The 63,212-nt window shown below is 34.2% G+C and overlaps 5 protein-coding genes and 1 long non-coding RNA gene across 9 annotated transcripts; 3 read left to right on the top strand and 3 right to left on the bottom strand.

The window, feature by feature from the left end:
- Positions 1-1,617: 1,617 nt before the first annotated feature.
- LOC125053621 (NFX1-type zinc finger-containing protein 1-like) lies at positions 1,618-31,725 on the bottom strand. 2 transcript variants are annotated; one of them, XM_047655062.1, is made up of 28 exons: positions 31,573-31,725; positions 28,563-28,593; positions 28,285-28,335; positions 27,767-27,844; positions 26,425-27,017; positions 26,036-26,255; positions 25,305-25,350; positions 24,671-24,896; positions 22,504-22,677; positions 20,208-21,068; positions 19,465-19,620; positions 16,495-16,642; positions 15,670-15,753; positions 14,461-14,729; positions 13,536-13,682; positions 12,042-12,216; positions 11,279-11,421; positions 11,059-11,210; positions 9,759-9,942; positions 8,687-8,812; positions 8,050-8,178; positions 6,497-6,655; positions 5,735-5,963; positions 5,111-5,285; positions 4,577-4,688; positions 3,802-4,019; positions 3,105-3,412; positions 1,618-2,995 (listed from the first exon to the last, which is right to left on the bottom strand). In XM_047655062.1, exons 2-28 carry the CDS (start codon positions 28,582-28,584, stop codon positions 2,283-2,285), a joined length of 5,898 nt encoding a protein of 1,965 aa, XP_047511018.1. In that variant the 5' UTR covers positions 28,585-28,593; positions 31,573-31,725; the 3' UTR covers positions 1,618-2,282. The 2 variants fall into 2 exon arrangements, with proteins under 2 accessions (XP_047511018.1, XP_047511019.1); XM_047655063.1 differs by lacking the exon at positions 27,767-27,844.
- Positions 4,642-5,309, top strand: LOC125053651. The gene is made up of 2 exons (XR_007117598.1): positions 4,642-4,755; positions 5,153-5,309. It is a non-coding gene; the product is annotated as an uncharacterized LOC125053651 (long non-coding RNA).
- A 540-nt stretch (positions 31,726-32,265) lies between the features above and the next one.
- On the top strand, positions 32,266-41,327 carry LOC125053624 (DNA (cytosine-5)-methyltransferase PliMCI-like). Of its 3 annotated transcripts, XM_047655067.1 has the most exons (11): positions 32,266-32,434; positions 32,660-32,753; positions 32,834-33,200; positions 33,500-33,713; positions 34,010-34,657; positions 35,808-36,193; positions 36,579-37,089; positions 37,240-38,539; positions 39,566-39,746; positions 40,635-40,816; positions 41,211-41,327. In XM_047655067.1, exons 2-11 carry the CDS (start codon positions 32,676-32,678, stop codon positions 41,280-41,282), a joined length of 3,939 nt encoding a protein of 1,312 aa, XP_047511023.1. In that variant the 5' UTR covers positions 32,266-32,434; positions 32,660-32,675; the 3' UTR covers positions 41,283-41,327. The 3 variants fall into 3 exon arrangements, with proteins under 3 accessions (XP_047511023.1, XP_047511021.1, XP_047511022.1); XM_047655065.1 differs by having other exon boundaries at positions 36,579-38,539; XM_047655066.1 differs by having other exon boundaries at positions 32,266-32,425; positions 36,579-38,539.
- An 823-nt stretch (positions 41,328-42,150) lies between these two features.
- On the bottom strand, positions 42,151-49,615 carry LOC125053628 (ESF1 homolog). Its single transcript, XM_047655074.1, has 8 exons — positions 48,948-49,615; positions 48,648-48,771; positions 48,137-48,239; positions 47,772-47,889; positions 46,268-46,458; positions 44,165-44,366; positions 43,537-43,734; positions 42,151-42,844 (listed from the first exon to the last, which is right to left on the bottom strand). The coding sequence occupies exons 1-8, from the start codon at positions 49,408-49,410 to the stop codon at positions 42,198-42,200; spliced, it is 2,046 nt and encodes a 681-aa protein (XP_047511030.1). The 5' UTR covers positions 49,411-49,615; the 3' UTR covers positions 42,151-42,197.
- Positions 49,616-51,678: 2,063 nt separating this feature from the next.
- Positions 51,679-52,747, top strand: LOC125053650 (TP53-regulated inhibitor of apoptosis 1-like). Its single transcript, XM_047655121.1, has 2 exons — positions 51,679-51,959; positions 52,047-52,747. Exons 1-2 carry the CDS (start codon positions 51,813-51,815, stop codon positions 52,146-52,148), a joined length of 249 nt encoding a protein of 82 aa, XP_047511077.1. The 5' UTR covers positions 51,679-51,812; the 3' UTR covers positions 52,149-52,747.
- Positions 52,727-54,127, bottom strand: LOC125053648 (transcription elongation factor SPT4). The gene is made up of 4 exons (XM_047655119.1): positions 53,972-54,127; positions 53,792-53,898; positions 53,429-53,484; positions 52,727-53,007 (listed from the first exon to the last, which is right to left on the bottom strand). The coding sequence occupies exons 1-4, from the start codon at positions 54,116-54,118 to the stop codon at positions 52,889-52,891; spliced, it is 429 nt and encodes a 142-aa protein (XP_047511075.1). The 5' UTR covers positions 54,119-54,127; the 3' UTR covers positions 52,727-52,888.
- Positions 54,128-63,212: the final 9,085 nt, after the last annotated feature.

Below are 63,212 nucleotides of genomic sequence, written 5' to 3' on the forward strand. Positions count from 1 at the left end.
TTTATTAGAATGCCAAATCATAAAATGACTGCTTCACGACTGATTTGAGAGCGACCGCCGGTGCGAAAACCGCTGTGTGAGTTCGAAAACTGAGTTACAGAATAGCAGGGCTGATGCTAAGCTTAAGAGCGAGTGAACATAGACAAGATGTCCATTAGTGCAGAGCCGGAGATCAAACCTTCGAAGCTGAAGCTACTAGACCAAAACTGCTTTATCAATATGGACACAGCTGACATAAACTAACGTTAATTCGATGTTGTTAATTTTTATATATAACTAGCTGACCCGGCTAACTTCGTTCCGCCTTAATAATAATATCGTTGTTACTTTAGTTAAACTTATTTTAGGATTTCATTAAGGTGATAACTTTTTTTGCAAATAGAGAAATGTTTTATTGCTTGCCATTGCAAAAGAAGAATGGCAGTTTTACACATTAGGCCTCTTCTCTCTATCGCCAATATTGCGATACTGCATGTAAAATCACTTTCTGCTTTACAACATTTTTTGATGAGGTAACACATGTTTTCGATCAAGATCAAAGCCTGGTTATGCATCTCCTTATTTACTTCAAGTTCGGAATTTCTTGAAGTGACACGAATTCGACGTACAATGATGCGTAGTTTTGTCAACAAATGTCACCACATGCCGTGTGCATTCGTAAAATTAATTAATTAATTTATTGTTATTCGATAACTTATCCGATATTTTATTACTTATTCTGCTATTCGGAGTGGAGAAAAATCCATCAAAAAAGACACAACTAACATCGGTCCAGCCGATCTCGAGTTATAAGTGTTGTAACAAACACGACTTTCTTTTATTTTTATATATAATAATATTATTAACTGTAAACAAGTAGTTGTATGATGGCAATGAAATTAATTAAGTAATGATTTTTACTTTGGCTTTTTGTGAGAATTTAAATCCGCATCAATAATTAATTTAATTCTTTTTGACTTTATATATAAAAAGGTATAGGGCTTAGTTTTTCTTGACATGAAGTTTTTTTACCTGCTTTAACAAGATAAGCTTCTCTCATCCGAACAATTTGTTGCTGTTGTACTTACAGAGCTATGCGAATCCATTTTGGATAAATGTCGTCTTATCTGTGTTTTCGCAAATACGATTTTTAATGACCTAGAATCTATTTTTTTAAATATTTTATTACGGGCAATTCGCATTTCTGAATCTAGTCACTTTCTTAATCATTAATTGGATTCGGTATATTGAGTAGAGTACTAAAATATTGTCATTTTGTAAATTTTTCGAGTTTTGAGCTAAAGTTTCGGAAGCCGCTAGCGAAACAAAATGGTTTTAAATGTTCCTCTGTTTGACTAATTTGCAGATATTTCGCAGATACTTTAAGTACAAACTAATTCAATTTGAATTCCGTTTCCAATATCCGAGCTATCAGGACTAGCTTTTCTCTATTAAAAAAAATAATAATAATAATATAACTAGTTCGAACATCATGAACAACTTATTTAATGACAAGCGATAATTTTTTTTAACAAGTTGCATACGACTGGTTTCGTAGGCAGCTTTAAGAAATAGAAAAGTATCAATCCATAAAGTCCTTGCATGTTTTAACATATACATATATGAATGAAACAAGAGTTTTAATCGAGGTAAAAAAAAAAATAATGTTTATTGTATGCCTAAGTAATAAGTGGATTAACATTCTTAAGCATATGAGTGGTTACATAAAAATATAATGAAAGAAAATGACCGTCAGTTCCGTTTACGTGTCAAATCGGTATCAAATCTTTGTCATTAAAAAAATAAGATGTGTAACATAAACCAACACTTCTAGATCTGACAGTCACAATATTGTATGGAAAACATATTAAAACTTAATAATAAGTCATCACTCATATCAGATAATTTACACCAAATGCTAAATTAAAATAATTAGGAAATCATCATACTGCTTGGAAGAAATAATATATCATAGAATAAAAACAAACTTATGCAATTAGGGTTCCATTAAAAGTTAAATAATACATATAATAGAAACATGAAACAATAACGAAAACAACGTAATATCAGTTGTTTGGCTTAATAGTGTCTGCTCATCTGGGAACTTAACCCGTAACCGAAATGATACGATACATTTTTATTCCTTTATACGTCAAACTTATTTTCTAGTACTCCAAGCCAATAATTGTTTTTCCGAGCGGTTACTGAACGTTATTTCAGTACGAGACCAAATTAAACTTATGTATATTTTAATTTTCCATTCTGTGTGCTCAATTACAGGAGCCGTAATTATAGACAATATACTAGTCTAGATGAAAATTTTCCAAATTATTTTGTTCAGACCAAGCCGGGAATTTCGAGTCGTCCATTTCGCTGGCGTGCTTGTTGTCAGACAACAAGGTATGTCTAGTTCCGCCTACGGCCGTTCCACAATCGGGACATTTACCGACCACCATAGCTCCACCGCAATCACCAATACAATAGAAATGCCCATTCGGACATTTGAACCAATGCCCGGCTTTCAAACCGATCGCTTTGACAATCATTTTCCGTTCTTGTTCAAATATGACCACGACATTCGATTTGATCACATCTTGCAACGACTTTAAGGCGGCTGTACCTTTTTCCTTGTTAAATCTTTCAATACTGAATATTATCCTTTCAGTATCGTTAAAAGCTTTCAAAATATCCGGTTGATTATGTATCGTATAGTAATTTCTAACCAACTTCTCATATTGAATTGTAGCGTGTACACGATTGATCTCACAATTTATATCTTGCTGTTGCTGATAATTAATTTTTTTTACATTCCTGATTAGGTATCGGTAGATGTCGTTCATTTGACTGGTAAATTCCGCGAGAAAATGTTTTGCTACTCCTGAATAATTTTTTCTTTTTTCAAATAGAATCTCCAATATGTTACAGTATATTAAACTCATCTCTATTTGCATAAGTGAAAGTCGCTTGTTTTTTTTAACATACTTCTCCAGCTCTTTATAGGCTCGTTCAGGGTAATCTGAAAAGAAGCGAAAATTATAAATATATACATCATTATGATCTCTAGAAATTATTATTTGTTCCATGTCTCTACCCAAAAAGATTTGTTTAAAACAATGTAAACACACCAGAAAGATAACTATTTCGAAAATTGAACAAAGTTTGTTTATCCTCATTAAATAGATGTTGTAATTTATTATTTAGTTCTTCCATCTTCGCGGTAATATCTCGTTTACTTCCGTAAACTTTTTCTTTCACGGGATTTATATCGAATTTAAATATATTGTTTATGATATCCTTATAGCGGTAGCTCTTGAGGATAGGCTTTCGACATTTTGGGCATGACTTTATTCCTATTGTATCCATTTTACTGAACATCCATGTGTCCATTTCTTCTACTTCCACGATGTGGTTACAGTCCTCCAACATGACGAGCCTGAAAACATATATATTTATTTCGCATACAGAAGGTTGATGATGATATTAATTTATCCCTAATGGTATAGGGAAAGGACTTTAGTCCATACAGCCAGTTGTTCTTGGTAATAATTGGAGAATTTTGCTAGTTCCGAAAGGCCGAAGCCACGTCTTTATTCCGCCATTTTTTCTTTAAATCCGCATACAGAAGATTCATTTTTCTATTTGACATTAAAACGAAAAATAAAATCAATCATTCAAATTCGGTATCTGTAATATTTATGTGTCGATGTCACGCTCTAAAGAAGGTCAGTGACTATACATATTTACACATTTGCGGCTTTAACGTAGGTATTTCTATTATCATACAAAAAACAAATTTCGAAAGATCGGCATAATATATCTTACTTTGCATCATCTTCGTAATCATCACCCAGAAAATCTTTGGGAAAGTCGTCTGGTTTGCAAATCTTGCAGACGTTTGGACATGGGTGGCCACACAGACCTCGGCAAGGGTGTTTACACTTTTGCGTTTTGGGACACGGCTTTGAACAAGCAGCAACAGAACAAGCCTGTCCGCATAGCCTCTTACACTGCCCGTGAGGGCATCGGCGTGTGCATTTTTCCTGCGAGATACAATTATATAGTAGGCATATAGCTAATTAATAAATCTAAGAGTCAGTACGGTAAGACAACAAAAAGGTTGTCTTCCGTCTTCTAATAATGGCCGCGAGTTTGCGTCAGATCCAAATCGTCAGATTATTAGATGAGAACCTGGCGCACTCGATTTTTTTTAATCATTTTCAACCCTTACGTACTACTCCCATCATGCAAACAATCAGATTAACGTTCGTACATTATTAATAATATGTAGGACATACATGCTATCAATATCTGACGCTCTCGAGTATGTCCACGGCACTGAGTAGATGTGTATGTATTTATTAAAAGCTTGAAGGAAGGCTTTAATTTAAGGATCTCTTCTAGATATGAGCTTTTCGTTTATTTAAATAAAATCACACAGTCAAATCTTAATCAAAATCGGTTTGACAGGTTTTTTAATGTTTTTTATATGGAATCAGAATTCGTTATTTCGTTTATATTCATACCCCATTGAACCTTCCACTGGCGACTCAATATATAAATATTAAATACCTAATACCTAATAATTTATCAACTTTACCTTACAGAATACACACGGTCTACCACACTGGTTGTTACACTTCGAATGTGGACACCTTACTTCGCAAGGCTTGTTGCATGGCGGACATACCTCGTTGCAGGGTTCGACGCACCTATTGAAGATATAATATCAGTCAACACTCCAACAAGACGGCCATAAAGAGGCCTAACATATAGCATGTTTGTATTTTATATATGGCAAATTACTTAAAACAAATTTAAAACAAGGCTTTGTGGCTTAACTTTTGGCATTAAAATTACTTTGATAACCGCGCCATCACCCAGCTTATGCCAAAATTCACACTTACCAATGTAGTCTGTCTTGCTTTGAGAAGTAATGAGAACAAAAATTTGGCGCCACAAGGGTCTAGAGACAACGACTTTTCAACAGGAATTTTTTTGGAATGACAAGCTCACGTGACTATTTTCATACAAATTAGTTTGGCGTTAGTGTGTCACGCCTGTCGAAAAGTGACTTTGTCTCAAGCCCAAGACCAATGAAGTGTTACTAAAGAGATTTAAATTCGTATATTACCGATGTCCACATATGATGTCCTTGTTACATTTGGCGGCGCAGGGCGCGTGCAGACGAAATTGATAACATTCAGAACACGAGCCTACACAACGATGGTCGCAACTCAATACAGCTGAACAAGGGAACTTACAATAACGGAGTAGCTCTTTCTTGAAACTAGTATCATTCGGATTATCTGTAATGTAATGTCATCAAATAATATAAATATTCAAACTTATTTGTGATACATAGATTGCTACAAAGAGCATAACAATATATATAGTACGAAACTACCACATCAAGATGACAGTACATATAACTATTTAATTTTATTCTATTGGATATTGCCATATTAACGCCATCAATTCGACAACAATCGTCTATGTCTAATATGTCTCAACAAATCTCTTTATCTGTGGTCAACTAACGTTTGGTTTTATTATTACATGTCTTAACTGCTTACAAGTCGTAGTTACTAGTTTCTACAATAAGGCTGTCAAACTAACTCGAAGAAAATAAGTAGCAAATACGCGACGTATAGTAGTAGTAGTAGACATTGGATTAGAAGCCTTCACAATCTTAGATATGGAAACAAATATCCGCGAGTTTTTTTAGGTTATTTTATGGCATGTATAAACAACTTACTCTTTGCCATTTTACATGGTATCATTATTTGATGGCCACATAAGCCCGTAGTTGATTTGTTACTTAATTCCCCACATTCACGGGCATCACATGGCTGATTACATTGCTTGAGGCATTCATGGCCACATTCTAGCAAGCGCTTGCATTGTTGCGTACAGTCATATTTTGTAGGTTCTACGGAACATTTAACTCGTACGACATGGTTACAACCTGGTATAACTTTATTGACCTGAAGGGAAAATAGATTATTAAATACAAAATATCAGAGAGTGTCTTTTCTGACTGTTATTATTTGTAATTATTTTGGGTTAAATAATTTTTATTTAAATTCTACAAGCCAAATATTATACATTTTTAAGGTAATAAGTGATCTAGTTTATTTTTTTTCTGATGGGGAAATCGAGCCTACGGAGAGGACATAAAAGGTAGATGCCGAGCCCATGGACACCCATGTTACTCGTTGACGGCTTTTATGAGAGGAGCATGCCCTTTTTATTATAGTTTGGAGGCTCTATCTCCCATGAAAGACCTCCACTGGAAATCGATACCACACGCCAGTTCTAACTACGATTTTTTCATAGATTTTTGCTTTAGGCACCAAAAATACTGCGAGGACTTTGGTTCCTCGACCGCCGAACCAAGCCTTTAAATATTTATATCTCAAACATAATTAAAATAAGCATTATTATACCGGCCTTCGTTTTACGAGCTAAAAACAATATCCCTTTTTTTAGACACGTTAAAATATGAAAACGCACTCACCAGTTGATCACAGTCCCCGCATGGTTCGTTACACAACTTCATGCAGAAGTGATTACATTTTAGTACGCGAGCGCATTTTTTTTTACATTGGATACTATTAATATAGACGTTACACGGAACTTGCTCCGAGTGCTTGCATGTGGTTCTTCTCTTCTTCACCTTAATAACGAGTGGAAATAATAATTATACTTTCAGTGTACCCTTCTTTTTGAAGTCGATCGAGTGAGTGTTCATTTTAATAGCCCGATAGTTAAGCAACCTTGAGCCCGGAGCCCTAGTGAAATCACTAGGAAATTGTAAACGAAACACAGTATGTAAATTTTCAAAACACATACGGGGCCCTTCAAGTATTACGTAAGCTGATTTACTGCAATTTATCCTCCCCTCTTGTCAGCAAAAGTAAGCAAAGCTCTCAAAAATAATAGTACACAAACGTATAAATTTTTTGTAATCCTCGAAAATGCATTACATTTTCAAGCATAGACATTGTGTGGGTAGTGAGTAAAAAAGTAAATAATTGTATTGTCTTTTAGTGACATAACCTTTACAGATTTAAAGAAAACACTTTTTAACCTGATTGAAGTTATGTATTATTATAAATTATATGTATGTTATGTATTATATATATTATATATATATTACAGACACCGTGACCACGCACGCTGTAAAGCACGCGAAACGTCGGTTAAATTTAAAATTATGTAAAATAATTGTAAATTACTACATTTATACTATGTCAAATCTATAACAAAGTCGCTTTTTCTGTCCCTATATCCCTATGTCTGATAAACTTTAAAACTACGCAACGGATTTTAATAGATAGAGTGATTGAAGAGGAAGGTTTATATGTGTAATAACACCCATTAAATATTGGAGAAATACTGTTATTTTTGAGGTTTCTAATGTGATGTCGTAAATAATTACATTTTTTCCGCTTACAATGCAAACGCAGGCTGAACCCTACGAGATTTATCAAAATAATGTACTAAGTATTGTACATATTGAAAAGGTCTACAGAGAACTCCACGATGGTATATGTCTATCTCTTATGGATATCCCACAATAACATTTTTTTGTCATTTATTTTTTACGACAGATAATGGCTAATTTTCGAAGCGATTTTAACCAATACAGCATTAATCCTTATCCAATTAAATACTGTGCGAAGCCGTGGCGGGTCGCTAGTTTATAATAATACATAACTTCAATCCGGTTAAAAATTGTTTCTTTAAAAGTAAATAATTACTGTTGACGTAATCACCAAATAAGAAAATCAAAGACCCCTTACGCTTACGTAATCCTTGAAAGGCCCCTACTGAAAAACCTCGAGTCCATTTTCCAATTGCAATTAGCAATCAAATTACCGCCCCCTGTTGAGAAACAGCTTAGATCCTTAAAGTCGACGGCGTGTGTCTAGCACGGAAGGTAATCACGTACTTACGTATTAGAAAAAAAAGCTAACTATCACGAAACAGTTACAGAATTGTCAGGTGCAAACCTACAAGGCTGTGGCGTTGGTATATTGATTATATAAGTCCAGTCTCAAATCTCACCTCTACTTTGCACTCATCACACTCTTCGTAGCACATTTTTTGACATTGATGCGCAAGAGAGTCGGTATCGATCTCTGAAGTGAAGGTACATCCTTTTTTGACATTTGCGCATGGCTTTTCACACTTGGTCTAAAATTAATAATACACAAATTAATAAGTGTCATTTATATAATAGTCTATAATCCTAATAGACAGTTTTAGAACAATTCATATCGTAATGAAATAAATATGCTATATAGGACAAAGGTTTTATATGGGTAAAGTGGCCATACAGTTTAAGACACGTATTAACCAACAAGCGTAGTTAGTATATGCAACACATTTAAATTATAAAACAGATAACAAAACGGTTTCTCAATACAATTAATGTCTTTTCTCTGATATATTATTATAGATAATTATAATAAAATTACATAGAACATTTTACATGTGATTACAACTGACTTTTGTCTCTATTAAACTATAATGATTAAACGAAGATGTCTCAGGATCTCTAAGGTTGGTGATTTCATTAAATATTCAAGCCATTCGAAATTTGAAAAGTACGTCCTACTATCTGCGTTTTAGTTTTTGGCTACCATATCATTTTATTTAAGAGGCTGTTCTGCAAACTAATATAATGAAACCGTAAAATTACCTTTTCGTGATCCGGGTCGCTTATGACGTGGCAGAATTTCTCACATACGTGTCCGCAATTCATTCGCGCCTTACACGGGACTGAACATCTTACGTTGGCCAAATCTACATAACATGCTTTTTGTGCCTGAAATATTATTTTCATTTATATTTAATAGGATAGGTAAGTTTTTTACAAGGTTTAAGGGTGACGCCCTGTAGCATTTGTCAGATATCTCAGTCAAAACCGTTTACGACGAATCGTTTAGAACAACATACCTACCGGTTATAGTGACCAAAACCAAAGGTCCCGGCTGAATTCTATTGTATTAGGTACTTAATAACAACGTCATCGGCTGTTACGACTATCGGTTTTTACGGCCAAATATGAGTAGTCCATTCGATGTCGTTAACAGATTTTCACTGTATAAATAAAATTGAATCGCAAAATATGTTGCTAAGCGCTAAACGGCTGGACCAAATCGAGTAATTTTGTTTTATTTCTTCTTTGAAATCTGAGGAAGGTTTTTGTGAAGAGAACAATGTACGAAAAATCCTCAATCTCAACGAACTTCGCGGGGACAGCTAGTTATTAATAAATCTTAAATTTACACACTTGTCGTTCAATTGGAGACTTGATGTATTGGCGTATCGTAAGTGGTCAATCTACAAAAAAATCTACATTTTTTCATTTTTAGAAACGCTATACTAGCCAACATTTGATGACGGATATGTAAGGTTTAGGCGGTAGCAAAGCTTCCGACTAAGTATTCTTGTTTTTTTATATATAATAGAATCATTCAACAAAAACTTTAAAATATATTAGGTAACTTATACACTTATGAACGAGAAAAAAAAACAAGTTAGGGAGCGTTCAAGTATTACGTAACAAATTTTTGTTCCTTTCGTAAAACGTTACGCGGGGCGGGGATTGAATTACGCGTTATTGTTAATATTTAACTTGGGTACAGCAAAACGTTACAGCGCGTTACATGGGGGGGGGGGGGGTTTGTCAATAATCCCCAAAAAATGTACGTGACGTAATACTTGAACGCTCCCTTTATATATTTCAGAATCAAAAATACCCTTCTTACCTCATGGCCACAATGGGGTAAGATGACAGAAACTATAGTAAGACATTTAGCGTCTTTTGGTTCGGTAGAACACCAAGTATCCATATAATGAGTACATGGCAGTTTCTTGTTTACGATAACTTTGCAAGGTTCGCATTCTCTTGCACAAGCCAGAGGGCAAACATGTTGCTTTTCGCAAATTTTTCTGGAAATTTCAAACCGTGTTTATTCGTTTGCCTAAACCACTTTATTATATTATGGCCAATGCAAATACCTCTTTTAAGGGTCAAATTGTTTTATCCTACCACTCATGTGTTACTTTAAATCACTAGTTTATTAGTTTCAATAGAACAGAAAAATCATATCGCGTATCGTAATGTAGAAAAAAAATATAGTACAAAGGTCACTGCTTAGCTTATTTGTAAAGTGGCCATAAATTTTAAGACACTCATTAACCAAAAAGTTGCATGTACTATTTAAATTTTTTGCAACGCATTTAAATTATAAAACAGACAACAAAACGGTTCTTCGTTACAGTGATTTTTGTCTTTCATATATCACTACATAGTATAAAACAAAGTCGCTTTCTCTGTCCCTATGTCCCTTTGTACGCTTAAATCTTTGAAACTACGCAACGGATTTTGGTGCGGTTTTTTTAAATAGATAGAGTGATTCAAGAGGAAGGTTTATATGTATAATAACATCCATTAAATAGTGGAGAAGTACTGTTATTTTTTAGGTTTCTAATGTGATGTCGTAAATAATTACATTTTTTCCGCTTACATTGCGAACCCTACGAGATTTATCAAAATAATGTACTACGTATTGTACACATTGAAAAGGTCTACAGAAAACTCCGCGATGGTATATGTCTATCTCTCATGGATATCCCACAATAAAAAAAAAATATAATTTACTTTTTACGACAAATAATGGCTAATTTTCGAAGCGATTTTAACCAATACGGCATTAATCCCTATCCAATAAAATACCTTAAATACAGTATTGATTTAATATAGATCTATATGGCTCTTTACAACATATAATTTAAATGAATATTTTCGAAGATATTCCAAGAAGGAAGAGAAGGTTCTCTCTATTCTCTATAGCACTTTGAATTTAGTATCAGCATTGCATCTGTGCGAAGCCGGGGCGGGTCGCTAGTTATAGATAATTTAATGACATTACATAAAAATATTGTACATGTCATTAAAACTGACTTTTATCTTCATTAAACTATGATGATTAAACGATGTCTCAGGATCTCTAAGGTTGGTGATTTCACAAAATCTAAACCATTTGAAAAAAAAAAATTTTTTACCTTTGACATTTCTCAATACAATTTATCGTCTCGTGATTCCTATCATAGCCATGACACACCAGCGGGCACACGTGTCCACATGACAAATTCAAATTGCATTTTAACAAACATCCACCCTCTGGTGCCATATCAAAATCGCTGTCTGTCGTGATCTATAAAGAATATAAATAATAATAGCCTGTTTGTATGAAATTTATAAATATTAAAGGAACGAACATACATTTGTTATTTGTTCCGGGTGGAAGAAACACTGAAGCTGCAAACTTGAACCCACAGAGTCCTCTTGCTCGAGAGATCCAGAAATGTTCTTCCAAAGTTCAGACTGAGATTTGAGCATATTTATGTTTCCAAATATGTAGAACCCTGGATCATGAAATATATATATCAATAACTAGCTGACCGGGCAAACGTCGTTTTGCCATGTATATCATTTATAATAAAAAATAGGGGTTGATCGTAGAGGGGTGAAAATTAGGAGTTGTATGTATTTTTTAATGCTAATTTAATCTAAAAATTAAAACAAAATAATTTAGGGGTGGACTACCCTTAACATTTAGACGGATGAAAAATAGATGTTGTCCGATTCTCAGACATACCCAATATGCACACAAAATTTCATGAGAATCGGTCAAGCCGTTTCGGAGGAGTTTAACTACAAACACCGCGACACGAGAATTTTATATATTAGAGATTAAGTAGTTGAGCGGTGTAAGACCTACCCAGAGGGCGACTCTCAAATCTGATATCGTTCGAATCCCAGCTAAACCCATAGGTTTGTATACATTAATACAGAAAAATCGTGAGGATATTAGGTCAGTTTGTTAGGAACAGAAGAAAACGGACGAAGGAAAGAGAAAGACGAAATCAAATTACGAGGTTACAAGAAAATGCTTTTCAATCACTTTTTTCAAACATCAACTTTAATTAAATCTTTTAACCAGGTATACCAAGTTGCGTTATAACCAGTGTTTCGCTCTACCAACCTTCTTTAGCTCTCGATAAGGCGACACAGACTCTGTTAGGGGTTGCCAAAAAACCAATCTTGTTATCGAGGTTATTTCTCACTAGTGATAATATAATTATCTTCGATTCCTCCCCTTGGTAGTTATCAACGACTGTCACTTTTACGTCATTCAAATGGACGTAGTTCTTTTTCTCCTAGAATGAAATCTTACATTAGGGTACTATAGATAAATCATAACTAATAACATTCATTAGATTTAATTAGACTGGAAAACAAGACGAGCCTTTATATAGAAAACTAGCAAACTCGGCGAACTCCGTTTCGCCTCCAGATGGCTTCGTTTTATGTAACATTTCGTTTGGTGATCCCGCTTTTCTGTTGAAATTTTTCCTGAATTTTCTTTCTATAAACCTCACGGAGCCCGAGACCTTTCCAACGAATGCAAAACCGTGGAAATCGGTTCGTGCGTTCTGGAGTTATAGCGTCAGGAAGGAAAACCCGACTTATTTTTATATACTAGATTTTCAAGTGCGCTCAACTACGACGATAATTTTTTGTACACTAGGTAAGATTCATTTATATGGACATGACCACATCTATATATAATATAGATAAATTATTTGCTGTTCGTTTGTCTCGCTAAAAGGGCTGGACCGATTTGGCTATGATGAAATATTTGTGGAAGTGTAGGAAAGGTTTAAACGGTGGGAAACCAAAATTATAAGTAAAGAAAAATACTAAAACGACAATTGAAATTTTTAAATAAAAACTGTTATTGCAAACGGTATTGACTTTTGACACAAATATATGTATTATTTTATTCATCGTTTGAGGCGCTGGTTAAAAGGTCATTTGATTTGATTCGCGGTATATTTTAATGTATCATAATCGAATAAATAAAATAATAACAAATAAGTTACATTATGTCATGATGACAATATTCTCATACAACGGCCAGTTTTAGTATTTTTTTAACAACAACTTTGACCATCAAATCTCTCCGATTGGGCCTTGACACACCCCCGTCATCATAAGAATTTGATGATGACGGCAAAAAATATAATAGGACGGAAGAAGTTGGAGGAGGCCTTCTCCGGGATAGAGGTCGCATCTTAGGGAAATAAAATTGTATATATCTATTTGTATAATGTATGTAAATAATATGTCGATAAGTATATGTATTTTACGAATTACTAGCGGCCCGTCCCGGCTCCGCACGGTTGGACAATATTTTTTTTGTAGATAGATATTGATATGTTCTTTAATATTGTGGAACATTTTTTCTTCTATCATCAATAGTTTTCGCAGCGCATGCGATGTAAGATATTTTATAGGCATTTTTACACCTTGGGTAACAATATTGTAGTTTTAGTAGGGATTCTTATTTTTCTTGCAATGTAGCATTCAAATGGTGAAATAATCGCGGTCCAGTACTTTTTGAGCCATTTCGATACAAACATACTTACATAAAAAAAAATCCTCTTTATAGTATTAGTATAGAAGTATAGATTACCCGCTTCATGTAAAACATTTGTGCCGTATAGCAACAAAGCAACGTTATGTCTTGCGGATCGTACCCTTGCTGCATTAAGTAGTTTGCTAGTCTTAGTGCTACATCTGCTTCTTTGCTGTTAAATTTACTTGTGCTATCTTTTCCTGACTGAAATAAATATAAACATCGTTTATCCTTTAAGCCAATGGCGATACAACATTTTAGGTCTGAGCCTCAGATTTCTGTTTCGTTTAGTGATCATTTCAAGTAGGTGACGAACCTTCTGTGCCTGACACGCACCGTCTACTTTTTAGGGTCTAAGGCATGGTCGTTTCCTAACGATGTTTTCCTTCAGTGTACGCACGAGTGTTAGATTCCCACATATCCAGAAAGTCCATTGGTGCACAGCCGGGGATCGAACCAACGACCCCAGGGACGAGAATTGCACGTTGTAACCAGTAGGCCAACACTATATGCTATACCTTTTAATTTACCTGCATTATCCTCATAACACGGCGGTCCCATTATCTCAGTTCCCGAGGAGAAAACCAAATGATTTTTCATCATAGCCCATAATTCATAATGAACACATTAATGAACATCAATTAAATATATAAAAAAGAAACAAATGGTTCTAAATTTAAACTTCCCAAATCAAGGGCGTAAAAACCTTAAGATTTCATAATACGTCCGATATAACAGATAGTTATTTCCTTAACAAAGCACTGTAGGTGAAAGCAACCATAACATCCATTGTACTATTACCACTAGGGCGATTCATGTAGCACTAATACAAATTTACACAAGCTATTCTATAGTTTTTAGGATAGTAAAGCATAGATTTTTCAAACAAATGGTGAATTACATGGAGCAATGCTCAAGTTATTATATTACCTACCTTAGGTAAATTGCATAAAAAAACGTTAAACGATAAAAGAAAAAGTACCTCTTCCAGATGGTCATGAGTGTAAAAGAACAGGTTCTTTTTCATTCCTCGGATTTTAGGAAAATTTTCAACAGACGGATGATTTTGTAGGTCAGGGTAGATATGAGGCGATATCAGGGCAGCAAACTCTGGCCGCATACGATGTTGGACCGCCAACCGGCGGCTGTGTATTTTGTTGTTGATCATACGTTCAAACAACGACACTTCAATGTTGTAATGCCTAGCCAACTCCATATGGGCTGCAGAAGGCCTTAACTGCTGTTGATCACCTGGTAACAACGTTAAACGACATAAAAACAACCAAGCTATCACACATTTCAGCGACTTTTATTGTTGAATCAAATAAAGAAGCGGAATGGTCATATTAAGATATACATTCAACGGCGTTCATTTTCTATTGGATATAATTGGCCTGGGCCATTTGGCTTATTTTATACTTATTGAAGTTATACTTCTTTTGGCGCGTTAGGGAAAATGATGAGAGTAAATTTTTTCTATTGTTAGCGTCATTTTTTCTACAAACGTAGAATAAGGCGAAAGATAAAAGAATTAAAAGATATTTATCTTGTTACGCCAAAGAAGTACTCGTATAGCTACTAACGCGCGTACTTAAGTACACACACATTTTTGAAGTTATACTTATTTAGGCACGTTATGAAAAATTGATGAGAGTGAAATTTTACGATGCGCGCGCACCGTGACACAAAATTAACAGAATGAAGTTGCCCACGGAAGATGCTACGGCATTGGACATAATTTAAAAACAACATTCGAATAATAATAGAATTTATGTTACAAATGTAGGAGATTAATAATAAATATTTATTTAAAGAAAAACGCTTTTTACCGGATTAAAGTTATGTATTATTATAAATTTACAACTATTTGACATAATTTTAAATTTATCCGATGTTTCGCGTGCTTTACAGCGCGTAAAAAGCGTTTTTCTTTAAATGTGTAATAAGAGTTATGTTAATCAAAGACAATAAATATTTATTTATTTAATTTTTCAAATGTAAACTGAACTCTATTGACTATAATGACTCCTTTTCCAGTCTTTCATTATTTAATTGTAATTAATTAATTGCATGCAATCAAAAACTATTTTTAATAATGCCAAAGAAGTATAACTTCTTACGCGCGTACATAAGTACACGCACCCTTTTTTTAAATTAAAATATGTCATATGAAAGTAAAACCCAGTCTCACCAATCAGAATAACATGTTGACAATTCTTATGAAGCGTTGTAATTATGTGTTGTTCCAATACTTCAGCAGCCTCTTCAATAATAACTAAAAACACAAAATATTATATCTTTATAAATAAAAATGAATGGTAAAATATATTGCTAAGCGCACTCGAAGACGTCTGGACCAATTCGAGTATTCCTTGAACTCTGAAGCAGGTTTGTGAAAGGAAAAAAACTAAAAACACGCTTTTAAAGCACATCAAACTAAAAAGTGAAAAATAATTCCTAATTTAGGCTGAAAATGGTAATGAACAAACAATACTGGTATTATTGTGAAAAAGCGTGGGTTGCTCGATAGACGAAAAATATGGCACAGAGCGCCCCAACGCTTTTAATACTAAAAATATCGGAAGGCCGGATTGCGCTTTTCCACTATATCCGATCCGACAATAATCGATACTTGTATATTTATCATGCAACACTTATATTAACTAAAACCCATATACTTCATTTTATTAATAAAACGTTCTAAATTCTGAATATTTTATTGCCCTGGCACGTTTATTACTTTTTTATATTGTCTATCTTTAAATATTATAATGTAACGTTTGTCTGACCGGAGCAGTGGAGAAACGGCCTATGGGGTAGCATAGTAAAATGTTTTATAAAAATCATAAGGCGAAACGAAGTTTGCGGGGGCAGCTAGTTGTCAATATAATCAACGTAATATTATTATTTATTGAGTGATAAATGACTGAAAATGATTTTAAATCTAACATAGATTTTTGTAATCCAATCCATTTAGATAATAATCAAACGCTATATTATGGAAAATAGTGCATACCAATTGGTGGCGCCAATTCCTTGATCATTTTTTGTAACCTCGCAGCACCAGTGGTAGTCATACCTACAACCTTTTCCATTTTGATGCTATCTATGTCCAAAATCATTCTAGCTTCGTCATATTCCACTTTAGCTGCTAATGCGTTATCCTGTTGAACGTAAAAATACTGTTAAACGCCGTGATGGGTTTTACAATAAAATGTGTGATAAATCTTGAGATCCTGAAGAACCATAGTTTTTGTTACTCTCGCGTTTTCGATATATTGAGTTCTGTGGTATATTTAAATCTACATGGAACCAACAACAGAGCTGGTTCGGCTTGTAAAGCGGCTGAAAAGGCTAAAGCATGTAAATACAGGGGTCTAGTCTCGGAATATGATTTTGAATAAAACACTATTTTGACCGGATTGAAGTTATGTATTATTATAAATTTACAACTATTTAACATAATTTTAAATTTATCCGACGTTTCGCGTGCTTTACAGCGTGCGTGGTCACGGTGACTGAAGACAAAAGATGTTGAATATCAAAAAGGATCACAGCTGCAGAGAAAGTTACATTATCTGTATTTATTTCCCCGGAGTTGGTATCGACTAAAAGATGGAGGGTTTAAATAGTTGTAAATTTATAATAATACATAACTTCAATCCGGTCAAAATAGTGTTTTATTTAAATGAGTAAAAGTTATGTCAATCAAAGACAATACAATATGATTTTGTCCATTCGGTGTCGAGGCCCTTAGTCCGTGGGGTCCTAGCGCTATAAGACTTTTTAAGGAAATAGCAAAAAGGTTAGTCGATATCACAGGAGACCGAAGAGCCGGCAGCTACCTCGGACAAAGAATTTGTCTAGCTATTCAAAAGGGGAACGCTGCCAGTATCTTCGCAACCTTGACTCCTTTTAATAATGTATTTTAGTTATTATATTTTAAGGTTACTTATTGTTTTTTTGTTATATTTATAATGATCTCTTAATATGTTATACCATAAAACTTAAGGTCTAATAATGTGATATTTTAAGTTTTAACACTACAAATACTACTCGTATTATATATTCTATGTAATTTATCTAAGAATTGTATTACAGTATCACAGTGTATTAGTTGTATTGCAACGAAACAAAACTCGAGGTTAAACAACATATTATATCAATGAGTTTTGCTTATATCTCACTATTTATACCAATTTAAGTGCAAGATTACACCAAATGCTAGGTGGTTTTAGGGATCTACGAGTATTTGAATAAGTCCAATACAATAATTTGACAAGCCCAATATTGCTTATGGTAGGGGAGCCCAAGAGGGGATTTCGGGATTTACTAAAGCGCGGCAGATTAATATATAGGGGGATACCTTGTACCCGGTTAAGTACCTCCACAAAATATGAGGCCCATATATAAGGCCGCCCGTGAAGGAGACAGGATCAGATTAGTAAAAAAAAATTGACCATCAGAAATTCCCGAGCGCGTCAGATTAAGGTAGGGTGAGTTAATTACATCCTAAAAAGTGTATATTCCACTAAACTGACAATTTGAGAGTGACGGAAAAAAAGGGGAGGGCAACAAAGTTGTAAAAAAAAACCGTCATCTCGACATTCTCGAGCGTAGGTAATTTTTTTTTATTTTGAAGGAAATAATTCAAGAATAATGAAAAATATATAATCTGACGATTTCCGCAAGCCGAAATAACAAAAAATCGTCGATAAAGTTAAATGCGTGCAGCTGCGTGATGCCTACATTTCCTTTAACCGATCGGAATCTACTAAACGGCGTTCTAAATATTTCCCTCAAAATTACATTTCCGGTGAATTTGAACCGATTCGGACCGATAGATTTTGAGAAATTTTGAAAAATCTTAAAAAAATAAGATTTTTTTTTTTTTGAAAGTGGTTTCTTTATTGATCAACTTCAAAAACTAATCCGCCTTTGAGCTTGAAAAACCACGTCGATCGCCACCAAGCTCGTCAAAAGCGGTTGATTAGTTCGAGAGATATCGGGAACGAAAGAAACCCGAAAAAGTGTTTTTTCGGGATTACTCTGAAATTTGTGGTTCTATCAATTAAAATTGCAAAATTACTTATGATGATGATAAAACTGCGTCGAATGCCGCCAACCGCGTGAAAATTGCTTGATCCATTCAAAAGTTATTGCGTCTTGAAAATTCCAAAAATAGTGTTCTATGAAAATTCTATCACACTTTCGGGCTGGGAGAGCTCAAATGCATAGACATGTTATTTCTTTGAACTCAGCGAGCTCAAAATATCAATTTTAAGCGCCCAGGAAGATCAGGCGAATCCCTCTAGATAATCGTCAGATTATGAGACAGTACGTTTAGAACATAAAGATGAACCACATATATCTTAATCTGACGCGCTTGAGTATTTCAAAATTGCGATTTTTTTTTGCATATTATGAAAATGGCCGTGGGTTTGCGTCCCATCGAAATCGTCAGATTACTGAATGAGAGCTTTTTTTTGGTGCACTTAACACTCCCTTAGAAAATCTGACGCGCTCGATATTTTTTTTTTTTTCATTTTCAACCCTTATATATAACCACCCGCATCATGCAAACGATCAGATTAACATACGTACATTATTAAAAATACGTAGGGCATAGATGCTATCAATATCTGACGCGCTCGAGGATGTCCATGCAACAGTTTTTTTTTACATATTTAACTATCTATAGCCGCTTCCCCCACCGATGAAAAGGAATTTATCATATAACATTTTTTTCTTCTTTTTATCTAAGCTTTGCATCACAATAGGTCTCTACGACGCTCGAGTAAATCCCCATTTAGCATCGCGGGCTCCCCTACCATTAAGAACAAAAAGTTGACATTCAAGATAATTTTTTTATTAATAATAAAAACGCAAAGTAATAGGGAGAGATTTACGTGCAGTGCAAGTGATACAAAATGAGTTGTGAAGCAATTCATGCAGGGAGCTGGCATTTTTGCAAAGATTGATTTACCTGCAAAGTCGAAACATTTTCTAGTAATTTAATTTTTAAATCGGCAACCCATTGAAAATATAATTTCCAACGATTATAAATTGGCATTTTTGATGGATTACCGCAAGCCACCTTACTATCCGCATCTTCATCTTGTTCCCAACGAGACTTCATTTCCTAAAAATATTGATCACTATTGTTAATACGTAGAAATATTAAATCTAAGATCTGAATACAATCCACATTATAAGTAGTTTTTAATAAATAGTAAGTTTATCAAGAAAAACTACAGCGGCAATAAGAAAATTATTATTATAATATACATATACTCAGTCTAAATTCTTTATAACGAATTTCAAGGGACCGAGCATTTTTCTTAGTTTGGTATAGAGAGTTTTCGTTATAGAGAAACAACACCAAATTTAACCAACACGAGACCAAAATTTCCTACAGGAAATGTAATCTAAGGATAATGGCACACGTGTTAATGCAATCAACAATAACAAAGGCGAGACGGCTGTTTATGACCTCAGGTGCCTAATTTTAGAAATTTCGGCACTTCAATCAGTTTCGTAATCTGATTATTAAAAACAATTACACTCTAAATATGAAAATATTTCTTCGTAATAGACTGGCTGTTATAAAGAGTGTATTAATGTATAGGTTCTGTGTTAAACCAACCAAATTATATCCTTTTTACATTATATGGAATGACGTTATAAAGAGCTTACACTGCATTATTATTGTTATTACGGACAACTTACTTTAAATACTTCTATCAATGTCAACACTTGACATATTATACGGTAATCGCCGTTACTAGTTATCAATTTAATGACACGTTCGTATTCATCTTTTAGGGAAAACACACAAATGTTGCTGACACACGCATCCTCTATAGCGAATTCATCGAAATCATTATCGTGTATGGTTCGGTGATCATTTTCCGTATTAGAACAGAAGGCATTTAATTCATTTTGCAAGAATTGAATATCAGGTCTTGGCATATTGTAATCAATTTTTATATTTTCAAATAACCAATCAACTAGACAGAAGGTTGTAACCGTATCTTGCGAGTACCTCTCGCGGATGTAGCCACATACAACTTTGCTCTCTTGAACCAAACTCAAAGTATGAATATTGGTAATACCGCTATCCAATGATATAATATTATTTTGCAACTGTTTTAAGTGAAGAATTGCTTCTTTTAATTTATCCTTTTTTTCATAATAGAGTGAATTATAGTCTGAGTATTTATTTTGGCTTCGAACGTTATTAAGATTGTATGGCTTCATTATCTCTAAACGCGACTGCCCACCAATTCGCACTAAAGAAGTCGTTATATTTAAAATCGCTTCTAAAAATTGATCAAGGGCGTGATTTGTGTAGCATACTATGAGTAAAAGACAGCCCCTATGCTTTATATTTTGCAACAAGTACTCTGCTACTTTTACTCCCATGTAAGTTTTTCCCGTGCCTGGTGGACCTTGTATTACAGCAAATTCGTGAGTTAGCGCCAATTTAAACGCTTCATATTGACTGTCATTTAGGCCGGTTTCTTCAGCAGTTGGTAAAATGTTACCAATGTTTTTATTCTCAAAGAATTGCGGAGGCTTTGTCGATGCCTGAAACAAAAAATATTATGTCTTTTGTAAGTGATGAAGCACAGTATGAAATGTACGCTAACAACTCTTATACACAGGGAACATTTACGTTTTCGCCCTGTTAGATCTTGGTACCTGATGGCAAATCATCAATACAATAACCAACCAACCAACCAACCAATAACCAACTGAATTAAACAACAAGGACGACGAGGACGGAACTCCTATGAGTAAAATAATGTTAACGAGTTTAAGTATTCTAACATTAGTCAAGTTACATATAATACTTACTTAATAATTACTTAATATATATAAATTACGTGTCACGTTGTTTGTCCGCTATGGACTCACTAAACTACCGAACCGATTTCAGTCAAATTTGCACACCGTGTGCAGTTTGATCTAACTTAAAAGATAAGATAGCTTACATCTCAATTTATACCCGCAATATTATTTTATTGCAAAATATTTGTTTTTTATTTGATAGTCACAATTCTAACAGATGGCGCTGTGTTGAAAGTACCAACGTTTCAAACAAGCTACAATTTAATGGCATTACCACCAAAAAAGCATCGTGGTCCCCATGACTGGTGTCCTCCTACCGTTTCCCTTGAATAGGTTACTACTATTGTAATATAACTAAAACCTTGGCCACAGCAACGCTTGGCCGGTAGTATATATATATACATATATATACTAGCAGACCGGCCTACTAGTTACTACTAATATATATATATATTAGTCAATAATTAGGAGCGCAAACCGAATGTTAGCTATTATCACACTTGAAGCCAACATGAGCCCTTTAAATAGAGAGTAATAAAACATTCTCGTTTCCGATATTATCCAATAGGTCGACTACACTTATATTCTTTATATGTAACATAAGTGTCACTTAGATTTAAGAACCTTTCAATAATTCAAGTAAGTTTTTGTTAAACCAGCGTCGCAACCCCTAATGTAATGTTAGTTAAAAGCTCATGTTTTAAACGATTAAAGCGAGTCAACACCCAGCTTCAAAGTTTCATTTAACATATATTTGAACATCCCTACAACAGAATTTTGACATATTTCATGGTTCTCTGGTCTCAGCTAAGAGTAGAATTAGGACACAGTACCGATAATTTCATTTCTTGGTTCAAAAAGTTTAATTCATTTTATAGTTGGTTCTTTGTATTAACACTGTTTATTGTATCTACTTCATTTCGCTGGTGATGTCCACATGTTATAGGGACGGCACCGCTTTTAATATTTTTGTATGTATGTCAATTTATATCATGTGTTTGTCCTAATTTTGAAGTAATAATAAATAAAAAAAACCATACGCCAACTTTACTCGAGCTTAAAATATAATACATTATAACGTTCGGCCTTTCATGAACCAAAATAATCCGATAGTGCTGTGTCCACTTCTATAACGACGTCGGATGACTGCCACAATAAAGAAAAGCCGTACCTCAACATCCACAATGTATTTCTTCATCGTCAAGTGTTGAGGAAATGATTGATCTTGCAAAACTTTTAGTACGTGATAATAGGGCTCAAAGTAAACATCACTTTCAATCATTATATATTGTTCATCTTTATTAATATCAAGGCTCTTTCTCTCGGTTATTAAACTAACTGGAATCTGAAATTAATTTGTTATCGATAAATGTTCGGGTTAATATTATGCTTTTGTTTATGGGATAGGAGACAAACGAAACGAGACTTTATTTAAAGTAATAACCGCCGCCCATGGTCACCTGCAACGCCGAGGTCTAGCGGGTGTGTAGCCGACCATTCAGGGAATGGTATGGTACGCTGTTTCGGAAATACCTCTACTAAGGGGCCGTTCAAGTATTACGTCAGCAGATTTACTGCAATTTACCCCAATTGTCAGGAAAAGTAAGCAAAACTCTCAAAATGTTTAAAAAAAAGTAAATAATTACTGTCGACGTAATCACCAAATAAGAAAATCAAAGAACCCCCCCTTCCCCTCCCCACTATAGTGCTTAAGTAATACTTGAACGACCCCTAACTGAATATTTAAAACTGTATTGTTTGTGAATTACACAGCACAAAAGGTGAAGACTGCAATGGTGACGAAATAAATTAGGTTGTAAACCAGCTATCATTAAGGCGTGATTTAAACCTTAATAAATAGGCTTTTAACATATTCAAGATGTGGGAGGTACTAGTAAAACAGTTTGTCAGAAATATCTATTTTATTTTTACCACAGCGGCATTGGGTAGTTTTTAAAATGGGTAGATGGTTAAGGTGGGAACTGACCAATGTTACGAAGTGTAATGTAACATGTAATGTAATGTTGTACAGCGAGCATTCGTGCAGTCAGTACGTCGTGTTACGTTGTTTTTCCCCGTAACACGACGTACTGACTGCACGGAATACTCGCTGTGTAACATTACATTACATGTTACATTACACCTCGTAACGTTGGTCAGTTCCCACCTTTAGAAATGACTAGTTCAAGCGTAAGAAGTTAACTAGACTTAAGGTGGGAACTGACCAAAGTTACGAGGTGTAATGTAGCATTCGCATCGAGCGTGTTACGCATCGATCATGTTACGCTGTGTTCTAAAATCGGCTCGTCAAAACTATGTGCTCCACTTTCGCCGCCAGTGTTCACGAGATGTGATAGTGATAATGTTGATATCTTTCATTCTATTTAATTATTGTTTCATCCAAATTAAGAAGAAGAAAAAATGTTACTGGACATAAAACTTATTTAAAAACACAGGCGTATGAGGTGGTTTGTTATTGATTGCAATATTAAAAACCAAATGATTACTGGACAATATAAAAACTTTGTACGCATGTCTCGATTTTGAAGAACTGTTGAATTTAATTGGACTAAAAGTACTTAAAAAAGACACAATTTATAGAAAATCATAATCATTGTAACAGTCAAAGGATTCGCCAAAAAACCGACAGCCGGGTGGAGCACTCAAAGCGAGCAACGAGCGGCTCGTTGCTCGCTGGTTTCCCCGTAACACGACGTACTGACTGCACGAATGCTCGCTGTGTAAAGGTGGGAACTGACCAACGTTACGAGGTGTAATGTAACATGTAATGTAATGTTACACAGCGAGTATTCCGTGCAGTCAGTACGTCGTGTTACGGGGAAAAACAACGTAACACGACGTACTGACTGCACGAATGCTCGCTGTACAACATTACATTACATGTTACATTACACTTCGTAACATTGGTCAGTTCCCACCTTAACATTACATTACATGTTACATTACACCTCGAACGTTGGTCAGTTCCCACCTTTAAATGAGCACTTTTCATTATGACGGATTGTTTTTATAACTTTTTTGTGTTTTTCTAGAATAAAGCCAGGCCATGGGCTTAGTTTTGATGATAAGATTGTTGCTAATATTATTACTAAAACGGTGACAGATATTTTCATTACATTGCGTCATTTATTCATGTAAGTCACTTAATGTACACTTGTGTACATGACATGTGAAGTGACAGAAGTAGTTCAGAAAGTCAGAAACAAATTACATCATCCTCAGCACATGTTAAAAAAGTTAAGTATTGTAGTTAAATACAGAATAAGAAATGTACGTGTATATGTTAACAAATTATATTTATAAATACATGTACTCACTTTTCCTTTTGAAAGATATTTTGGCTCACGGTCTGCTATGGTACCTACGATAAAGCTCTTGCAATTATCTTTGCTTAGGAGTATCAACGCACCGTACAGGAATCGTTTATTGTATTCCCATTTAATATTCATAAAGCTCCTTTTTGTGTGTCTGTCAACCTCAATAATGTTGCCAAAATTAACCGTAGACACGTAAGGTTCAGCAAAATGCACGTTTCGAAATAACCTGCAATAAAATAGTAAGATTAATGTTACGGAGAAGAACTCGCCCTCCAAAAAGGAAACGCGTATTTGAGGCTAATAACGAATAACGACATATAAGTCGATAGCTGTCTTCTATGATGTAGTTATGAAAACGAACGAGGAGGCAAAGACTGCTCCAGAATCCGAGAAACATTTTTCCAATCTTGGAAAATTGGAATTCGCGTGATGGAAGGATTGCGTGATAGCATTTCTTCATGCTAAAAAGTTTGTAGTTTTAGGCTCAGGTATGCGCAATTAATACCGCTCAAATAATTTATGTTTTTGTGTATAGAAAACACTTATAACTAATATATAATAAATAAAAAGCCTTTTTATTTTTTGCAAAAGACCAAAGTAAACCAAATCCTATGTTTTTAAGATTTTTTTTTACCTTATATTGTCGTAGTGCCTCCTGTTGGGATCTTTTCGAAATTGCTCTGAAAATGTGAAAATCGCAAGTTAACAAAAAATTATAATTCTATATATAAATAAATACTATATAAATAACCTTAAAGAAAAACGTATATGTAAATAGGATTAAGCGATTACAACCTGTACTCACATACAATTATCCAAATCTGTATTTACTTGATGTAATAATGGACGAACGACTGTGTACCCAGACACAGTTACTCTTTATTTAATTACCTCTATAGTCGCATAGAATACAATATTAAAAGCTCATTGACATGACTACAGAAGAAATCTGTACTACCAATATGAATATATTACTAACGAATACTACTACTAATTCAAATACTATACTATTAATTTAATGAATTTAAAAAAGCTATATTTAATTTAAAAATATTTAAACGATAAGGGAGTGTTCAAGTATTACGTAACGCAATTTTTGAAGATTATTGACCCCCCCTACAATTTTTCAGTACCCAAGTACTCAAGTATAGTAAAACGTTTCGTGACCACCTTGTGCCTCTTTAGTTACTATTATGTGGTGTAAGTCGTAAATAAGATTAACAATAAAGCGTAATTGAATCCCCGTCCCGCATCGTAACGTTTTACAAAAGGAAAAAAACGCGTTACGTAATACTTGAACGCTCCCTAACTACAGGAGTTCTTCTTCGACTGTCGTAACATTCTCTAAAATATTTTGGTACTTACGTATGCCTTCTCGTATTGGCCCAAAGCAATCTTCTCTTAGCAATCGAAACTGTACGTCTAAATAGTGATCTACATCACTATAGGCTCCCTTTACTATGTTAGGACGTAGAAATGGCTGTGTTTCTAATAAATCTTCTTCAGTTGGTAACAAAGAGAGTTGTCTAAATGATGTCGGTGGTTCTCCTACGCAGATAGGTATCCTGTAGGTATTTTCTAATACCTAGAAATACCGATTATTTACAAACGGGAAATAATCAATTACAGTGAATATTAGTTCATTAATGGACTGACAAATTCCCCACATTATCGCAATCCGCCGATGAATCAATCACCAATTGCCAAAAGTGGGTTTTACAAGTATTTTTTACATAAGCAAGCAGTGTCCTTACCTCTGTTTCTTTAACTTTCTCATGCTCCGTGATCATATCTCTCACTTTCTGTAGTCTCAATGTATACTCTTCAGGTAATACAAAGTCGTGTCTTTCTTTAAGTAAGTCAATGCAAGCTTTTGAAGAACTTTCTATAAGAGCCCTGCATCTGTTCATCGCGGTAGACGGAGATATAGCAGTAATTGTTTCAAGTAAAACAATTAAATTATTCCAAAATTTAACTTGGTCATTCCAATACATCATATTATCTCTCTTCGTCGCACAAAAAGGCAAATTTGCTAAATATAACACAAGATGCAACTTGATAAAGTTCGAATTGCAAATATTGAGTATAAATTCTAATTTCAATTGAGGAAAGTTACTGTCGGAAACTTTATTAGCTATTTCCAAAATTATGGGAAAAAAATCTAATTTTTCAATTGGATTCTGCAGAATATCCGTGATGGCAATTTTATGTTTATTAAATTCCGTTATAATATCTTTGCTGTCACACTGAGAGACTTTATAAAGAAATTGATATCCAATGAATGTAGGCCGCCTTCTGTTTTTATTTTCGCCTGGTTGGTGATCAACCTTAGTACGAGCCACATTATCTAAAAAAATATTTACTTATAAAAGGGTTTTCAAGATTACCATTGGTAAAGCCGTAATTTTCGCTTTAAACATCATGTACAACAATAAAACTAGCTAAATACAATTTTCCATTATTCGAAGGAATGCACCCCATTATTGAGGAACATTTCCGACGAGCTAAGAAACGACTCAATCCAATAAGGTAACAAAACATATTATTTTGCACCACTCTTTTGAAGTCTCAAGTCACTCTAGACTAGAGCAAGCTTCTGTATATTGAAAAAAACCGTCAAAATAGTCCGTATCACTCTCGAAGGAATATGTATTTTTGGTTCACTTTGTGGAACCAGCTGCCCACAGAAGTATTTCCGAACCAATTCGACTTAGGGTCCTTCAAGAAAAGAGCGTACAAATTATTAAAAGGCCGGCAACGCACTCGCGAGCCCTCTGGCATTGAGAGTGTCCATGGGCGGCGGTATCACTTAACATCAGATGAACCTCCTGCCCGTTTGCCCCCTGTTCAATAAAAAAAAAACAATCATCAAATCAAATTGCAGCACAAAGCACTGGCAAAACATCTTGAATAATATAATATGCATTTACTGCAGAGGGGTAACGACGGAGTCCCGCTAAATAGGATTTCCGGTTGTGGCTGAACATATTTATCCACAAAATTATTTTCTGTATCCAACATGTTTTGTCTGTATACAGTATTGTTTCTAATACTAATAAAAAATGGCAGAAATGTAACGTATTCAAAAAAACTCACACCGCCGCTGGCCAGCTGGTGGTTGACGTGTATCGCTGTTTTGATTTGTAGGTTTTTGATGTTTTGGATTGCGAGGTTCTGAAATTTTAATAAAAATATTAAAGTAATGTATTGGTGTTATCTGGCCGAAGTCACCCGGTAAAAGGGACCTCAAGAAATGAAAAATGTGGGAATACCACAAAACCAACGGGCTGACACCGTTAGTAAGTTTAGGAGGAGGCCTTTACCCAAAAGGCCCTCATATGAAAATGTGGTCCTGCATGGACACCCATATGACATATTGTTGAAAATTTGACGATGCCTTTGAATAATCTGTCTTATACCTGTCCAATATTCTTTTAGTAGCAAAGAGAGTTACTTAACTTTATGCTCAATTTTAAAAATAAAATTACTTTACGTTCAGCAATGTTTCATTTTATTTATTATACCTTTTTGTATTCCAATTATCTTTTCAACAAAGATGTTTGGTTAAATTTATTAGATAGGCTATATATTATATAATAGATTTAGTTACATACTTGGTCTATATTTCGAATTACGACCTCGACTGTGGTTATTTTGCGACGGGCCTGCAAATAAATATTAATTTTATAAATAAAAAGTTTAGATGCGTGTGCCTCAACATAAATAATTAAGAATGAGATGTAAATAAGGAAAATAGAAACATTTTAAGTAATATATTATGTACGTCATACGCAATGAAAACATTAATAGCTGATTTCATAAAATATTATATGAAATTGTAACTCGATACAATTAAAATACTGAACAAAAACCAAATAAAGGGGACACATACCCGGTCCTTGACCGCTATCCATTTTCGATGCCTGAAAAAACAATTCTATATTTTAATCTTATCAAATGTACAGCTTTTTTTAGTTATCCAACTGACAATTTATAGCACTTGACAACGTGGAAACAAAAAATTTATATTTTAACGATAAATATTCAGAAACGACATTGGCGGAATCACAACCCAGAAGTCGCCATTAAAAATAAAGTGAAGTGAAGTGATAAATATTCAATATTAATCAGTCAAACAAATAAATAATACCACTGAGACAAATTGTAACTTTTAATTGGTTAAAAAATTATCAAAATTGGATAATATCATACAAGGGAACGCGCGGTCATGCCTGAAAACATGTTCAGATTTAGCATGGCCAGGCTTTGCCTCGTGCATATAGTTGCCAAAAACTACTTTATAGGTATGCACTGGCCAAATTAATTGTCGGGTAAAAAAATAGTAAAAATGCAACTGCGCTCTAACGACAAGATTAAATTGGCACACGATAATTGAAATTTCCATTTTTTTAACAAACCTTGATATATTCAATCTTTGCCACTGTTTGGTTTTAATTTCGTTCAGAGAATTCATTTAAACAATAATGAGTTACTGGAATAGTTACAATATACAATTGATGTTTGTTATCTTAATGTAGGTGTTTATATTAGACGTCCGGTTATATTTGATAGTTGATACGCATAATGCAATGTATGAGGTCTGCCTCTATAGTAAAGCGCTTATTACACTACGCGATATTCAGACAGTCTTACTAAGATTTAGCATAATGTAATAAGAGTTAGCAAGTTAGCCTGTCTAATTAGACAACAATGAAATACCAACAGCAGCGCCACTAAGACTACTAATAATAATATATAACTTATGATACAAGATAACCAAATGAATAACACCGGCCGATTAATAAACAAATGTCCTTTTTGATTAATAGTCCGGTATGCTAATTAAAAAAATTCTATCATTTTATCTCTTCCTCTCTATCTTTTACGTATGGACAATTGCGATTAATCGTTTCGGGGACGTTTTTGTTGTAATATGTAATTTGTAAATAGACACGTAAATATGCAAGCCAAATTGAACGACGTATCTCAGATGGGACTCAAAATTAATGTGCAAAAACCCGTACTGAAGGAATTAATCAAAATAAATTGATGCATGTATTCAAAGACGTCAATGAGATTAAAGATCACCTGGACTACATTTAAAATAAGATAGCTACTTTAGTCCATAATGTATTTTAGGCATCATCCGTTGAAACTAGTTTTAAGTGAGATTTAATAAATTATCAATAAGATTTTGCTTTAGTCTGTGGTTCTATTTAGCATTTCAGTGCGTTTTTAATACAAACAAAAGCTTCGACTTCATTACACGCTGTGTAATAATGAGATAAATAATTACTTTTCCATTAAAAACACATTTATTTATGAATTTCGAAACATTTTATAAGTTTTAATAAACTCTTGTATTACGTTGTCGTAAAGTTTTAAGCCCAACCAGGTATTTTGGTTGGAAAACTTATGACTAAGAAATGAATGTCCATTGTCAGTCTGCAATCACTTGTACTTGCTTATGCTAAGATTATTTACTAGCATATAACTGTACTTTAGTGCTAGTTTCTATACAACATTATTATATATATTTTTAAATTACATATTTATATATTTAAATAAATTTATTTATTTTTCTAAAAAAATATTGATAAAATTTTGCATGCAGTCCGGTTTTGTTTTTAAAATGTATGTTTTAGTGTGTATTTTAAATTGTCATGTAGAATGTTGTTGTTGTTGATTTGAAAAAAAAATGTTCTTATTTAACCAAGCATTCATTGTAGTGAATTTTAGTTAATTAGTAGATATTTGAGAAAGTAGCAAATTAAGTAGGAAGTAGAAACTGAACAAATTATTTATATTTGTTACAATGCTATAGGCAGGCAATCTAAGATGATTAAAGTATTTGTAAGATTAGTTATTTCTATAATAATTGATTTAATAACATTGTTAAACCTGAACAACATAAGAAAATCCCTAAAAGAATTTTGAGGCTTTAAAAGTATATGGATACATTAGTAATATAACAGTTTTATTGTTTTAATTGATTAAGGATCACTATGTAAACACAATTAGACATAGAGTTACATATATAGTGCAATTAGACTAATTAAGTTTTTTTGAATATGGATGCATGCTAGTGTATAATATATAACTTTAAGCGCAATAAAAATTTAATAGAGTTATTGGTGAAATCATATGTGCTTATTATGGCACCCTGAATAGCATTTCTTTAATATGAAGACTGTCTTCCTCTGTTATAGGTAAAAATTAATAATGAAATAATGTGCAAATTAGCACATGCATGCAACAATAATGAAAGCTTATCGATGAAATTATCATGAGTGGTGACAGCAAGGAAAGCTTTAACACAAAATTACTTCAACCAGGATGAATGAAATGCATTGAGATTTAGATTCTGTTTTTTTTTCTTTTTTGTTGTATTACAAACTAAAAAATATTTGGCATGTTTACCTTCTTGTTGTAAAAAAAAAAAAAAACTATATGTAAAGATTTTTAATTGGCCCATAATGTTATATATATACATCTATTTCTGTATTGTGCTGTGAATCTTCTGAATAAATAAATAAAAATGAAACAGTTGAAATTGTCTTTCTCATCCCAAATGGTTCTACAAAATTTATCGTTTTTATATTGCCCTTCAGCAGTCAGCAGTACTTGATGGAGAGCGTTGTGGTATTAACAAGTAAATTAGACAGAGGCACCCGCCATCCACTAGCCACAAGTATATTATATTACAACAACAACAATATATATATTTTTTTTAGAATACAATCTAAACTGAAATCTCGTATTAAATCTAGAATTAATGTATAAAATACAACTTAGAATACAGAGCTGAAATTTGATTTAACTGCTTGCCAGTTCTCTGTTGACTGATTGATCTACTAAGCTAATTATAACTCTCTACGCAACAATGCAAAAAAGCTACTCACTTTTATGCCTTCCAAATAATTTGAAAACTTTTCTTAAGCACAACTTATTTAGTATTACCAATTTAAAGTTCACGCAACAATTGCACACGCATTAAAGTTGAAATAAACGCTTGATAGAAATTTTCTGTTAGTAATGAATATTGAATTATGAATGACGAAATTTATAAGTAGAAGTTGAACATTTTTATTCGGGGATTTTCCAATTCAATGAGTATAGACAAACGTTTATGGGATCTATTAAAATAAAATCTATCAAAACCACGGACGTTCAGTATAGTCTGTGGTGCTACTTATGCTGTGGAGTAAATGTTTAACATTAAGTAGAACCAAAAGGGGCCTCATAGCCTAGCGGTCTTATTAAGTTGCAGCTAGGTGAGGGGTACCGGGTTCGATTCCCGGTTCGAGGGCAAGTTTTAATTTAATTTAAATTTGTTCTCGGCCTTTGGGAGGGTTGTGCGGTACCGGGCGAGTGCCTAAGCCGTACATGGAGAACACGGTCGAAGTTCTAAGGCAAACACGAATTATAAAAAATCTTATACTTGACGCTGGCTAATGCACAAACCGTGCCAGAGCCATTAAAAAAAAAGTAGAACCAAAGACAATGAATTTCTAATTGAACACAGAAATGTCAAAAATACAAATAAAAATTTCTGTCTGTGATTTTATGTTTTTACTTTTTGCCGTTTCTTGAAAGTTGACTGTTGAAGTATTAATTCTAACCAAAGACTTTAATATAATATACTAGTAGGTGTAACTTGTTTCGCGCGTTTTAATCATTATTATTATTTTAATAACGTAAATTTTGTATTATCAAATGACGCAGAGTTTGCAAAAAATATATTTTTGCTAAAAGGTGCGCTACGTAAGTTGTTTAAAATACTTTATATTATTAAAGAGATTGAAAAAATATATTTTTGTAAACATGTCGATTGCTTTATGTTAAATTCAAACCTTAACATTTTAAGTATTAACGAAGCTTCGCTTAAAGTATATAATACTTTGTTAAATTTTTAAAAGTGTTAGAAGTGTGTATACTTTCTCTAACACATTGTTGATTACTTCTTTATATTATATTTATCATATGCAGATCAAGACGTATTGCAATGACTAGTCAGCAACCGAAAATAACTACTATGTTTGTAAAAAAAAGAGCCAGATCTCCTGACTGTGATTCTGAAAATGTAAGTAGGTTCATGTAAGTTTTCTTGTGTACACTAAGTAATTATTATAATAGTAATGACTATGATATTTCGTTTTTTAGAAAAAGTTAAAACGGAACGAACAAACAGATTTTAGTTCATATTTACCAGATAGCCCAAATTCGTTGTCTGATGAAAATGAAATATGTGATAATGAAATTAAAAATAAAGCTTTAATAAATGTCAGTGTTACTCACGAAACCGTTGAAAGAACAGATGAAAACCAAAATTTTAGTGTTAATAAAACAGAAAGTGAATATGAAACCCCTAAATCTGACAATGAAAAGAGAAAAGATCCAGATATGGAAAAATGTGATATTTGTGGACAATTCCTTAATAATTCTGACATAATTTATTATCAAGGACACCCACAAAATGCTGTGGAAGAATTTGTTGCACTGACCAATGAAAAATTACTCCTTATCTCTGGTTAGTATAATTCATAATATTACAAATATTATAGATGGTTTATAAACTGGTCCTGGCTTTAATTTCTTGTATCTCATTCAGAGATTACAGAAATTCTAGAGCTTAATTTGGTTTATTTTAAGTGGTAAGTCTTTTGTTTTAGTTCTTTACAAATATTACAATTCTAACTTTGATAATTTATTAGCCTCTGCAAAAGCCTTTTATGAATGTTGGCTATTTTTTAAAAAACATAATCTGTTTGGTTTTTGTCAGTATTATGTATAAGGCATGTACGGTTTTAAAACTTATTATCTGTTCAGGTGAAGAAGGAGATATAATGGAACGTCCACAAACAAACATAACAGGATTTTCAATATTTGATCAACATGGTCACCTAGTGCCGATTGATGGAGGTCTTGTTGAAAGTGATGTACGCATTTATATGTCTGGATACTTAAAGTCTATATGTTCAGATTGCCCTGATATTGATGAAGATTGCATTCCAGTTAAAGACATTGGACCTATTATTGAATGGTGATTAAACAATAATAAATCAAAAAAGCCCCCATTAATTGTTTGTCAATTAAATTAATGTTCTGAATAGTAAAAATACTGTAACAGACTCTTTACAGTCTTTTTCATAAACATACTAAAGACCTTAAGTCAGATTAATTAGAGGAGAGAGGTTGCTATTCATAGGGGATTGATTTGGTGATTAATTCATTTTGCATATGTGACAGAATTTAAAATTATAGCTCCAGCTCTATTATTGATATAAAGATCAGTTATAAACTAGACATTTTATAAAACAATATAATATTTAATTTCAGGTTTATTCATGGTTTTGATGGCGGTAGTAGAAACTGTGTGACTTTATCAACTGAATTTGGTGAATATAATTTGCTTAGGCCCAGCAATGAATATATGCCTTTAATGAATAACTTATATGAAAAGATCTGGTTGAGTAAGGTTGTAATAGAGTATATTGAAGAAAATGATTACATGCAGCCGGCGTATGAGGATTTGTTATCTGTGGTTCGCCAATCCAAAATTCCTGATTTAAACGATTTAATGATGTCGGAAGAAATGTTACACAAACATGCACAATTTGTATGTGATCAAGTGGTTAGCTTAGAGACTGACGAAGACAGTGAACCACTGATTACATTACCTTGTATGAGGGAGTTAGTAAAGTTAATGGGAATTAAATTTGGAAAAAGGAGAATTCGAGCTAAAATAGATTACAAGAAGGTAGATAAAAAGGCATGGACTAAAGCTACTACTACACCGTTGGTTCAAAAGACATTTGAGAGTTTCTTCTCAAACCAATTGGACAAAACCAATTATGAATTAGTATTGAGACGGAAAAGATGTGGCGTTTGTGAAGCCTGTCAACTTCCAGACTGCGGGGAGTGCAATCATTGCAGAGCCATGCTTAAGTTCGGAGGACATGGGCGGACAAAGCAAGCCTGTATAAGGTAAAATGAAAACATTAAAATTCATTTGTTACATTTATAAAGTCAAATAATTACTGGTAGATGCCTAATAATTAAAATATTTAGTCATTTTTAATCATGGGAAATTTATATGGTATTCTGTTTCCATTTATGGATTTATAATGTTCTTTATGGTTGGTCAAATACATTACAGACCTGTTTAAATAGTAACTTTATTATATTATGAAAAAGATTTAAATAATAATTAGACAATGTTTAAAGCTTTTGACTTTCAACATATTAGACTAGAACCAGGCTAGTTTCTAGTTAAACTAATACATAACCCTGAATTATACTATTTTAGTTTGACTTTATAAAAATTCTTCCAGATTAATTTTACGAGTTGGCGAAAATCACAATTTTACAAAAAAAAAATATTTATATAGTTTGCGAAAATCAAATTTTTTTTCAAAAATAAAATATACAAATTATCTTAAGGACCGGCAACGCACTCGTGAGCCCTCTGGCATTGAAACATTGATATTGTCCATGGGCGGCAGTATCACTTAACATCAGATAAACTTCCTACCCGTTTGCCGTTCTATAAAAAAAAATATTGTTTCAAATTAATAAAAAAAATATTAGGTGCTTTTAAGGTTTTTGTGGTATATTTTATTTTAATATTCTTAATTATATTACGATAGTTTAGTCCGTTACATGTATAACGTTTAAAAAACACGAACAATTTAAATATAGTGTATATTGATTGCTAAAACTTTTCAACATAGACTATATAAAACCTTACTGAGCTTCTTGGCTTTTCGAGCTGGATGCTTTAATATTTATTTACACTTCGTTGCAATAAAAGAAACACAATACATAAAAATTATAAGGGATGCAACGGGCGGCATCTTATAATAATAATATGTATTAGCAATAGGCTGTAAACTTAGACAATTTAGTATGTCATTATTATTAATCAGGAAACCAATTTCAATTTTACTTTGGTAGATAAATAATTTTGAGGCTAACCCTTATTCATTAGAATAAAATGAGTCGAATTGCATGAATCGTCTGTCCCTCTACATCACATCGTAAAAACAATGTGACTGAAAGGGACAATAGAGTACAATCAGACTTATTTAGTTATGACTTATGAGTAAGGAGGTTTGTTTAATAATAAAAATTATAGACGTCGCTGTCCCAACATGGCCGTTCAACAAGCAGACGATTCAGATCCCGATGAGGATGACGACGGCCCTCAAGTGACTGACAAATTAAAAAGCAAGATTGAAGATGCCGTACCGGTGAAACTAACCGGAGCTTACCGAAAAATTACTTGGATTGGAGAACCCATAAAGACAGATGCCACTAAAATTTACTATGAAAAAGTAGAAATTGACGGTGAAGAGTTCACAATAGGAGAATTCGTTATGGTTGAGACGACTCAAGCAAACGTACCGGCTTTAGTCTCGCGAATTGTGTATATGTGGAAGGACACAAACAATCCTAGCGTCGGTTTCTTCCATGCTGAAGTGTTTATTCGAGCGTCTGATACTGTTTTAGGAGAAGTTGGAGGTATTTTTTATTTATTAGGTTAGGAAGCGTTCAAGTATTACGTAACGAATTTTGGGGGGGGGGGTCCTTTTGTAACGTTACGATGCGGGGCGGGGATTGAATTACGCGTTATTGTTAATATTATTTTCGACTTTCCAGTACTTTACACCAGAGTCACTGGGTGGTCACGAAATTTTACTATTGGGTACAGAAAAACGTACGGTTACAGGGGGACAGGGGTTAATAATCTCCAAAAATTACGTGACGTAATGATTGAACGCTGCCTTATGTAATTTGTTGTATTCTTAACTTATAAAACTATAAGCCTTTTATCTGTTCAAGTAGTTGAAACATATTCTGTTTTTATTATTATGCCACAATTACTGCATTCCTCATGTCTTTACAGATCCAAGAGAAGTTTTTCTCGAAAACCGTTGTTGTCACGGAGCACCCTTGTCATCAATTCTTAGAAAGGCCATTGTGAATCGGACCTCTATTCCCGACGATTGGAGCAATAGAGGCGGGAATGACGTCGAACAAGATTTCCACGAAGACGACGGGAAAACGTACTTTTACAGCAAATATTACGAAAGGTTCACCGCTCGATTCCAAGATATTCCCCCGGACCCTGTATGCCCGAACGAATTGAGAAAACACAGATTCTGCCCTTCCTGTGAAAGAAAAACGAAACGTGAAGTGAAGGACATCCCAAAAGTGACAGGAAAGTTAACGGAAAAATCTGACAACGTGAAAGAGGAAAACCGCTCCGAGTGGACTCTCGTGAAATGGCAAGACTACGAATACAAAAAGGGATGCGGAGTGTTCTTGAAGCCGGGCACATTCAAACTAAAAAACGGTCTCAATCACAAACGTGATGAAGTAAAATTAAAGTTGGAAACCGTAGACGAAGATATCTACCCCGAGTACTATCGTAAGAGCGACAATAATTTGCGGGGATCGAACATCGACACGAACGAACCGTTCTGCATCGGACACGTCGTTGCCGTAACCGCCGCCGGCGAAGGCCCTCTCGTCGCTCCGCAAGACATCTACGTCAAGGTCAACGTCCTGTATAGGCCCGAAAACACAAACAGCAAGTACCCGCAGCACGAAGACCTCAACCTCGTCTACTGGAGCGAAGAAATACGAGAAGTGCCTTTCTCCTGTGTCGTCGGTCCCTGTACTTTATCGTACATAGACAACGTACCGCAAACGGATTCAATTTACACCTGGCTGGAACAGGACCCCGGCAGGATTTACTTTAGAATGTCGTACGACAAGAAATCTGGGGAGATCAGAGACGTCCCGCAGTACGCTCGACTCATCGGGCCCAGTAAAGGCAAGGACAAGGGAAAGGGCAAAGGAAAGTCCAGCAAGCCCGAATTGCGCGTCGTTAAGCCCGAGGAAGTGAAGGTGCGTCCTCTGAGAACGCTAGACGTGTTCGCCGGTTGCGGCGGCCTATCGGAGGGGCTCCACCGTTCCGGGGTCGCGGTCTGCCATTGGGCCATAGAGAACGTCGAAGCGGCCGCGCACGCCTACTCCCTCAACAATAAAGACTGCACAGTGTTTAATGAGGACTGTAACGTCTTGCTCAAAGACGTAATGTCGGGCGCCACGCATAGCTCCCGTGGGCTGAGACTGCCGATGAAGGGTGAAGTGGAACTGTTGTGCGGCGGACCACCGTGCCAAGGATTCTCGGGCATGAATAGATTCAACTCCAGAGAGTACTCAAATTTCAAAAACTCTCTCGTCGCGTCCTACCTCTCGTATTGCGATTATTACCGCCCGAAATACTTCATACTCGAGAATGTCAGGAACTTCGTTGCGTTCAAAAAGGGGATGGTGTTGAAATTGACCCTCAGAGCGTTGTTGGATATGGGTTATCAGTGCACGTTTGGGGTGCTCCAGGCTGGGAATTACGGGGTGCCTCAGACGAGACGAAGGCTCATAATACTGGCCGCGGCGCCCGGTTGTAAGTTGCCTTTATACCCGGAGCCGACGCACGTGTTCAGCAGACGGGCCTGCACTCTCACTACGACGATAGACGGAAAGCGTTTCGCGTCCAACATACAGTGGGACGATTCCGCTCCGAGGCGGACCTGTACGATAAAGGACGCCATGAGCGACCTGCCCCAGATATGCAACGGAGCAAATAAAATAGAAATAGATTACGGTTCAATGCCTGAGAGTTATTTCCAACGCTTGGTGAGAAGTAAGGACGAGAATGCGAGGTTACGAGATCACATATGCAAGAACATGGCGCCTTTGATTCAGGCTCGGATATCCCGGATCCCGAACACGCCTGGATCGGACTGGCGGGATCTTCCCAACATTTCTGTCACTTTGTCGGACGGAACTAGGTGCAAGGTGAGTTATTTTTGATGTGAAAACTTCTTTAGCGGCGTTGTACACTTTTTTTTTGGAATGGGTAAAAAATGTTAAACTCGCGTCAGGACACGTGACCTGATCGAAAATACGTAAGACGGATGGAGAGTAGACAGCTGGCGCGTCGTATTTAATGTAATATAAATTGTCATGTTTGTGTACGATAGCGCAATTAATAAATATTGTATTCTACCACATAAATGATAGTACTTTTATACTGATAATTAAAGCAATTCGTGCAAAATTATTCCCTAACCTTTCCAAAATATAAAAAATGCACAACGTTAATATTCAAGTTTTCACTTCTGCCGGCCCTCCCGGAGTGCAACCCGTCGTTTTGTAGTCTCAAATGTTATGCATGAAAATCAGGCCATCAAATTGGCTTTAATATTATCATATTAAATGCTTGGATTATAACTTGGATTTCAACAACGTAAGGTCCGATCGTATTTAATTTATATAAACATTATTAAAACATTAGCACAGCATTAAAATAATAGATTTTGATTATTTATTTCCAAATACGTTTATTACTGGAGCTTTTCGTTAAACTTATCTAACTGATAAGTTTTGAAATTAAATGATCCTAATCCTTGGGACTTGCGAACTGGTAGTAAATGTAAATTTAGAATGAATTTAACATTTTTTCGGTTGACGTTCATAAGTGTACTTGGTTACCTATATAAATAAAGTTATTTTGTGTTTGTTTTACTATTAATTTATCTCGATTTTGTGACGTTTTTTTATGGGAATCAAAACGTAAAATACGTAGGATTTGTTTGTTTATGAATCAATCATAAATTTCAATTTTTCGTTTTGCTTGAAAAGTATTATTTAAATAAATGAATGCTTCCACATATATAATATCTTCAGAAAAAAATATCTCTTAATGGTTCTAAAAATCAATTATTTGACTAGAGTCTGATAACGTCTGTGGATATTATCATATATCCACTGTGTATAGTTTTAACATTAGAGTCAATGTAAATAATTATTTCATTTAATCAGGTTCTTCAATACCGGTACGAAGACGCCAAGAACGGTCGTTCGTCGACCGGTGGCCTCCGCGGGGTATGCGCGTGCGCAAAGGGCGGGACCTGCAGCGCAGCAGACAAACAGGAGTGCACTCTCATACCTTGGTGTCTTCCTCACACCGCTAATCGGCACAATAACTGGGCTGGGCTTTACGGTATACCTTTTTATTTTCGGCACTTCACTTGGCAAGATTGCAGAGTCTTATCGTGAAAAGTACAAGCAGTTTAGCCGTAATTTTTTTAGCTCTTGGTTACATGTATACCTATAATTACCAGATGATTAATTAAAGATTGAAACGCGCAAGATACAATAACATACTGGGAAACGAGACTATTATGTTAACAATAAATGTGTTGGGGCATTGATTACGACCATGATTTTAAATTTTCTGCATCTTCTACCGCATTTACCATGGCGAGTGTTCGGACTAATACCTGCAGCTGAGTTTTAGTATCGGACATCAAGGCAGAATACAAAATACCATCAGTATCACCTCGACGTCCGTCGTTCCACAACTGAGCGTTTTTAAGGCAGTTCTTGCCGCGCACCTCCACTATGTGGAACCAGCTGCCAACTGAGATATTTCCGAACCAATTCGACTTAGGGTCCTTCAAGAAAAGAGCGTAGCAATTCTTGAAAAACCGGCAACGCATTTGCGAGCATTGAGAGTTTGTTGTAGTCCATAAAAAAATCCATACATATTTTATTGTTAGTCTTTCGTGATCGAACCGGCGTAGCAGTTATGCGAATGATTTCTTATTTGCTTCTAAAAAAAATATATTATTTAGATTTTTTTCATATTAAGTATCAAGTACAGTCGAACTATAATGACAACAGTGTTGTCAACAAAGGCGGCGAATTAGCACCGCAGCAAAATCAAATCATATCCCGCGACGGTTCTCTTTCCTCACAGATTATGTTTGTCATATTAGGTATTGTACAGTACGAACGCAGGCCTCTTGTGGTCGCGATACTTCGCTATTTGATAGTATTATCAAAGTGTTCCAAGAATGTATTTTCTATTAATAAATAATAATTTCAGGTCGTATATCATGGGACGGTTACTTCAGTACGACAGTGACAGACCCAGAGCCAATGGGGAAACAAGGGCGGGTCCTACATCCCGAGCAAAACAGAGTTGTCTCGGTCAGAGAGTGTGCTAGGTCTCAGGGATTCCCGGACACATATCTCTTCGCAGGGTCAATACAGGACAAACATCGACAGGTATTTGTTAAATTTAGATTGCAATATATAATTTAGGAAATAATAATTTAAACTGGCAACATTTATAGATGGTGTCACTTTCTATAATCAACCTTGCTCGCTTGTCAATACGTATTAATATATTAATAACCAAATTCCAAATTGTATTTAACATATAATTTCTTTATACATTCAATTTTACACTTATATATCACAGTCAGAAGTCTTTATTATTTAATTAAATTTAATTTATAATAGTAATTTATTCCCGATTATATTAATGTTCACTCCATAAACAATAGAATACTAGATGGCTTCTAGCAGATGAATAGACTAGAGACCATATTTTTAGAAACATGGTGAATTTTGTATTAACTAATAAAAATAAAAAGTAAGATTGGCAATGTTTTTCCAGGTGGGTAACGCCGTCCCTCCTCCACTCGGTGCTGCGGTAGGAAGGGAGATCAGAAAAGCTTTAATATCATGATATTGGACCTTCTTTTGCTTTTTATTAAATTTTGTTGATGAAGTACTCTGTTTTTTTATTTTAACCTTTGTATTAAGTACTTTTTTTTAAGGCCGGCAACGCGCTTACGAGCCTTCTAGGAATGTGCTAAGTGATAAAACCAGTAAAAAAAAGTGATGGCTTTCGCGCCACGGGCTCGATACTCGACGTCGCTCCGTGCCAAATTCATGCCATTCACGAACGCGCCAGCGTTCCATTTGATCATTTTGAGTTGGAGGAGTTGACTTTTTTTTTCTAAACTTATAAATAAATTGAATAACAAATTCACGGTTTGAACTCTTTGCGAACGATTTATATTAACAATGCGTCACGTGCTTCCCGTCCAACGGCTAAACGCAAACTAAAATCAAAATGGCTTGTTTGGCTCGCGAGTAACACCATTCACGAGCGAGCAAACCGTATGGCACGACGGGTCAGACCGACCGGACCGTTGGTTTTCCGCATTCACAAGCGAGCCGCCTGCATATGCGCGCCGCGCCAATTGACTCGGCGCGATGGACTTTCGCGCAGTTGGAATTCCATCGCGCCGAGCCAATCCATTTGGACCGACAGTGTTTTCACATTCATGAACGAATTTTGGATCGACAGCGTGCGAAATGGATCGATGGATCGCCCCGCCCATGAATGGCCGCCATAAGAGCTGAGAACGAATTTTGTGATAGCTTCGCCAAGCATTCGTGTATGTGCATTACTATTAGCAGTCGAGGTCTTTCTTAAGAATATTTTTATTTGTGATATATAATTTTTAATTTATTTAAAGATGAGAAATAAATTTTAATTGCAGTAAAAAATAGTAAGGAAAGGAAAATTACTTAGCAAAACATCAAAGTTAAGAACAATATTTTATTTAACGATACATATTTTAAAAATTAATTTCTATTTATTCTTTAGAACACCTTTTGTTTTCCTTTTAATATTTTTAACAAGTAAATTCAATTCGATGTCTTCCTTAGATCTTTTGGGTTCTGTAGAATCGGGCAAATCAGCTGGTCTTCGCTTTAACTTTTCATGTATGAGTTTTTCCATATTTTTTGTCTTTTTGAAATTAGGATCACTGGGATCTATGTTGTAGTGGTGTGACTCATATAGAGCCGCGAATCGTTTATCGTTCAAATCTATATCGAAATCAGAAACTGTTTCTTTCTGTTCTTTCATTTTATCTTTTAGTTTCTTCTTACGTTTTGACTTTTTGGACGTGGTCTCCGCTTCTTGAATCTTCTTTAGACTGAAATGTCTTTTACCATCATCTTCGTCTAGCAGTAACTCTAATTCTGCTTTATTACGTTCGTCCTCAGATTCTTCGCTTTCCAAAACTTTCTTTTTATCTTTAGTTTTCTTAAACTCGGGCTTATTAAATTCTTCTGCGAAGTAGGGATCATTCATATCGACGTCAGACGGGATATCATCAGGTTCATCATCAGATTTTTCTTCATCGCTTACTTTTTTCTGATTCAATTTACGTTGTTTCTTCTTTTCTTTACGCTTTTGCAGTAACTTCTCGAATGGTGTCAAATCTTTAGTTTCTGAAAATTTTAAAAGTATATAAAGTAAAAACAGTATTTAAACTGTAAGTTTTATGTCACTGAAACATAAACTTTATATTGCCTTTTAAAAGTATGGAGTAAATAACTTCTAATTATAGAAAAATCTTTAATTAAAATATAGATATTTAACTTAAGTCACGGGACACAAAAGTTTCTGATTCTTGTAAATAATATATCTTTGTTACAGTCTGCGACGTAATTAATTTGACGGACAGTAATAAAATATCATAAAAAAGGAAAACTTAAGAAGTTTGTTGTGTTTACAAGCATGGTACGTTATAAGAACTGGAGCTTTTTCAATGAACTGGAGAATGCCAGTTTTGGGCAGTTCTTGAAATTATGAATGATTTAATTGAAACTTGTATTTGTTTTATAGTAATAATAAATAATCCAAAATAGTTTTAAATATCTGGCCAAATAGCATATATTGTTGCATTATAAAATAAAAAAACTAACCAATTTTGCAAACAGTGATTTACTTATTTTGACTTTTAGACTTAAAATTTATTAAAATGCAAAACTAGACTTAAAACATTCAAATACTGATTCAAATAAAAATGTCTTTGTTTGAATATTAAATATATCAAGTTCTGTATTATATCGAGCTGCGACCGAAATAATGCAAGCAGATGTATAAAGTAATTCAAATGGCTTCACTTTAAATATCTTACCTTCAGACATCTTCTTTTTGACCAGTTCTTCAGCCTTGTCCTTAAGTCCAAGTCCCCACGTGATCTCCATTTCCATGTCTTTATTTTGTTTTTTGTCTTCCTTCTTCTCGATATCTTCTAGAAGCATTTTGTACTTTTGAATAGGATCATCCGTTTCACTCTCTGGCTGCGGTACGGTGTCGTCCTCTGGATGTTCATCTGTTTAAAATGAAATTGTTAAGGAAGTGAATTCCGAGAATTTTTCTGATTTCGAAGCGTTATTTATAAATACTGTATATTATGAGGTTCTAATAGGAAAAACGATTTCTCATCTATGTATTTAAGCATAATAAATAAGATGACGTCTGAACAAACATTGAACACATTCAGCCGATTCAAAAGTATTATAAATATAAATTAAAAAGCTTTAAATTACATAACAAAAAAACTATGAAATATTTTAATAATTCTACCAAACAAAATAGACCTAAGCTATTTTCATGTGCCAAATCCAACTACCACGAAAACTTATTAAAATTTTTGGGTTAATATATAGTCTATGACACTGACATATAACACGGCTTGCAATCTCTAGTTATTTTCAGTAGTATATCCAAAAATTACTATATTATTTTTATATTAATATTACCTTCACTGCTGGAAGCCAGGTACTCCTTCAAATCTAGGTCATCGATCTTCCCATTAAGAGCACATTTGATGGTCTCCGCCCTGTTGGGGTTGGTCGCGTCCCACGTTAGTTCCACTTTGGCTTGCTGCAAAGCTGTCGTGGTGAACAGGCGCGGCTTGTATTTGGTCAGGTCGGGAAGCTTTGTGCATACTTCGCGAGGCTCCTGTGAAATATGCCCAGCACATGTATGTAATTTCTCATATTCGCACTATACCTGTGTATATTTCGCAGCCAACTACGAGGGGAGGTCCAAAAGTTCGTGGAATGGAGGGGATGGAGTGGGGATAGGGGCGCTCGCTTAGTGTCATACTAATTGGGGACTCATAATTAGTATATAAATGGAGTTTCAGCCCTATTGCGTCATTCGTTTACGAACACTCGCCTGCTAAACACGTCAATCCGGAAGAAAACTGAAACTATGGAGAAAATTGAACACCGTGCTGTCATTAAATTCCTTACCAAGCAAGGAAAGAACGCTCAGACCATTTTGAATGAAATGGAAACTGTTTACGGGGAACAGTGCCCTAGTAAATCAATGATTTACAAATGGCATGGTCTTTTTAAACATGGTCGGGAGTCGATTGAAGACGACCCCCGCTCAGGAAGGCCAGTTGAGGCCACCACATCAGACATCGTCGAAAAAGTGGAAAAAATTGTACTGGAGGACACCCGTTTGAAGAAAAAACAGTTATCTGCATTAGTTGGAGTATCAGATACCACAATTTTGCGAATCCTACATGACCACCTGGGTATGACAAAAGTCAGTGCAAGATGGGTACCGAGAATGCTCACGCCGCTTCAAAAACAGCAGCGCGTCGAAGCGTCAAAACATTTTTTGGAGTTGTGTAGCGACGATCCTGGATCGATTTTGGAGCGAATTGTTACCGGCGATGAAACATGGGTTCATCACTTCGAGCCTGAGTCCAAACAAGAGTCCATGCAATGGCATAAAAAGGGGACACCACCGCCAAAGAAATTCAAAGTGTCGGAGTCGGCTGGAAAGTTGATGGCTACTGTTTTTTGGGATTGTGAGGGGATAATACTGATTGATTATAAAGAAAAGGGCAGGACCATAACCGGAGAATACTACGCAACAATACTAGAAAAATTAAAGGATGCCATCAAAGAAAAACGTCGGGGAAAATTGTCCAAGGGTGTGTTGCTCTTGCAAGACAACGCGCCGGTTCACAAGAGCAAAGTTGCAATGCCTGCTCTACACACGCATGGCTTCGAATCACTAGTCCACCCACCCTATAGTCCAGATCTGGCCCCAAGTGATTTTTATTTGTTCCCCAATTTAAAAAAAGACTTAAGGGGAAGGAAATTTTCCGACGACAATGAGGTAAAGGAGGCAATTTTGGCTCATTTTGAGGGAAAAGATAAAAAATATTTTTACGATGGTTTAGAAAAATTAATTCATAGATCTAATAAATGTATTCAGCTTAAGGGTGATTATATTGAAAAGGAAAAATAAATTTACTGTTTAATTTTTACTAAAACCCTTTCATTCCACGAACTTTTGGACCTCCCCTCGTAGCTTAATGAGCCGTTCAATTAACAGCCTAGCCGTTTAACTGCGACTTTAACTTGGCTGCGACATATACAATGTTTTATTATATGCATAAACACACCTCTTAAATGCAAAAAATCTAATTGTAAATCTAAACAAAAATTTAATCAAAATTGGTCCAGTTAATTACAAACACACGCACAGAAGATTTGTTAATATACAGATTATAACTATTAGAATATAGATTAAACTTTGTATGTATTGTTGCGTTGTAACATGTTTGGTGGTAAATAAGTTTCATTCAAATCAAGTATCTACGACATTTAAAGCCAGTATTTAGCCGATTAGTTCCGGCGTTCTAACTCTAGAAGTTAATTTTAGTAGATTTTAACTGTTAGATGTCTCACTGGTCTAGTCGTTATCGTGTTGGTATGAAAATAGGTGTCGTGTTTAAATCTCGCAGGCCGAAAAGATATCCATCATTTTCGACAAAATAATTTCAATAGGTTTCCATTGGTTTGAACATGCTACTTGTATAGCTAGCCTTAAATTACCTGATCAAACGTGACGTCATCGGGAACAAAACGCATATCCAGCTTAGTAGCACTGCTTTCGTACTCAATGCCATCACAGTCAGAGTAAATTTTGTCTGCAGTCGTCGGGGAATCGAACTCCGCCACCGCATAGTAATACTTTAGCCTATTGAGTTGGTATCGTCGCAGCTTTTCCATGTGATATGCGGAGCCTTGAAATTAAAAAAAAAAACTATACTGTGCATATAAATTTATAATAATCACTATAACACTACATAGGTCGCATACCATCAGCAAGTAGATGATTAATCCTTAGGGTCAATTTATACTAGCGCAGAGTCGAAGCGCATCGAAGCGTCAAATTCTTCACAACTTCAGAAAACGCGCGCACTCTTCTAGGTGTAAAGGCCGATTTACATTATCTTAGTGTTTAGGAGAGTGCTTTAGGATAGTACTTTAGTTGAAACATGTAAACGCTACTTGCTTTAGTAAACGCTACGCTAAAGAACTTGCCTTTCAAGTTGTACTAAAGCACTCTCCTAAACACTAAGATAATGTAAATCGGCCTTAAGGGAGCGTTCTAGTATTACGTCACGCAATTTTTGTAGATTATTGACCCCCCCCCATGTAACGCGCACCTACAGTAAAACGGTTCGTGACCACCCAGTGACTCTTTATACCTAAAAGTTACCATTATGCGGTGTAAAGTACTGGAAAGTGGAAAATAATATTAACAATAACGCGTTATTTAATCCCCGCCCCGCATCGTAACGTTTTACAAGAATAAAAAAAATCGTTAAGTAATACTTGAACGCTCCCTAATAGGCATAAACAGTATCGCTATTGAATCACTCGCTAGTAAATTTTTGGCTTTTGGATTAAATAGGCATTCATATTTTTGCACCAGGTAAATTAATTTTTCGTCCGAATGCATAGTGATCAACGCTAACGCAGGCCAACTACAGACTGATGACGCGTAGGTTTGTGCGTGAATTAGAGAGAATGCGCGCGCAGCATACAGCGTTGGTCACGCGCAGACGCGGGCATCATGAAGAATGCGTGCGTGTTTTTGTAATACCAGTAGTAATGTGTGCGTTACGCTGTGGAGTTAAGGTTGAATTTGTTTTGTTCAGTTTTGGATAAACGCTTCGATGCGCTTCGATTCTGCCGTAGTATAAATTTACCCTTACAAACAATCACACAATAACAATCTTAGCCTTTTATGACAAAATTTTCTAATTCATATCTCAAGTCACAATCTCGTCTCGAGCGCTTTCAAATATGTCAGAAGAAATGGTTTGACAACTCTTAAATCTAGATAAGTATAATAAAGTAACTAAGTATAATTAGAGCAAAGATTCAAAAGGTTTAAAGTCGCACGCTTCCTGCCCTGCATTTAATATTTTATAGTAACGAGACTTAGTGCGAATTATGCCTCCCATACGTCAAAATACAGTAAGTTTTGTTTCTGCATCTTACTTAATTATTTAATAATAACTTAAATAATTTAATACAGTTAAATTACCCTCTTCATTGCCACCATCCTCATCAAGAGGATCATCTTTTTTGTTCTCAGTCAACTCAATGGGACCTCGTACTTCTTCCTCTTGAATTCTCTTCATACCATACTCAGATGGATAGATCTAAAATCAAATGAATATTTTGTATTAAAATATATGTTGGCAGATTTGGACATTACAGACTATGTAATATGTTGATGCAATAACAGCAACAGTTGGTATTGAGTCAATAGTTATTAAGTTAAAAACATAAATTATGGTAAATGCATTTAGCGATCTTCTCACCAATACAGTGTTATGGCCTTTGGCCTATGTGATCAACGTCTTGTTTCAATACACTATAGAAAACACTTATAATATTAGTACTTACTGTAACACTGTGTAATATTCCACCAGCTGGTAAGAATGAACTTAACAGCACCATTAAATCAGATGCTTTTATGTTGTCCCAATCCATATTACAAATTGCTATCCTGTAAATTAAAAATATTGTCAACTATGGTCAAGAACTACCTTCATTTGTTTAGGCAATCTGATTTGTTAACCACATATACACACACACAGAATTGATAGATATATATGTTAACGTAAAATTGTAAACACCGTTAGATTGTAATCTATCTCGCGAGATTATAAACTGTCAAAAGATTGCTTACTGCGTACTGCTTACAATTTAACATATTATTATTCGGAAGTGTTTACAATTTTACGGTGACATATATATATATAGAATATGATGAGGTAATAAAGGAAACAAAAGTCTATAACAACTATAAAGTCATAATGTATGTGAATGAAAACTACATCTGACCTGTCTTTACTTATTTAGTAAAATAATTGCATAAATAATTAAGCCAGTGTTATATAGATTTTACTGTTACCTTTTAGTAGACTCATCTGTTGTGTCTGCATCAGCATCTAATTCACCCCACTCATGTTCTAATTCACTGTCGACCTCATCCTCACTACTTTCTTCGTCACTTGAACTGTCGGTCCAGAGACATCCTATAAATAGACAACATACATATTATGTTTAATTACTACCCATAAATATGTATATTAAAGTGCCCTAAAAACTAATATACTGGAAAGTTGTGTATGTAAGAAATTAAGCTACTGCTATTTGAAATTAAAGCCACATTAGCTTATAAGCTACTTTATAATGTAAATTGAACTGGAACCTTCGCCTCGAGCATAATCTATGTCCAAATCCAGTAATCTTTTCTTAGTTTTCTTATCTAAACTACCACGAACTAGTTTGTCATTCTTGAATGCCTGAGAGTCTATTTTTTCCTTTTCGTCATGACTTGGAAGCCGTTTCACGAATTGACCGGGTTGTTCATCAATTTTACTAGATATATCAGGATCTTTCTGAGTCCCATCTTCCCTATTTTCAGAATCTATATCACTATCTGTTTCATCTGACTCATCCAAATCATAGTATTTCCTTAAGTTTTCTGTTGAAGTTTCATTTATAGGTCTACCTCGTTTATCTACTGTATATTTTACTTTAAATTTTTCATCACTGAACATCGATTGAAACCTTTTGTCAATTTTTACCTTTCTTTCATGTTTAGGTATTTGTCTATATTTAGGATCATTAAGGTATTTAGCAAAACGGCTGTCTTTTAAAATATCAGACATGGTGATTTAATTTTTTAGATTTATTTTTTTAATTTGTTAATACTAATCAAAAAAGATTAGTTAAGTAGTAGAAAATATGTAAACGTTTTAGTAAAGAGTACTCTTTTACATACAGTTGATCAACATGTTTTAAAAATTGAAACTTGTTGCGTGTTTATAAGTATTAAGAACAACAACATTTTTCAAAATATAACCTCAAATGCAAAAAAAATACTGAACAAGACCACAGACTAGAAAATAAGAAGTTTGACAACGAAATTACATTAATCTTTAACAAATATGTGTGCGTTTTCCAATTCCAGCACTAGAGCGCATTATGCGGCATAATGCTCAACGTTGAATGTTCCAACTACAGCACCGCTTCGCACAATTGAGCACTCTCAAAAGTAATGCTCTCGCGTGCTTCTCGCAATCAATACCAACACAGTGACAGAAAATTGACTAGTTTTTTCTTTAAGTTGGCATTGATCGAAATTATCGTTAGAAAATATTATTTAATGTCGAAAATTTTGAAGGCTTTCGTTTCGCCGTAGATTTTGGAAGTAATTAAAGTTATTTCAAACTGCTAAAAAAATAAATATAAGTATGGATGATAAAAATATGATGAAAAAAATAACTATGTAATATGTATACCACATAGTTATTTTTTTTTATATTCCACATTTAAAATATGAATACAATTTCATTTTAAAATTCGGATCTGTAAGCAAATTTATTTTACAGGATTATACTTTTGTAAACATTGCAATGGTTTTGAAAAAGTATATATATTTTTTAGAAATCATTTTAAAAACATTACTCAAAACGTAAATGATGTCAACTTCTTACATGAAACTAAATATTTTACTGTTAATTTAGCTTATTCAAACCTTATATTCTTTAAACGTTTTCTCTTATTTAGTAAAAAAAATGTTGAAATAATCAAAATCCAAATTACTTAAAATAAGCGTAAATAGTTTTCAACCAATTATTATTGTTTAACACATTATTTATACATTAATGAGGTTACTAACTCTATTCAGAACATTTTTTTTTCAACACTGACTTAGCGCACTGATGCATTTGAAAACTAAAGGCCCATTTACACGATGCCATTTTCTTGCCTGTAGCATACAATTATATCAACGTAATAAATGAATTGCATAGTCTAAACAAAACGTAACATTCTTGATGAATGGGAAAAGTTTCCTTTCAAAACTATTATTGATGTAAACAGCACGTACAATAATTTCTTACGCAATTCTTGTACGCAATTATCTCTTCATTTGCAAACATGAGTGCAGTGAGTGAGGGTGTGTTAAATTAAATTAAATAAAAATTAAATAAATTAAAAATTAATTTAGTCTAAATTTTTTATTTTGTTTGGTATTTCCTTCGGTCCGAAACCGTCAACTTCAAATTCCTGTGAACATGCTGCTAGCGCAGCATTACGTGCATCGGTTCTTATAATTTACATTTTCGGTATCCCATAAACACTCATGACTGCGATAAATCTCAATGAACTTTATTATATCAGCAGAACTGAATTTAAACACCTTTTTACTCATATTCATACCTCTCTGTTGGATGGTTCTAATCTTTTAAGAAGACTGAGCTCTGGTGGTGAGGGTCTATTTAAAAAAAAACAATAATTTATGTTTATAAAGAGCCAAAGATGTTACAGTATCTGCGTCTAGAATAGAAGTACTAAAAACAAAAAACAGAAACTATCTTTTTATATAAAATTCAAACAGGTATTCTTTATATTCTAATCTAAAACTTTTTCTTTACATGTGACAAGTGTTACCTGCCTTTATTACATTAATATTTACATATTCAAACTCCAACACTCTTCTAAAATATTTAAGACTTGAATGAAAAATTTGTCAATGCAAATACGTGCAATACTTGCACGAAAGCGCCATTAAATGGTATAGGCATGTACAAGCCTGTGTTTAGACAAGATAATACTTGAAAGCAATAATCTCCTTAAAATAGTTGCATTGGTGTAAACAAAAGGCATGTGCAATTATTTCCTTGTCAATACTTGAATACAATAATTGCATTCAAGTTTTCTTTCTAATTCTTGAACGGCAATTATTGCGCTTCATTTATTGCATTCAATTAATGCTCTGGTATGTACAAGAAAATTTCATCATGTAAATGGGCCTTAATTCACGTTCCAATTAAGCTTCAGCATAATGCGGCATTGTGCGGCACTGAGTCGCATTATGCTCTGTAATTGGAAAACGCACTATATGTCATATGCTCATAAGAACCATAATTATTAGTCTGTGAAATATCCAAAGAAATTGTGTAATATCTCTGTGTGTATTTAAAATTTAAATTTCAGCAATAAGTAGTACAAAATTATTACATAAAATATTGTATTTTGAAGTATAGAGAAAAATTATTAATGCAAAATGAATAGTATAGGTGAAGAGTGTACTGAATTAAAGAAAAAATATGACGACTGTTTCAATTCTTGGTTTTCTGAGCGATTTCTTAAAGGCGATCATGACGACTCCGTATGTGCCGGAATATTTAAGATTTATCAGGAATGTGTAAAGGTGTGTTTTTCATAGGTTATACTGTACAGGTTACCTAAAATAATTTTTTTTATATCTGTCACTAAAAATATTCTTCTGGAATTTCAGAAAGCTATGAAGCAGCAAAATATTGATTTTAAGGACATTGATAAGGATGTTTTAGGCACTGAAAACGAGTTTAAGGTACCACCAACTGAGGGCAGTAGTTGACAGAATTGTGACTTGATGTGTGTGTTTAATCTAGTTACTTGCTGGAATATCTTTAATTTTAATGTTACTAAAGGTGCAATTACCAATTCTGTACAATAGTAAATATACAATTCTATGTTAATTATATTTATGCAAATATTCACCTCTTAAAAACTAGATAACTCAACTAGACAACTCAATAGTAAAATAATTCTAACTTATGATAGTGGTTTGATTGTGACATACAAGAACTATTACACAATTGTCTATCTTCCTTTTTTTAATACTTTGTAAGCATATTTGGAAAAGTTATCTTATCTTGGTGACAAGATTTGAAAGTAAGCAAGGTATAACAACTATTCAATTTTGTGCATTTATCTAAAACAATGAATAAATATGTTCAAAGTTATTTATTATTTGTAGAAATGCAATGTATAGTTTTTAAAATCCTGTAATTTAAAAAGCATAATTAAATTTGAGTACATTTTATACTAGTTAAATAAATCATGACATTATTAATGTTAAGCCATTTTATGAATGATTCAAGCAAAGTTCCAATAGTAACTACATAGAACTGTGATGTTATTATTTATGCAGTAAATTAATACTATAAATGTTTATTAAAGTGTTTTATTTTAATCATATATTACATATTTCCTCTTAAGTAAAAGGGATAAGAATAAAATTTCTTATTTATTCAAAAATACATTATTTATTTCAAATTAAAAGTACTTATATTAAGATCTGTAACTTCCATATTTTTAACGTTGGCTTGTATCTCTAGGTCTATACACAATGCCACGACTTTTCATCTCTCTTATGACACCTGCAGGAAGACGACCTGATACTGATATAGCATAGACTCCCTTACAGAAGCGGCCTGTAATGGTAGTTATTGTGAACATTAGCTATTTGACAAGATTATAAAAATCATATAAAATTATTTATTAGTAATTCTAAATTTTGTTAAGTAGATGCTTTGAAAATTCACAAGTAAATAGTTTTAATAACCTACAAAAACATGTTTATGCCTTATTTTTCCTTTACCTAAATAAATATAACTAATAATATACAACATACAACTAATTTTATTGGTAAAATCTGTTATTTTTCCTACACCCATCTGGATTCAGCCTCTTGGCTTTTATTAGATTTAATGACTTTGATTAGATGATTTTAAGGCCATCAGGGAATGCAAATCCAATGATTTCCCTCCGTAACTTGCAAAATCTAAAATTGCATTATAAATGATAATAGATTTCATTTTATTAATAGTATTAAAGATCAAGTTTCATACTTACTTATTCTTTGCCATTTACACACCCAACTATCTTCTGGACTCATTGCAGCAATCATTCTGAAAAGTTTGTATTAAGATCTTTTAATATTAAGAACTCATTTAAAATTTAAAAACCTTATTGGTTGAGTTGTTCTACAGGTCATTTAGGTTGTTAAGCATTGATCCATAATTAAGTTATCCATACTTGAAATAAAACAAGTGAAGACAAACTGACTACCAGCACATTATATTTGAGCAAAACAAGAAACAAATGTTGGAACAATTATTAAAATAAATAATTACTTAAATTATATACATATAAATAAATATATTTGTAGGGTATGACATGGTATGGGTATGTATTTAAGCGTTAAATTGTTCTTACCCATCAAAATTATTACTTGTACAATCGTAAACATTATCTTTGTTATTTTTCATCCGAAGGAATTCGTCACAGTTATCACAACCATCATATTCAAATTGGTCAAAAGTCTGAAAGTACACAAAAAGGAAATAAACACTTCAGTAAAATGAATTAATTTCAATTGTATTACTAGTCTATTACCTTTACTAATGAACACACTAAACACGCCCGCAAACCTCGTAAGTCCTTGGGTACGGTATCTAAAGACATTGTTATTGAATAAAATATTAACAGTCCTACAAATTGTAATAACACTTGAAAAATTAAAACTGAAGTCTGAACAGTCATGAATCAACACTCAACAGTATTCAATTGACGTATCTGTTGACAATTTACAATACGCTAAAAAAGCTCCACAGACGTAAATTTATTTATTGTTATATATTTTTTAAGGGTCGATTTAGGATGAGATTCACAAACGAGATTTTGACATACAGATCACTGACAGGGACCATAACTATCCATTAGTAAATCCGACTGAATGGACTTGTATTCATGTAATAAAATTTAAAAAATTTAGTGAAACAACTTTCAAATAAGGCGCTATTTTTTGTGCTATGTGGCGCTATTTGAATGTGGTTCAATAAAATTAAGATATTACAAATGGAAAAATTTTCTCGTCTATAGTGTTAGATATCTATGATATACATATGGTGTATTCTTTAAAAACATTCTTGTTTACGAGTTGGACTACTCAACGTACATGTACAACGTTTTACATGAAGGAAATGTAACTTGCAGTGGCCAGTGGCGTATTAATAGGGTGGCGGGGCTGGCGGGTCCACGGCCCCCGACCCAAGAGGGCCCCTGACCAAAAGATATTATGTTCTATGGATGAATGTGAAGTCTCCAATATGTATTGGGCTAGCGTGGGGACAACAGACTATTCCCTCTAGCCTAAGAGAGGAGGCCTATGGCCATTTGTGGGACATATACAACGTGTAATTGAGTACGCTGAAAATCTCGAAGTTTATTAAAATTAAACTGAGTACAACGTGTCGATTTTTACTGATAGGGCCCCATCAAAAGAATTCGCCACGGGCCCCAAATGGTATAGTTACGCCACTGGTAATTTGGTGTAGATAATAATAATAGGTTCGTAATTTGGTACAAGAGAAATCAGATGAAATGTAATGTATATAGAATATTGATATTAGGAAATCGAAATTTCTGCTTACATTCCTTTCACCAGACTATTCTTTACTGGCTTGGCTGCAAATCTTGACTTTCAAACGTTTCTTCAACAAGAGTTTCTTGGTGAAGCACTCTCGAGAAATTAATTTGGAACTATTTGTGATGTAGTGCATAAATTATAAAAAGTTAGCCTAGCGATATGTGTAGTGAATTTGCTATGTGATTAGCATAGGCGCGTGGAAAATTATAAAACATCTATAAAAGGCGCAATTTTTTCTTAAAAGTTAAATCAACGAAACTAAACTGCTTTGAATAAAGCTTAATAAAATAAATAGTTTACTAGTTTGATGAGTTAACCACAACTTTTTGTGTTCTCGCTTCTATTATTGTTAACTATCTAATAAATGTACTACCACATGTGTAAATACACGCAGTTTCTACAGATTTATTATAAAAAAAAACTTATGTATACGCGTTAGAAGTTATACTTCTTTGGCGAAACTTCTTGTCTTTCTTTTTAGAAAGACATTTTCAGACAGACTTTTTCTTTGGCTTTCTTTCTAGAAAAACTACACTAACAATAGAAATAACTAAATTGTTGACTATACCTAACTTCAGGGAGGGTTTTTTGTAAAGGTGGGCGCTCGCTCATAAAAATTTACTCTTATAATTTTTCCCTAACTCGCCAAGATAAGTATAACTTCAATAATTATGGTATTGTAATTAAGTACATTGGTAAGTGTATTCTTATATTACTTTAATTCAGTCTAAGTATAGGGATAAACATTAATTACACAAGAAATACCTTTCGTGATTAATTTTTAAAATTGTTAACTTCAAAAAGTTATAATATTGTTAAAAACTTTAAAATTTACTGAATACCTACATAAGTGATTTTAACGCTAACGGACTTCTAGTCAAGAAAATTACAAACTGACGCCGAACAGCGACTTAATTTTATAAGGTAGTTAGCTTCCAGTATTATTTTCCATTAGACATAATTTAATAAGCATACATTAAAATAAAATCTCTCGTGTCGAAACACCGCAAGTTTTTAATGAGAGGATTAAAACAAAATAATATTTAACAATCACATAGCCACAGTACCTACAATAGAAACAAGACGAACCCGCAACGAAAATAACCAAAATTTATATAAAATATATGTTGGTAGATTTAATATATACTCGTAGGTGTAAAATTATACGAAGCTATGTACTTTTTATCTGGCGAAGATAAGGGCTTTATTGTTTTTGTAGTGTAGAAATCTGTGAATGAAATGGGTGATAGGTCAAAGAGCCCTATCCAGATGACATGACGTGAGCAGCTGTTGACACGTAGTAGCTAGGGATGTCGATACATTATGAACTGAACAAACCAATATTTCCAAATTTACATTTACTACCAGTTCTCAAAGCGCGTAGAACGTTCGAGAAGAATTTGTAAGAAACTTCTCTCACTTAATCGTCAAGTACCTTGCTTCATGACTGAGATTGAATTGTGATTAAATTAATTAAAAATTGAGAAAGTCTATATTTTAATTTACAACGAAATTATTTGTTCATAATAATAGTATTTAGTTTAATGTATTTGTTTTGCCGTATATAATTAAACATATTATTTATACAACTTCATTTGATATTGAATAATAATAATAATAATAATAAAATATTTATTTGTTTTCTCTCACACAAAAAATACAGACACAAAATACAAATTTCAGCATTAACAGGCAAAATCTGTGTGAGAGACTGGCGACTGTACTAGGATACCTGTATTACAGATTGCCAGTCCCTCCGCATCCGGACCGAATGGAATTTAAGTAGGTACATCAATTTGATCGAGAAACTATTACAAATATTACAAATATACTCACATTTAAGTGGGTGTATGTGATGGTGCATGTATGGTTTAGTGTATGTAAGTGTTAATGTATGTATGTGTTAGTGAATTTATGACTTAGTGTATATATGTCTTAGTGAAGCATATATGAGCATGGGTGATAGTGTACCTATGTACTCGTATACATAACGTGTTAGTGTTAGGTATTAGCTGAGGACTACTAACAACTTCTCAGTCCCCTCGTAGTCTAGATTTTTAAGCCATTTGACTGTAGCTTTTTTACACTCATATTTAGTAAGCGGATATATGTTGATCAACCTGTTTATCTTGTTATATAGGTGACAGCCCATAAAACCAAAAAACCTACTTGAGAAAGCTGTGGACCAACGGGTATCTGAGGTGCAGACTTTATATTTGCATCGTTTGTTGTCATTCAAAGAAGGATCATAGCGAGTTATGGAGTGTTGTTTGAGCACAGTGTTCAGTATAAATAGTTGACGAACACTCAACACGTCAGATAAAAGATATAGATCTTTGGTAGGGTAAAAAAATGGTTTAGAATAACTTACTTTCAATAACGCACGCTGAGCCCTCTCCAGTTTTATAAGATTAGTTTTACAAGCTCCTCCCCAGACAGTAACACAATAGCTTAAAACGGATTGGCAGAGGGATTGATAAACCACTTTAATTATCGATTTTTCAGCAATATTACGGAGATTCTTAAAGGTGAAGATGAGTTTCCGAGTTCGCGATAGTAGCAGGTCAATGTGGTAGTTAAAATTTAGCGTGCTATCAACAACGACACCTAGATACTTAGTATTGTTGGCAACAAAGATCTTTTGACAGTCACAAGAATCAGTATCAGAACATACATGAGCAGTTAAACCAAGGTTAGTACTAGAACCAGGAGTTTTTATATAGAACGGTATACATTTAGTTTTATTGACATTGATAGTTAGGGCATTCATTCTGAGCCATTTGTTAACAACGTCGAATCCTCTTTGAGCAATGTCGACAGTATCTTTCCAGCTATCACCATGAAACACAAGTGCAGTATCATCTGCAAATGTTATTATTTTACCATTTTGTAACTGGAGGTCACAAAGATCATTGATAAATGCCAGAAACAGTGTCGGACCTAAAACACTACCCTGTGGCACACCATAGCGTATCGGCAAATCGTCACTAACAATGTTGCCCACCCTTACTCTTTGCTGTCTATCACTCAAGTAGCTTTCAAATAGTTTAAGCTGCAAACCACGAATACCCAAAGCCTCCAATTTATCCAGCAGAATAGGACCAGCGACCGCGTCAAAAGCTTTTGCAATGTCCAAAAATACAGCTAAAATTTTATTTTTCTTATCTAGTTTTGTAACAATATGATCAGTTAATTGATGAACTGCGTCGCTTGTTGATGAACCCGGTCTGAATCCAAACTGTGAGCTGGAGAGTAGGTTATTACTTTCTAAATAATCGATGAGGCGTTTGTTTATCAATTTCTCAATGATTTTGGATAGCGTAGATAGTTTAGAAATAGGTCGGTAGTTACCGACACAATCTCTATTACCACCTTTATAAACCGGAATTACTTCAGCTAGCTTGAATAGGTCCGGAAAGATCCCTGTAGAAAGAATCAAATTAAATATATATGTAAGTGGAGGGACTAAGATTTCATGATAACGTTTGAGAAAGGCTCCAGAAATATTATCTCTGCCCGCAGCACCGTCCTTCTTCAGTTGCAAGATAAGAGATTGAACTTCAACTTCATCAGTAGGTAGCATGACGAATGAGGACAGTGTAGGATTGATTGATGGTTTTTTATAAGAGCTATTAGAATATGCTTTTTCGGCAATATCTTTCCCGATAGAAACGAAATATTTATTAATGTTGTTGACTGAGACCATCGGGTCCAGTGGAGAGACCAATTCAAGTGCAGTGCTAGTTGTATTGTTAGAGTAGGTTAGTTGTTTGATAGTGTCCCAGAGAACTTTTGTATTAGTCTTAGCAGCTTTAAGTAGGCGGTTGCTCTCATAAGTATTTTTAATATTTTTTAAAAGTGAGTTGCAAAAATTTCTATACCTCTTGTAAGTTAACGTTAATATTTCGTTACTAGGATTTTTTCTTGATTTTTGATGTAGTTTGTCACGATGCTTTACACATCTTAGTAGACCTGCAGTCATCCAAGGCCTCTTGATCCTTTTACGATTTGGGATGGTTAAAGTTTTCGTATTTGCTTTAATTACAGTGTCAAGCGCAGTCAGAAGAAATGCTGTTGCCTCATTGGGATCAGTCATTTTATATACAAGGCTTAGATTTAAGTTCTTCATAGCATCGTCCAAAGACGGGTAATCAATCTTTTTCAGAGAAGAGTATTTGTCAGTCATAGTGCTACGTTCAAGTTTCAGAATTAAAGTGTCGTGATCCGTGACTGAGGTTTCAGCAACATAACAAAAGACGCGATAAGAACATTTTAGTATTACATGGTCAAGACAAGTCCTGCCATGAGTTGGAAATATGTGGGCTGGCAATAAACCGTGAGAAGCCAACATATTCAAATACGTTGAAGAATTAACATCCTTATTGTTATCCAATATATCAATATTGATATCACCTATCAGAACTTTATGAGTACTACTAATCTCAGAAAGAAGTTTGTCAAGAGATACCAAAAACCGTTGAACATCTTTGTAACCAGGTGGTCTATATACTGCAATTAGTGTTACATTATCCTCAAGGTTAATCAGTAAACAGTTGGCATCACAAAGGTCAGGCTCGGATATAACTAATTTCACATGTTTTTTGTAAAATACTACAACTCCTTCATTCTGTGTGAAGTTTTTCTCGGTTAGAGCAGAGTTGTATCCCTCAAGAGATGGTAAGTTACGATTATTATGCAGCCAACATTCCGTTAAGATTATTAAGTCCCAATCAGTCCTGGATCTAAACAATAAGGTTTGAAAATCAGAAAAGTTACGATTTATACTACGAATGTTTTGATGGATAATTTTTAGACACTTATTCGGGCAGTTCATAAGTCTCTGGCAGTCCTCTATGTCACAAAGAGAAGATTGTGCAACATCAAGTTTATCGATATCATTTATAATTGCATTAGTTTTATCGAATTTTATTTATTGAGTCCGCAACTATGGTAAGACAAAAAGGCACGCGGTACAGCACAACCCTACGAGGATTCCACAATCCCGGGGACAACGCCACACAAATGAGACCAACACAATACACATACACACGGCACGAAAACAGACTGAGATTGTTGTTAACAGTTACATTCTTTCTATGAGTACACTTTGTATATATTGAGTGCAAGTGATGTATAATTTCAGTGAGTGTGTGAATATAGGTTAAAATAAGTGTAAGAGCAAATACAAATTCAAACGAAAATACATTATAGACTAAACGAGAACTTAATATGAAAAAATTGACTAAGGTAATTTTACTACTAGCAAGACTAAAGTAAATCAATAGAAATAAATAACAATATACAGTTAATTGGCAATATAGGTTAATGAGAAAGCAGTTACATGCAATGAGTCATGATTCCTTTGCCAGCTGAGATAAGCATTTTTCTGATTGGATTAAAATCGGTCTACCAGTCGAATCCTTACGCAAAAGTATTCTTCCATTTGAATGCCAGCACGAGTAGTTATGTTTCTTGGCAAATTGACGGGTTTCAAACATAAGTTTTCTTTGAGATGGACCTAGATGTTCGTCAATGTAAAGTGGAGTCTTTATTCCTGGCAAACCGATAGTATGAGTATTGAGCTTCTCAGAAACCGGCCTTCCTTTGTTAAAGTTTCGCAGCTTAGTCAGTAAATCATTTTTAGCATTAACACTCGTAAATTCAACAACAACAGGTCTTGATACTCCTGGTCTACCCGGCAGCCGATACAAGTCACGTACATCACTCCTATTTATATCGACATCCACAGCTTTGCCGATGACAGAAAGGGTCGAGAGTAAGTTGTCAAACTTTTCGTTTTCAGAAATCGGGATATTGCGAATCTCCAGAGTTGCATCTCTTGTACGAAACTGTATATCCTGGATATGCGATTCTAAGTTTTTTATGGCATTTTTATTATTTTTTTGGTTAGTTTCAATTTCCTTTACTCTGTCATTGGTCTCCTCCTGAAACTTGTTAATAAATTCTATTCCTTTTTCTATTTCTGAGTTAGACTTCTTTATTTCCTGGAATTCAGTTTTTATATTGGATAATTCAGAAAATAATTTGTTTAAGGTGTCATTTAGAGTGGACTTCCATTCACGTAGGTTTCGTTCTTGATCCTCTCTCCATTCAGAAAGCATTTTCAGGACATCCGCTCTTAAGTCGCTACTTTCGGAACTAGAATGAGCATTCGGGGAAGAGGTCTCCATTCGTTGTCGCTTGGAGCGCGTTGTTATATTGGTGTCACCCTTGGCAATACAGCCCGCACTCGTCACCGGAGACTTCGAAAGATCAGACTCCGATCGGGAACAAGACATCACAGAAGTGTTACGAGGGGGTGAGCGTAGGATATTGGGCATATCTTCAATGAACCCAGAGTTCAATATCGCAAAGCAACAATAGACAATCGCACCAGTTGATCGTAGCAGGTATAACAGCTTTGTAGTACCGTAGCAAATCACAAGCGTCGTAGTCTAACTTACGTCATTAGCCGAATATGATGTAGAATTTCGACTCGCCGGCACTCAACCGTTTGGTGTAATGGCAAACAACAGCGCTCACTTCACAGCCTAACCAAGAAGAGGCACGGGTTCAAAACCACAAAACTCCAAATAGTTCAATTTAGCATTTTAATTTAAGATTTTAAATTTAAATTTCTCACAAAACTCAACACAGTGGACACGTCCAAGCGCTTCCGCGGTCCGGAGGGGAGAGGATTTAAAACATCAAGGTTTAAAACATATTTTTCATTATGAGTACAATTTATCGATATGAGAACTTAAGTAGCAATTAAATTATCTCGTAGATATTATGAAACTATAAATGACGGTAGAATTATAAAATTCCTAAATTGAAAAATATTCAAAGTAGACATGGAGGTATGATAAAATTATATCATGTGTCCGTTAACAATGATCAACGTTTTTCATTTTAACGGACTTACAATTATTAGATAGTAAGTATGTACAGTGTGGGTATTGTATAAAAAAGGTACGATCTACGATATTAAGAAAAACCAATACAAAAAATGGCACAGGAACTGAGGTATATGTACATATATGAATAAAAATTAAACGCAAAATATGTTGCTTAGTAAAAAATTCGAAGACGGCTGGACCAACTTGAGTATTTTTTTACATATATGTATAGAGAAAAATTGGAAAATATGTATAAAAAAATTACAATTTAGTGTAATTAAGTACTTGGGTTTTTATTCCGGAAAAGCGAACAGTCTCTAGGGGTATTATAGGAAAATGTTCCATATATTGGTATGTAGCTAAAATAGGTAGGCTAGTAAGAAATCATATTAAGGCTAAAAGTATATCGCAGGGGCTGAAGGGAAAATGAAGGGTTAAAAATTATAAATACTTTTTAGATATCTATTGTCTTATAATAATAGTAGGTACACAATTGTAATAATTTAATTATTAAAATAACAGTCGTAAGTCCAATATGGTTATTATTGTATGTTAGGCAAGATCTAATATTAAAATTGGTACTTACGTATTAACGCCACCGCCGCAAAAATTTGATGTTTTTTTTGGCGCCGAAGCTGTCCAAAAAACCTATTATTATTTATTGTTTGGTTAGTATATTAATATTTTATTTAAATAAGTATCAGTATCATCAAATTCGGGCGACGGATTTCTAAATCGATGCCAGAAATTTTGCCGCGGAGGCGTTAATACGTAAGTACCTTAAAATTGAATAAAAACCTTAATCAATAAATGGTAACAGCACTCGAAACGTCGAATTAATGAAATAAATATCTGTTAAAGAAGTTTTAAATTAGATATTATTATTAATTACGCCAGCCCTGTAAATTTAATGTCTTGATTAAATTCATAACTGCGTAGTTTCTATAGAAATAAATAATCGATAGGTAGGTACTCCCCTCTTGTAACTTAATGCAACTAATGAGAATTCTTATCTCTAACAAAACTACGCAATATAACCATCATAATTAATACACACATTAATATTTAGACTGATTAGATTTGATAGCACCCAAAATTCGCGGGTGGTCTTACGCAAATACGGAATGAGGTCGGGGCAGGGGAGGAAAATCAAAGATACCAAAAGTCTTTCCATTGTCTTTATCATGTCTGAAGAATAACCTTAATATTATAGAGTCAAATTTGAGTAAGTGACAACTGGGTAAGCGAGAAAAGTCTATTAATTACCGGTCCCGTCATTTTGCCTTCTTAAAACCTAACCTATAGTAAA

The sequence above is a fragment of the Pieris napi genome, chromosome 11, assembly GCF_905475465.1.
Source record: "Pieris napi chromosome 11, ilPieNapi1.2, whole genome shotgun sequence".
Lineage (NCBI taxonomy): Eukaryota > Metazoa > Arthropoda > Insecta > Lepidoptera > Pieridae > Pieris > Pieris napi.

Bases quoted from the DNA above. Each gene is read 5' to 3' on its own strand.
- LOC125053624 (XM_047655065.1), top strand. From the start codon at position 32,676: ATGACTAGTCAGCAACCGAAAATAACTACTATGTTTGTAAAAAAAAGA. The intron at 36,194-36,578 runs GTATTTTTTATT...ATGTCTTTACAG, and splicing joins TGTTTTAGGAGAAGTTGGAG to ATCCAAGAGAAGTTTTTCTC. The intron at 38,540-39,565 runs GTGAGTTATTTT...TCATTTAATCAG, and splicing joins CGGACGGAACTAGGTGCAAG to GTTCTTCAATACCGGTACGA.
- LOC125053648 (XM_047655119.1), bottom strand. From the start codon at position 54,118: ATGACTGTTCAGACTTCAGTTTTAATTTTTCAAGTGTTATTACAATTT. The intron at 53,899-53,971 runs GTAATAGACTAG...GTGTACTTTCAG, and splicing joins TAGTGTGTTCATTAGTAAAG to ACTTTTGACCAATTTGAATA. The intron at 53,008-53,428 runs GTAAGTATGAAA...CTACCATTACAG, and splicing joins GTGTAAATGGCAAAGAATAA to GCCGCTTCTGTAAGGGAGTC.
- LOC125053628 (XM_047655074.1), bottom strand. From the start codon at position 49,410: ATGTCTGATATTTTAAAAGACAGCCGTTTTGCTAAATACCTTAATGAT. The intron at 43,735-44,164 runs GTAATATTAATA...CATTTTAAACAG, and splicing joins CCTGGCTTCCAGCAGTGAAG to ATGAACATCCAGAGGACGAC. The intron at 42,845-43,536 runs GTAAGATATTTA...TAAAATTTTCAG, and splicing joins CAAAAAGAAGATGTCTGAAG to AAACTAAAGATTTGACACCA.
- LOC125053650 (XM_047655121.1), top strand. From the start codon at position 51,813: ATGAATAGTATAGGTGAAGAGTGTACTGAATTAAAGAAAAAATATGAC. The intron at 51,960-52,046 runs GTGTGTTTTTCA...CTGGAATTTCAG, and splicing joins TTTATCAGGAATGTGTAAAG to AAAGCTATGAAGCAGCAAAA.
- LOC125053621 (XM_047655062.1), bottom strand. From the start codon at position 28,584: ATGGATAGCGGTCAAGGACCGG. The intron at 26,256-26,424 runs GTAAGGACACTG...CGGTATTTCTAG, and splicing joins AGAAAGTTAAAGAAACAGAG to GTATTAGAAAATACCTACAG. The intron at 8,179-8,686 runs GTAATTTTACGG...TATTAATTTTAG, and splicing joins GCGACCCGGATCACGAAAAG to ACCAAGTGTGAAAAGCCATG.